Consider the following 72,089-nt stretch of genomic DNA (forward strand, 5'->3'; position numbering starts at 1 on the left):
GGTCCTAAAGCCATGCATCAGTAACTTTTATTATCAGGATGGGAGGCCTCACATCAAAGGCCAAGAGATAGGAAGTTAGAGACTGACAAAAAACAGATACTGGGAGTCAAGGCAGGCTGGAGACAAGGAGGAGGATTTTCACAGGGATTCAGTATCTAAGGATCACTCCTCCTGGTGTATGATGTGCTTGCTTTTAGACAATGGTGGGCCCCAAACCAAAATGGAGTCACATGTGCTAACTTTTCCTTAACAATGTGAAAAGAGAAGGAGGAAAAGAAAGCCACATGGATTTAGTGAGAGGGAAGAGGGACTCCATACAGTTAGCATGTCCATTAATTTTAAATTATTAAAATTAGTGAAAACCTCATTAGATGTACTATAGAATTCCACAGAAATTGATAACTTTTCCTATAGGTGTGTTAAATTATATAGGGTGATCCAATAGAAAATTATATCCCTGCTATAGAATTCTACAGAATGGTTTTTAAAAAGTTGACAGAAAGGAAATTGTTCTTGGTTAAATTCTACAGAGTTTTATAACATTTCCATACAAACCTTTTGTTATCCTCCCTGTCAAAAAATATAGATCTTTTCTATATGATGAAATTTACATTGCCATCCAGACTTTTAGATGCTTCTCCTAAACTTTGAAACTATTCAGGTTCTTCCCTCACTAGTGAGAGATTTGTGAGAATTTGAAAATGCACTCCTGGCAAACAAGATCTTTCTTTTCAAAAGCTCTCCAAGCTTGTTAACTGAACCTAAAGTCAGTGAAGAAAAGGATCAATTCTAGTCCTCCACACAGACCTTGTCCTTCAGTGTAAACCATGAATTCTTTATAGCAAGGTGGAATAAAAAAAATATAATGTACCAAAAATACCTGTAACATCCAAACAAAACATGAGTTTTGAATGCATACAGCCATATAATTCCACCCACTTCATCTCATGGCTATAATGATGTTATCATTAAATTAAATTATTCAAAGATAAGCCCTTACACACTTATAAAAGTACCACTTTGGAATAGACCATCTTAAAATTTGACAATCAAAAATTATTTGGATTTAACCACACTACAAAATTTACACACATTAGCAAGCATCTTTTTTCTTATTAAGATATTTTATTTGCATTGAAATTGGACATTGATTGTCATGTGAAAAAATTAGGATTTAATCCACTGTTACCACACACTGGTATTATTTGTAGGGTGAAATCCTTGTTCTCATTGACTGGAATGTGGCCAGGATTTCACCTATTATAACAACTTCCTAGGGAAGCAACTAAATTAACTCTGTGGGAATTCTGGGTAAATGTTGACCTTTTTAATGATGACCAATATATGTGTTTTTCACAACATCGTTGGGAATTCACCAATGGTAATGTTTTGTATTTGACGTACATATGTATTTTCTATGCCTGGATCACTGTCACCCCACAGAATTTCTGTAAAGTGAATTTATGTACATGGCTTATAAACTGCACTGATCACTGATCAGTGAAAACGCAGTGGGACAAATTCCCTGTTGGCATGACTCCTTTGATTTCAATGAAGTTCTACTTACAGGGAATCCAATCCACTTGCTCTAGCTCATGTTTAAAACAGAATATATTTTGCATGTTCTCTGTGAAATATAGAGCAGAAATGGAATGCTGCAATTAAACACTAAACTGGAAGGAGAGGTAGATACACTGGAGGGTAGGGATAGGATACAGAGGGCCCTAGACAAATTAGAGGATTGGTCCAAAAGAAATCTGATGAGGTTCAACAAGGACAAGTGCAGAGTCCTGCACTTAGGACGGAAGAATCCCATGCACCGCTACAGACTAGGGACCGAATGGCTCGGCAGAAGTTCTGCAGAAAAGGACCTAGGGGTTACAGTGGATGAGAAGCTGGATATGAGTCAACAGTGTGCCCTTGTTGCCAAGAAGGCCAGTGGCATTTTGGGATGTATAAGTAGGGGCATTGCCATCAGACTGAGGGACGTGATTGTTCCCCTCTATTCGACATTGGTGAGGCCTCATCTGGCGTACTGTGTCTACAAGAAGGATGTGGAAAAATTGGAAAGAGTCCAGTGGAGGGCAGCAAAAATGATTAGGGGACTGGAACGCATGACTTATGAGGAGAGGCTGAGAAAACTGGGATTGTTTAATCTGCGGAAGAGAAGAATGAGGGGGGATTTGATAGCTGCTTTCAACTACCTGAAAGGGGGTTCCAAAGAGGATGGATCTAGCCTGTTCTCAGTGGTAGCAGATGACAGAACAAGGAATAATGGTCTCAAGTTGCAGTGGGAGAGGTTTAGGTTGGATATTAGGAAAAACTTTTTCACTAGGAGGGTGGTGAAACACTGGAATGCGTTACCTAAGGAGGTGGTGGAATCTCCTTCCTTTGAGGTTTTTGAGGTCAGGCTTGACAAAGCCCTGGCTGGGATGATTTAGTTGGGGATTGGTCCTGCTTTGAGCAGGGGGTTGGACTAGATGACCTCCTGAGGTTCCTTCCAACCCTGATATTCTATGATTCTATGACCAGAATAATTCATGATTAGATATTGAAGTATCATCATTAGCATAGGATTTGACAAATCCCGTTAAAAAAAAAAAGTAAGACGCAAAAGCCAAATCAACCTTCTATTTTGTTTTGTTTTGTGTTTTAAGTCTAAAAGATTGTAGTCAACTTTATTTTTAAAGGTTCACATATCTGATTTTTCTGCATGTTTGGGCAGCACTGGAAGCAGAAGGTAGTGAACAAATGGAGAGGCTGACTATAATTTTACTGTACACATATAAACTATACACATTACATTGTAAATATATTTAGTCACAAACAACAATCGCCAGCAATGTTTTCTTCTATAATTCAAATATATTTGCCCTTTGTCTTTATATCAAATATCTTTGTTTATTCATCAATGAATGTCATGTATAGAAAATGTCTGAATATATCAGATAATGAGGAGTAGAAAAACTACTTTCAAATAGTCCACTTGGATCACAAAAACATTCAGCAATACAGTAATCATCTCTTCATTAATTCAACTTCCTAGTTGTCATTAAAATGCAAATGATTGTAATTCATTTTTCCAAATTCACTATAATCAAAGGACCAAGTATTGCATTAATGCTTGGGTAAACTGTTCATGCCTTCCACAGGAAGTTAGCCCAAGCAAGGATGCAGAATTTTCCTCAAGTGCTCAAGTAAGTCCCTGGTTTGCCTCTATAATAAACATGTAAGGGCCAGGTTTTCATTGTAAAGGAGCTTATGTGTAAATGAGAATTGTTGTGTGAGTGCTTGTGATGGGGCAGATATGCCCTACACTGGCAACGTGGGGGTTAATGAAAGCCTGTGGACCCAGCTGAGCATGTCCTGCTACACCTCCAGTCAATGTCAGGCATGGAGAGAGGAGTTAAAAATAAAAGAGATTTAGTCCAGTTCATGGCTGACTAGGAAGGAAGGCAGAGCTCTGCTACTTCCTTGATATAGAAAACCTGGGACAGTCTGATACCTGCACAAACCGTTTGGTGGATGAAATGACTAGGCTTAGGAAGACTAATGAAAAGGGATTAGCTGTATGGAGACAATCCCCAAAGCAGAAGGGTGGTGTCCTAATAGAGCCACAGTTGACCCTGATTTTGAAGTTCACTGTTTTCCTTTTTGTTTTGGACTGTAATACCACAGAAGGGGGAGGATCAAGAATGCCATAGCCAGAGGCTGGATCTGTGAGGGGTGACTGTCGGGGACCCACACGGGGTGTGTCGTGTCCTGATGGGTCACCAGGAGGCGCAGCCTAGACAACCTGGTTACAGTGCTCTATCCAGAGGAGAGAAACAAAGCATGACCTCTGCGGGAAGATTGAAAAAAATAGGTTTGTTTAGTCTGGAGAAGAGAAGACTGAGGTAGAATATAATACTAGTTTTCAAGTACATAAAAGGGTTGTTACAAGGAGGAGGGAGAACAATTGTTCTCATTAACTTCTGAGGGTAGGACAACAAGCAATTGGCTTAAGTTGCAGCAAGGGCGGTTTAGGTTGGACATTAGGAAAAACTTCCTGTCAGGGTAGTTAAGCCCTAGAATAAATTGCCTAGGGAAGGTTGTGGAATCTCCATCATTGGAAATTTTTGAGAGCTGGTTAGACAAACACCTGTCAGGATCATACTTAGTCCTACCATGAGTGCAGGGGACTGGACTAGATGACCTCTTGAGGTCCCTTCTGGTCCTATGTTTCTATGATTCTAGAAGGAACTCTGCCATCCTACCACCAACAAAAAAGTGCCCTTCCACCTTGTCATCATTTTCATTCATTTCTATATGGAAAGTTTATGGTCACAGATAATGTGCAAGTTGACATTAAGAATACGTAGCGATGTTTGTGGATTTGCAGACCTGATAAGACTTATTGGGTTTTTTTGTGATATTGGGGACTGGCCCAGATCCCTGAAGGTATTTAGGCACCTAACTCCTGTAATGGGAGTTAGATGTCTATATACCTTTGAGGATCTGGGCCTGTGCCTTTAAGAGCTGAGCATTCCAGAGAGAGTCTGGGTAGGGTCCTGTGTTATGCACAGCCAATTGGAACCGGACACAGAATAAAGCAGAGCTCTTGCAAGCACCTTAAGCACTGAATCATCACTAAACACCAGAGTTACATGCATTACAAATAGCTTGATTTGTGTATCTCTTTTCATGCTGCTCTTAACAAGAATTAGCTATTGTGGCTACCACTCATTCTGTCTCTCACTCCAACTCTTAGCTCTTTGCCCACACCCTTAAAACCAAACCATCCCTCCACTGTTAAGATTTAACACCTGTGTTTCCAGGGCTAGGTGTTTTGTGTGTATGTTCCCCAACAGTAACATGACACCTACATAAACTTGTGATTTTGTTTAGCATTAGAAAATGTATTTAATTTTCTTTTTATGTACACTGCTGAATATCCCCATGCTGCAAGAAACAAAACCCATACAAATAAAACAGCATAGACATTTAGGGACAGACTGTGAACTACTTACTCCTGCTGGTGATCAGTTACTCTAGGAGTAACCTGTCAATTTTATATGAGCAGAATTGACTTCAGAGAAACTACTCCTTTGAGGAACTTCTCATCAGTAGGAATAAAGGGCCTTAAATGATCTCTCACCAATCCAAAGCCAACCATAGTTAATACAATACATGTTTAATATTACAGCCCAGTGTGCTATTAGGCTACATCACCATACAAATGGAAATGTCTGCTTTGGGGGCCGTTGAATAATGTGGAATGATATACTATAGCATAGAGACATGCACTGAAAAATACTGTGCTAATCCAGGTGCAAATTCAGGGCTCAATAGCTTCCTTCACTTGGAAGAAGGTCTAGTGGCTATAAACTGGGCTATGGCATGGAAGAGAAAATCTAGTACTGTAATTGTTCTGCTTGTTTTCTCACAGTTAGTCTTTTCTATTCATATCCATTTGACCTGTATGGGTTAAATCTGTGCATATGAAATTGCCAACAAACAAAATAAACAGAAGGGGCACTTTTTATTGCTCTGTGTTATACTTCTCCAGTGTGAGATATTGTTCTTTATTACTTTATTTATGGAAATTTAAGGAAAATGTGATGTAGAATAGCTGTCCAATGAAAGCAGTTTTTGTTAGAAGAAAAAGAACTGCAATAGTTTACTGGGCACTAGTCATGGCAGGATACTTTTATAGCAAGTAGAAACAGATCTAATGGTGGTTAAATACCAATGGATGGCTACTAAGGTCTGGATTCACAAACAGATGTATCTGGTTTTGTTGCTAAGAGTGCCTGTAGTCCCTTAATACAGTAGGTTAGTACTGAATGCTGTCACTGAATTACAAAATAGTTTGATACACATCTAACTGCATGGAAGTTTGAAATGTAAATGATCTGCCCTCATTTGTCTCACACTTTTTCTGGTGCAGGAAGAGCAAAAGTCAGATTTTCCATTGTGTTTCAGTTCCCATTGTGCTACTTGGCCACTGGATCTGTTCAGCTCTGAATTCCCCCAATGTGGGAAAGCTCTCAGAAGGGGCAGAGCTGCCATACCTGGCTCAGGCCCCTACACTTAGTCCTGACATGAATGTCATGGCGGAGATGATTGGGAAAGAAGTGTGGCTGCAACATGCTGCACTCTGGCTATGCTCAGTGCACATATGGTTTCTTAAGAAACTTTGCCATCCTAGTATATGTTAGAGCAGTTCCCATGCTGTTCTAGCCTGCTCTGGGGTTTGATGGTGCAAGTCTGCCCTGAGAATCAGGGAGCTGTAACCAGGATAACTTTGGTTCCACTGCGAACAGAAAAACAGTGCAACTGATTGGTGTGCATTCAAGTGGAATCCACAGTGTCTGTTCAGTTTCTTAACAAAATAACCACATTTAATAGTTAATCATGTAACTTTAGGTAATATATAAACAAAATCTTCAAAAAGATGTTTTTCCTTCAGAGCAGTACACAGAAAGCAAGACATACAGATAAAAGATGTTTACAATTTTTCACAATTTTTAGGTATACTTTGAGAGCTAATTTTTCAAAACTGTATCACAAAATTGCATGTATGCTCTTTGTGCATGCAAAGTTTCCAAATCTTTATTTGTACAAAATAAGAATTCGTACATAAGAACTGGGGAGTTAGATGCATATGTTCTTGATTTATAGGCATGACTATGGGTCTGCATGATCAAATGACAGGTTTTGATCTCAAACAGATGAATATGAAATATAGCAGAAAAAATTTGGGACCACTTCTAAAAATTTGTCAGGCCCAGATCCTCAAAGGTATTTAGGAACCTAAGTCCAATTGTAATCAAGTGAAATCATTGTGAGTTAGGCACCTAAATACCTTTAAGGATCTGGGCCTTAGTCCTCTGTATTACTGAAGAATACTTATGCATTCTGGGCTAGGGTCTGTCTTTCCTGTTGCCATTCAGGTGTAGTATAATTTTTGTCCAAGGTGGTTAAGTAGAAAAGAATATATATCTTCACTCTTTGCCTCAGTAGACTTCATGAAATGAGTTGCTAGTCTGAGTCTACTTCCCAGTGGTTAAACATTCACATCACAAAAACCATCCCACAGTTTTCACCATTACTGGCAGCCTCAGCACAGTGGTCAAGACAGAGGGTGCACAGACTTCCCCTGCACACTTTCTTACCAAAAGAGGTTATGTTTCCAGGTCCAGGTTGATCCACACTGGTGGGACAGTGATGGGAAGCTTTGTCACTATAGCCTGGGCTGAACTTGTGTGGATGCAGGATGTCATTCTCCAAGAATGTCAAGAGTGCACATTTCACTGGCACTAAATTCACACAAATATATATATATATAGAGAGAGAGAGAGAGAGTGACAAAGCTCTGTCCTTGCCTCTGTGGGTCCTGCGTTTCCTGGCAGATTTCGCTAGCCTTAGAGGCTCACCGTGACCCTGCACATAACCCTTCTCTCTCTAGAGATAAGGGTCACAGTCTACTGAGCCATTTTCATCATAAGCCAGTGAGGGAGGTGAGGAGAAGTTATCCTTCCTTGCACAGTCTCTGTTGTCTCCCAGTCTCAGTGATTAATCAGGGGGCAAAGGTGGGGGGGGGATCCCAGGCCCACCCTCTACTCCAGGCTCCAGCCCAGGGACCCTAATAGTATCAGCTATGGTAGCTGACCTTTTAGAAACATGACATGTACAATTCCCTGGGCTACTTCCCCCACACAGCCCTCACTTCCTCAAGCTCCACTTCACCCTTCCCTCAGGGCCTCTTCCTTGTGCCTGATGTGGTGTGTACTACTCAGCCTTTCCAACAGCACAACTTCCCCCCACAACTCCTGACATCCACACCCACCTGACTAACTGGGAGGCTTTTAACTAGTTTCAGCCAGCCCCTGATTGGCTTCAGGTGTCCCAATCAACCTAGCGTTCTCCCTGCCTTCTGGAAAGTTCTTAATTGGCCCCAGGTGTCTTAATTGACCTGGAGCAGCTGCCATTTCACTTATCCTGGTACCAGGGATTTGTTTAGCCTGGAGCTAATATATCTATCTCCCACTACTTTTCCATAGCCATCTGGCCTTGCTCCGTCACAATATATATATATATATATATATATATATATATATATATATATATATATATATATATATATATAATATAATTTTATTTTTAAAATGTATACTTATGGGTTGACAAATAGTACCAGATCTGAAGGGATAATATGTGATCTGGGACAAATGTATTTCTAAGAATCCTAAAGGAAGAACTGTACAAGATACATTTTATTGTAAAAAGAGGAGGATTTGAGGCCTAGGTTATAAGATGGGAGCCAAAAATCTTCTGCTTTTTTATTTGAAAGAAAAATGTCCTCCTTACAGATAGGGGAAGTTTAACTTGTTCAATTCCCTGCACTATATACTGTCCCTCAGTGATTGACCCATGCTACTACACTTTTGTTATAAATCATTACCAGTGTGGCAACATCAAACTGTGATATACAGTTGTATTGAAATCATACTCTGTTTTCTACCTCTAAGGAATTTGCTTGTTACAGAGATGTGTGAGTTATAAATAGGACAACACATAATGAGCTTCATTGCAAAGAGATGCCAGGAAATAGTTCTCCAATGGGGAGCAAGACTTTTCAAAAAGCCTTTCAATTGTGCTGCCACAGTATGTACTTAGGATGGTACTCAATTGAAAATAGTAATGCCTAGTAGATGGATCAGGGCATTGAGATTTAATTATTCAGGACTCCTCGGTTCTAGTTCCAATTTTGCCACTGATAGTAAGTTTAATGTGTGGTTTCAGAGTAGCAGCCATGTTAGTCTGTATTCGCAAAAAGAAAAGGAGTACTAGTGGCACCTTAGAGACAAACCAATTTATTTGAGCATATCTGTAGCTCACAAAAGCTTATGCTCAAATAAATTGGTTAGTCTCTAAGGTGCCACTAGTACTCCTTTTCTTTTTAAGTTTAATGCGTCTGTCTCAATTTACTTATCTATACAATCCCTGAGCAAGGGAATGTAGAAATTGCCCAGGTGGACCAGACCTATGGTCCATCTAGTCTAGTATCCTGCCACACACAGTGGACAGCACCACCAAAGGCACATTGTGCTTCACCATTACAGAAGCAGCCTGACCCCCATACATACATGCTCGGGGCAGCTAGCCTGTGGCTACTGTGGCTACACTACTCTTTTCAGTGAACTAACTCAATGAGAGCTAGTGTGAGAATGTCTGTGCGAGTTGGGAATCACACCCCTAGCTCCAAGTGTAGACACAGCCTTAGTATGTGTTGGTACACTGTACAGTGCCAGGCATAGTGGATCCGTGATCTCAGCCTGGGTTTGCAAGCACCGCTGTAGTACTATTAGCTGTAGAAACAGCACTATATAAAGGTAAATGATATATTATTATTGCATTAATAATAAGAAATTACTCACACCATTGTCATGAGCTTGTCAAATTTTCTATATGACAGGGCAAATAGGTGATCCCATAGGATGAAAAGCACCTTTAGTTTGGATGGAAAGTAGATTAAATGAAAGTCACAGAACAAGAAATTGTTAATTTTTGAATGCTTCTCATTGTCTGCTGTTGAGATGTATGTTTGTCTTTTCCTTCCCCCTAAAGTTTTATTGGCTCTTGCTTGTTATACATTGTTTCCATTAGGAGAACATGCTTTGTTGCTATAGCAATTCTTTCCCACTCTGATATTTTATTGCACTTAGAGTTGCTGCAGGCAAAAAAATAAAAAAATAAAAAAAATAAAAGTATGACTTGCCTCCTTACAAATGGTTGGCCAGTCTCCCTGATATCCTATTTCTGAACAACTTTTAACTATATTTCACAGCAATCTATATTCTGGTCAACACTGTGTGCTCGGCACTATCTAGGAAGGTTGATCTGTGCTCTGTAAGTGCTGCACAGCATGAAGCAGGATACACTGCAGCATATTGTATATGACAGCAGATATAGATTATTAAAATAAATTCATCCTGTTTTAATCCAAACCCATTCGCAATCTGAAGTCTTGATATCCCCCTGTCCGCCAAAGGATGTTATTAAGTAAAGGGAAGATGTATGAAGTACTGTAGCTTGATTTTAAAATTGCAGTAATTTCTGCTGTTTGTAGAGTGTGACCCACAACACTCAGAAGCAGCCTCTATTTCAAGAACACTAGCTCTCCCTGTGCTTTCCCTTTTAAAGTAACTTTTTCCCAGTATACATTTGCAGGGCTTTAAATTTGGCAGAGCCAAACAGCTGCAGTTTTAAAATGTCCATTCTGCAATAGGTAACTGTTTGCTTCTCCTCCCCTCTCTTCCACTTGGTAAGTATTCTTAACGTATATTACTTTTCTCTTGTCGTTCCTCAGGGTGGGGCACACTCTCTGACCTCCAAACTTTAAATAAATAGCAAAGGTGGTGGTTATGTTCAGGAAGGTATATTCTAGAGGAATGAGTAGAAAGCTGGGGGCCCAGAACTGAGTTCTAATCCCACTTCTCATCCTGGTTGATCTTAATAGATACCTCTGCTTGCATGCTGTATGTGTTATCCATTTCCTCATATAGAGCAGGTAAATATCAGTATTCCCATTTTATTCCCTCTGAAGTGTAAGATCCCCTATGTAAGGTCTGCTTATTCAGGCTTTGCATGGGGACTAGGATTTGATTCACTGTTAAAATAATAACAATTCCTTTGCCTCATATTTAACCCCAAACTTTCAGTGTTTCTTTTCATATGTGTCCAGTTGCTAGTTCATTCAGAGTCAAACTCTGTTGACAGTCTCAGTGCTTGTGCAGGGGATATTGTTGCCACATGCCAAAATATCACTTTGTTCCATTTGTGTTCTGTGGGCCTGGATGCAGTCTTTGCAAGTGCAAAACTTTGGTGGGGGCAGGGATGGTTTGTGTGTGATTTTGCTGAAGCCCTTAAAAGTTAAAAGTGGTTTTAAAGTCTCCCAAGTTGCATTCATGGACAGGGCTATAAATGATCCTTGTGGGTGGAATCTCCACCGGGACAGTACGAGGCTTATGCCTTACTGAAGGCATTAACTTGCATGGTTCATAAGCCTTTCACTAGCCCTCTGTAAAAGTGAGGATTCCACCCCATGGAAATCAGAGAAGGGCTCAAACCAGAACACTAGACCTATCCCCAACTAACTGAGGAATGTAAAAGGACACCCTGGAATCTCCTCTTCATTTCCATAACGCTTAATTTATTTGATTCAATTTATCTTCATCTACAATGCTCATCACATAATATGCTGCATTTCCACTCCATTTGGTCACAATCAGGATTTTGTTGCCTTCTCCAGCTTTATAAGAGGATGCACATTCAGGGGAGGTGGGGAGAATTCTTCTCTTGGAGGCACACATCCGGTGTTCCAACTCCCATTACTTTATCACAAGGACTGTCAAGTGATTAAAAAAATTAATCATGACTAATCGTGCTTTAAAAGAAATTAATCATAATTAATTGTGTGATTAATCACACTGTTAAACAATAAGAGAATACCATTTATTTAAATATTTTGGATATTTTCTACATTTTCAAATATATTGACTTCAATTACAACACAGAATACAACGTGTACAATGCTCACTTTATATTTATTTTTGATTGCAAGTGCATGAACTGTAAAAAAACAAAAGAAATGATATTTTTCAATTCACCTAATACAAGTACTGTAGTGCAATCTCTTTATCTTGAAAGTTGAATTTACAAATATTGAATTATGTAGAAAAACCACCTGCATTCAAAATAAAACAATGTAAAGTTTTAGAGCCTGCAAGTCCATTCAGTCCTACTTCTTGTTCAGCCAGTCACTCAGACAAACATGTTTGTTTACATTTTCAGGAGATAATGCTGCCTGGTTCTTGTTTACAATGTCACCTGAAAGTGAGAAGAAGGCGTTCTCTTGGCACTGTATAACCGGTGTCGCAAGATACTTACATGCCAGATGCGCTGAAGATTCATATGTCCCTTCATGCTTCGCCCACCATTCCAGAATACATGCTTCCATGCTGACAATGGGTTCTGCTCAATAACAATTCAAAGCAGTGCGGATCGACGCATGCTCATTTTCATTATCTGAGTCAGATGCCACCAGCTGAAGGCTGATTTTCTTTTTTGTTGATTCTGTAGTTTCCGCATAAGAGTGTTGCTCTTTTAAGACTTCTGAAAGCATGCTCCACACCTCATCCCTCTCACATTTTGGAGGGTGCTTCAGATTCTTAAACCTTGGGTAGAGTGCTGTAGCTATCTTTAGAAATCTCACATTGGTACCTTCTTTGTGTTTTGTCAAATCTGCAGCGAAAGTGTCCTTAAAATGAACATGTGCTGGATCATCATCCAAGACTGCTATAACATGAAATGTATGGCAGAATGCAGGTAAAACAGAGCAGGGGACATACAATTCTCCCCCAAGGAGTTCAGTCACAAATGTAATTAATGCATTATTTTTGTAATGAGCGTCATTGGCATGGAAGCATGTCCTCTGGAATGTTGGTCAAAGCATGAAGGGTCATACGAATCTTTAGCATATGTAAATACCTTGCAGTGCCAGCTACAAAAGTGCCATACACTGTTCTCCCTTTCTGGTGACATTGTAAATAAGAAGAGGGCAACATTATCTCCTGTGAATGTAAACAAACTTGTTTGTCTTAGCAATTGGCTGAATAAAAAATAGGACTGAGTGGACTTGTAGGCTCTGAAGTTTTACATTGTTTTGTTTTTTAGTGCAGTTATGTAACAAAAAAAAATCTACATTTGTAAGTTGCACTTTCATGACAAAGAGATTGCACTACAGTACTTATATGCGGTGAATTGAAAAATCCTATTTCCTTTATCATTTTTACAGTGGAAATATTTGTAGTAAAAAATAATATACTTTGATTTCAATTATAACACAGAATACAATATATATATATATATATATATATATATATATATATATATATATATATGAATATGTAGAAAAACATCCAAAATATTTAATAAATTTCAACTGGTATTTTATTAACAGATTAGATTGAGATTAATTTTTAAATTAATCATGTGAGGTAACTGCAATTAATCGGCAGCCCTATTTACCACAAGTCTCACAGTTAGTTGGGTTTTATTTCAAAGCCCCAGCTCTTTAAGTGATTACATGAGAATCTCTGTGCTTTTTGTGTGTGTCCATTTCTAGCCCTCATTTTTGCACAGAAAAGCTTGTAAATGTGAGCCCAGTGTAACCTAAAGACTAAGGAACCATAAGGCATATGCGGAAAAACTATTTTTAAACTCATTTTTTCTGTACTTATGATTTTTGAATACTTGGATATGGCAGTACCACATATTGATTTAACTGGGAATTGGCCCTGCTTTGAGCAGGGGGTTGGACTAGATGACCTTCTGGGGTCCCTTCCAACCCTGATATTCTATGATTCTATGATTCTATGATTGGATCTCCACTCTGATTCTTCTGGATGGGATCAGAGAATATTGAGTCTGAGGTCACTGGTAAGGAATCAAATGAGAAGGTTTGTCCACAGAAGAAAAACAAAACACAAAGATGTTACAACAATGATTTGTTTTCACCTCTCAAGGAAAGAGTAATATTGAACATAATATTACTCAGCGAACATAATATTGAATGTATCCATCTAGATTCATCTAATGGTGTTTTCCTAACTCCAGACAGATGCTGCTAGATTAACAGGATTATCATTTTTATGGGTTCTCAACTCAGTGGTCACTGACAAACAGGTGTCAAGAGCTAGCATACACCCTGTCCTTTTCCAAATTGTTAAAAGGGGGGAGGGAGAGGCGTCCCAGCTAGATGTTAGCTAAGGATCCTGGTAGAGAAAAGGGTGAGAACCACTATTCTATTTTCATGATCATAGAGCATATATAGTGCCTCCATGTGGCATCATAACACAGCATAATTTTCTCTATTTGCTTCAGTCACAATCAGGGGTCAGACTGAAGGGAAGAGGAAAGCAGAGTACACTTTTAAATCTCTGTACACATAGGGAGTAGCTGATATTTATGTTGAAAGTGTAATGAACAATAATATCTAAAGTCTCAACATTAGGCTTCAGAGACAATTCAGGGGCAATTCATCTTCACAGAGCTGTCATTTCAATTTCTGTAGCTCAATATAACAGAAGGGTTTTGGTTCACCTGTGCGAACTTCCCTTTATGACCATAGGAGCTGTAGTAGGAAGAGAGCCTGAGACATGAGCCTTTGTACCAGAGGCCTTGTATGAGGAAAGACCTGCTCACAGAATCTGGCAAGAATAGGGCTGATATTGCAGAAATACACATTCCTAAGAAGTGCTAATCACAGAGTACTCACACAAACACATCCCAATATCAAGTGGTACCAAAACATCCTGATATCAAGGATGGTACAAAAATATTCCCTAAGAATAACAGGAACACACTGACCCCTCCTAAAAGATAAGGTCAGGATGACAGTATGTAATACAGATGTTTTGATCGAACTAACATGAACAAAGTGATGGGTGATAACTAGCCATGCCAGGGGGCAGTAACTAACTATGTCATAAAAAGAAAAGGAGTACTTGTGGCACCTTAGAGACTAACACATTTATTTGAGCATAAGCTTTCGTGAGCTGCAGCTCACTTCATCGGATGCATTCAGTGGAAAATACAGTGGGGAGATTTATATACATAGAGAACATGAAACAATGGGTGTTACCATACACACTGTAACCAGAGTGATCACTTAGGGTGAGCTATTACCAGCAGGAGAGCGGGTGGTGGGGGAGAACCTTTTGTAGTGATAATCAAGGTGGGCCATTTCCAGCAGTTGACAAGAACGTCTGAGGAGCAGTGGGGGGGTGGGGATAAACAAGTGGAAATAGTTTTACTTTGTGTAATGACCCATCCACTCCCAGTCTCTATTCAAGCCTAAGTTAATTGTATCCAGCTTGCAAATTAATTCCAATTCAACAGTCTCTCGTTGGAGTCTGTTTCTGAAGTTTTTTTGTTGAAATATTGCCACTTTTAGGTCTGTAATCGAGTGACCAAAGAGATTGAAGTGTTCTCCAACTGGTTTTTGAATGTTATAATTCTTGACGTCTGATTTGTGTCCATTTATTCTTTTACGTAGAGACTGTCCAGTTTGACCAATGTACATGGCAGAGGGGCATTGCTGGCACATGATGGCATATATCACATTGGTAGATGTGCAGGTGAACGAGCCTCTGATATTGTGGCTGATGTGATTAGGCCCGATGATGGTGTCCCCTGAATAGATATGTGGAAACAGTTGGCAACGGGCTTTGTTGCAAGGATAGGTTCCTGGGTTAGTGGTTCTGTTGTGTGGTTGCTGGTGAGTATTTGCTTCAGGTTGGGGGGCTGTCTGTAAGCAAGGACTGGCCTGTCTCCCAAGATCTGTGAGAGTGATGGGTCTTCCTTCAGGATAGGTTGTAGATCCTTGATGATGCGTTGGAGAGGTTTTAGTTGGGGGCTGAAGGTGACAGCTAGTGGCGTTCTGTTATTTTCTTTGTTGGGCCTGTCCTGTAGTAGGTGACTTCTGGGTACAATTCGGGCTCTGTCAATCTGTTTCTTCATGTCAGCCGGTGGTTTGTAAGTGTAGTTGTAAGATTGTAGTTGTAAGAATGCTCGATAGAGATCTTGTAGGTTTTTGTCTCTGTCTGAGGGGTTGGAGCAAATGCGGTTGTATCATAGAGCTTGGCTGTAGACAATGGATCACGTGGTGTAGTCTGGATGAAAGCTGGAGGCATGTAGGTAGGAATAGCGGTCAGTAGGTTTCCAGTATAGGGTGGTGTTTATGTGACCATCGCTTATTAGCACCATAATGTCCAGGAAGTGGATTTCTTGTGTGGTCTGGTTCAGGCTGAGGTTGATGGTGGGATGGAAATTGTTGAAATCATGGTGGAATTCCTCAAGGGCTTCTTTTCCTTGGGTCCAGATGATGAAGATGTCCTCAATGTAGCACAAGTAGAGTAGGGGCATTAGGGGACGAGAGCTGAGGAAGCATTGTTCTAAGTCAGCCATAAAAATGTTGGCATACTGTGGGGCCATGCAGGTACCCATAGCAGTGCTGCTGATTTGAAGGTATACATTGCCCCCAAATGTGAAATAGTTATGGGTGAGGACAAAGTCACAAAGTTCAGCCACCAGGTTAGCCGTGACATTATCGGGGATAGTGTTCCTGATGGCTTGTAGTCCATCTTTGTGTGGAATGTTGGTGTCGAGGGCTTCTACATCCATAGTAGCCAGGATGGTGTTTTCAGGAAGGTCACCTATGGATTTTAGTTTCCTCAGGAAGTCAGTGGTGTCTCGAAGATAGCTGGGAGTGCTGGTAGCGTAGGGCCTGAGGAGGGAGTCTACATAGCCAGACAATCCTGCTGTCAGGGTGCTAATGCCTGAGATGATGGGGCATCCAGGATTTCCAGGTTTATGGATCTTGGGTAGCAGATAGAATACCCCAGGTCGGAGTTCCAGGGGTGTGTCTGTGTGAATTTGTTCTTGTGCTTTTTCAGAGAGTTTCTTGAGCAAATGCTGTAGTTTCTTTTGGTAACCCTCAGTGGGATCAGAGGGTAATGGCTTGTAGAAAGTGGTGTGGGAGAGCTGCCTATGTCATAGAGGCAGTACTAACTTGTTTGTATCGGGATATAAAAATGTATCTTAGAGGGAATATGTTGCAGTTCAATACAAGACAGGACATGGCTTTAGGCGAGCAAGCAGGCTGGTTTGCTGACGGGATTGCCCCTGTCAGCTTTTCCACCTCTCTTTTATTTCTCTCCCCCCTGCGCATTACATACTCCAACCGCAAAAGGCATCAACAAAGGAAATAATATGACTTTGATTAATATTCTTATTTATCAGTCTCTATCTACTACAATCCTTGTTCTCAGGCCTTGAGCCCAGTCCAAGGAAGCTTCCCACGGTTCATGTCCTCTGAGCGACTTCCCATGGTCCATGTCCTTGGATGGAGCAGTGTGTGCACCGCTCCTACACAACAGTCAGGGTGTGCCCTGAATGTTTCCAGGTGCATGAACTCTACATGAACCCTTCATCCCCCCTTTTTTGTTTATTTGTGCTCGGCCATCTCATGGTAGCCATCAATTTGCTTTTGCAAGCAATTTAACTCCCAGACAGACAAGGACATAACTCGGGGAGCCTGCCAGGGCGGGTCTCTACAAAGCCGTAACAAAGAGGGAATACATTGTACACAGCAGCAACAAAAAATAAGCCCAGCAATCACAAATACAGCATAACCAAAAAGTTGTCGCAGCCACCCTAAAGAGGGCAGCCAGCCTGTAAGCCAATTCCAAAAGCCCTCAAACCCCAGATCTTGGCGTATGTGTGCTGTAAGATTGGCCAATTCGCCAGTCTAGTGTCTATGGAACAACTATTATCAGTTAAATTAAAACAACACATATGCCGAAACATGGAACAGCCTAAATGATGTTTCAAGAGCAGAAAATCAATAGCTGCTCTGTTATCCAAAGTTGCATCCCTTAATTCGTGTTGCTCTGTATTAAATAGGGCAATTGCCTGGGATGTTGTATTAATTGCCTTTGCCGCAAAACACGCCAGGGCATTCAAAGTTCTTGCTGTATAAGTGGCAAGTCCGGGGACCCCAACAATAGAGACCGCTAAGGCGGTATACTCAGAGCGGCTGAGAAGATTGACATCTGCGACACAGTCGAAAGGGGTGTAGCCCTTTTACTGCGCTTTTGACCGGCAAAAGGCAAAATGAGTGTCATTCTACTGAGGCAGCAAAGGGTGCCATCACTTAAATTTGCGGGAATATAACTAAAGGTGCGTGAGCCGCAGGTAAAAAACCACCCGGATGGTAGGATGATATGTCCATAATTGTACGAAACATTCACAGCGTGGGAACAATTTAAAAAGGGTTGAGAAATTTGCTGACAGCCTAAGGGCACCTTTGTACTAGTGCAGTTGACTACATGCGCACAGGTGACATTGTTGGCCCCGGCCGGATACGGTGTGTGGAGGGATATGGCCGTGTGAGGCAAAGTATAGTTGGCCGGGCCCCAATTAGCCATGCCAGAGTACTGGGAAGAGAGATTCACGTAAGCAGCGAACATCGTCTCATTCCCTATTTCCTCAGGGTGATGACATACTGGAATAAGGCATGTACCTAACAGTTCTCTGGCTGCTACAGAATCAGATAAACAAAAGTGGGTAACATTTGCTATTGAAGCCAATCTTTCCCATAGGTTATATGTCATTCGGGCCCGTAACGGAGAAAGCACTCCCGAGCCAACCCCTACAGGAAATAGCAGGCACAAAAGGCATACAATCAATACAGAATTAGCAGTAATTTGGGCAAGAATTGCCACAAACAGAGTCTCAGGAGTCTCTGGCTGTTGGTTTGCTGCCAGTCTTCGTTGAGCCGCGGCGACCAATGCTTTTACTGCTCCCCATGTCACGGGCTGGCTTGGGATGCTACGCCTCCTCCGTTTCCGTCCTGCTGTTGTCGACCCGGGAGGCATCGCGCTCTCTTCCAGGGTCAGCTGAAACTCCGGTATGGGGTTCGATAGCCTCTGGTGCCACACCATGCTGTTTCAGTTCCAGTCGCACACACCGGGCCGGAACCCACAACGGTCCTGCAGGGAGAGACACAGCAGCATATCCCCGACCCCAAGTGATTAGAGGTACTGGGCCCAGCCATTGCGGATCGGGCAGCTGACGGTAATAGACACGCGGTCTTTCCTCGGATTTGTGAAAATGCCGATCCACGGGGGTCTGCTGATCTGCATTCAGCGTTAAATTATTTAAAGTGAACAAAAGGATATGCAATTGCTGCTGAATGCCTCCTAAGGTTCGGAGATGCAGCTCCCCTTGTTTTAATTGTTTGTCGAGCAAGGTTTTTAGCGTGCGATTTGCACATTCAACAATGGCTTGGCCCGTGGAATTATAAGGGATCCCGTGTGTGAGACGGACATCCCATTGGGCACAAAAGGTGGAGAGGGCTGTGGAGCAATAGGCTGGGGCATTATCTGTTTTTATCTGGCTCGAGCGACCCATAACAGCAAAACAGGCTAGCAAATGGTGAATAACTTTGGGAGTGGCTTCCCCACGCTGTGGGGTCACCCAGAGGTATCCTGAATAGGTATCAGTGGAAACATGTAAAAACGAATAAGGGCGGAATTGTGGTACGTGAGTGACATCCATTTGCCACAGCTGATTCGCTGTGGTACCTCTGGGGTTAACGGCATAAGAAAAGGTAGGGGCAGCAGCGGCACAGTGGGGGCAGGAACGAACAATAGAACGTGCGTGATCAGCAGGAATGTGAAACTGTCGGGCCAAAACAGAGGCAGACTGATGAAAAAAGGAATGGCTTTCAATGGGGTCAGAAAAAAGGGAATTTACCTGACCACGTAATGCGCGATTGGTGCGCGCATTGCCCTCAGTGAGTAGCCCAGGCAGAGGAGTATGACTGCGAATATGAGCAACAAAATAAGGGAAATTACGAGTGGTGATGAGATACTGTAAGGACAAAAACAGGCGAAAAAGGTCCGCATCGACCTGAGGGGTAATGAGGGCAAGGGGTAAATGATCAATTACCTGATAAACATAATGTGTGTCCACAATCAAATTAAAGGGACAATCAGCGAAAAGTTGAAAGGCCAAAATAACAGCAGCCAGTTCTGAGCGCTGCGCGGAATGCTGAGGCAGCGTAAAACGAGAATGCCAATGAGGGGGGTCACCAAATTGATAGGTGACAACACCTCGACATGGAGAGCCATCAGTAAAAAGAGTGATATCTGAAACAATAGGTCGAGAGCGGCTAAGACGATGCACAATTAGGGGCACCTGTTGGGTAATCACCAATCGGGGATCTTTTGGGGGATTATAAGAGATCTCTCCCACATAATCACAAAGAGCAACCTGCCAGGCCAAGGAGGTGTGGTACAAGGAATCAAATTCACTACGTGATAAGGGGAACACAATGGCAACTAGATCAGTGCCCGTGAGTTGCACTGCACGGTGGCGGGCTTTACGAACAAGGTCGGACGGGGCGTCTAAATAAGGATAAATGTTCCGAGGAGGAGTGGAAGACAAATATATCCACTCTATGATAGAGACAGCTGTGTCTGTACGAGGTACAAACAGAGCCGCAGTGGGCATATGAGGGGTGGCAAGGAGAACCAGCCGCAGGGGACGGACCTCCGTGAGTCTATCCACAAACTGCTGACTCAACACTGCATTGATCTGTCGAATGCAGGCAATGTGCTCCTCAGTGATGGCAATAACTGCGCCCGGTGCCCGAGCTCCACGTAGGAGCTCGAACAACGGCTGTAGCATTGATGTGGGGAGACGGAAGTAGGGTCGAATCCAATTTAAATGACCCAAAATCTGTTGTAATTTAACAAGGGTCAGGGGTTGGCGAAGGACTAGTTCCGGGCGAACAGGGGCAGCATAGGTTTGTAAAACCTTATGCCCGAGGTATTGGTAGGGATAAGAGCGTTGGATTTTTTCTGGTGCCACTAACAGGCCATTTTGGCCGAGAATCTGGGACAAATATTCAAGCTGTTGTGCCGTGACCTGGGGACCACTAAGCAAAATGTCATCCATATAATGGTAGACTTTTAGCGTGGGGTATCGGGCACGAAAAGGGGTGAGGGCCCGATCCACAAAAAGTTGACATAAGGTTAGACTATTTTGCATTCCCTGGGGCAAGACCTTCCACTGATACCTGTGAGAGGGTCGCTGATTATTATATTCTGGCACTGTAAACGCGAATTTTTCGCGATCTTGTGGGCAGAGGGGGATGGTGAAGAAACAATCTTTTAAATCTAACACACAAAGCTGATCGGTTTGAGGAATTAAATTCGGGTTTGGCAACCCAAACTGCAAGGGGCCCATGGATTGGATGCGTTTATTTCCCTTAAATCATGTAACAGCCGCCATGCACCAGATTTTTTCTTAATAACAAACACCGGGGTGTTCCAAGGACTATTGGAGCGTTCCAAGCGCTGTGCATGCAAATGTTGTTGCACAAGCGAATGAAGCGCTTTCAGCTTTTCTAGAGGGAGAGGCCACTGGTCAATCCATACGGGCTCTAAGGATTGCCATACCAATGGTAATGCGGAGGGCAAGGTGGGTGAGGGAGGGTTTTGGGCCAATATATATTAATATCGAGGGTGGTGTCCAGCTTTGTAAGTAAGTCACGGCCCCAAATATTAAGGTGGACAAGGAGCACAAAAGGACGGATTGTAGCAAGGGCACGGCCTCCTGGTTTAGAGACCGTGACCCAAGACAAACTTTGGCGCCCGGGTTTGCTACCCCCGATCCCCCACAACTCTTTAGAAGGAACTGTTGGCCAACTGACCAGCCACTCTGGATCACGAATCACCGTAACGTCAGCTCCAGTGTCCACCAGTCCTGTAAAAGGAACATTATTTAAGAGAAGTGTTAACTGAGGTTTCGAGGGGCGGACCGACATTGTTAGAGCAACAAGTGGAGAGGACATGTTGTGAGACGGAAACTGAGACAGCGTTGACCCAAAGCCGTTCCCGCCCCGGGCTCGATCCTCTGCGGCTGGCACCTGATAGGGGACTAAAATCAATTGTGCAATTGACCGTCCACGCGGGAGCGACTGCGGAAGATGGGTCCACACCTGGACCTTAATAACGCCGTGTAATCAGCGTCAATGACCCCTGGGATGACAAAAAAACCCTGTTTCCCAGCATGTGAGCAAGGGAGAACCAGACCCACAAATCCGTCAGGGAGAGGTCCCGTCACCTGGGTAGGTATGGCGCAAACCTCCCCTGGCAACCGAAAATCAGCATCCTCCTGCATAATCAAATCAAGCCCTGCACTTCCGGCAGTCACCGGCCTCATGGAGTCTATGGATTTTAAAGCAGAGGAACAGTTGTCTGAGTGGGAAACACCCCCGTTTGGCCCTGGGTTCGGGGGGAACCCGTCATGCGGTTTCCCGACCCGCTATGACACTGATTAGCCCAGTGATAGCCCTTCCGACACTTGGGGCACTTCTTTGAGGGGCGAGCGGGCGCCGCCGAGGAGCGGCACTCCCGCTGAAAGTGACCCTCCTTACCACAGCGATAACAACGCTTCCCCTCCTTCCCGCTTTTCCGCAGGGTGGCAGCCAGAACTCCAGCTTTATGTGCTTGGGTTCCGATGTTTTGGCACGCACGCAGCATGTCTGACAGCTCTAGAATTCCAGAGGCTTGTGCCGCCTGGAGAGCGCGGCGGCAGTCCTCATTCGCATTTTCAACCGCCATCTTTAACAGGATCTCCTGAGCTGCTGCAGGGCTATCTACCTGTCGGAGGATAGCCTCCTGCAATCTGTTGGTAAAATTCATAAAGGACTCTGATGCACCCTGACGGATACTGGCAAAGCTTTTGGTAGGCTTGCCTGAAGCCGGGACCTTCTGGAAAGCATGCTGGGTGCAGGTGGAAATAATGGGGAAGACGGCCTGAGGGAGTTGAGACTGCATCTGAACGGTAGCAAACTGGCCCTCCCCTGCCAAGTGCGCATAAATGATACCTTGCTCTCTATATACCTGGGCTTGGCGTTCCGCCATCTGCCGATACTCACTAAGCCAAATAACATACTGACTGGGTGTCAGCATCATGCGCAACAGCGCTTTCCAGTCTTCAGGGACCAGGGTGTACCCGGTACCTAGCCCTTCAATAAGACCACGTATATACGTGCTAGTCAGGCCGAACTCGCGAATCGCTTTCTTTACCTCTCTGATCACTGAGTAAGGCAAACTGACCCACTTTGCAACCTGGTTGCCCTGGCCATCATCCTGCCAGGTCACCGGACAAACTGAGACCAGATCAGCCAGCTCCTCTGCTGTAATATCGGAGCGAGTCTTCGCTGCGTGAACCATTTGTTGCACCAGCAAAAGCTCCTGAGCAGACGCGGACGACCCTCCGGGGGGCCCCGGAGCATGGGGCCCCACGAGGGGAGAGCGATCACACACCGGCTCCGGTGAGGAAGACAGGGGAGGCGGTGGTAATTGTGGCACTGGGGGCAAAGCAGGGGGAGGGATGGTTGCAGGAGCAGACGGGGGTGGCGAGATCGGCAGCCCCTCTGTTGGCGCGGGAGAGGGTCTTTCCGAGGCGACACGCTGTATCACGTCGCGGCAGAGGTGCCAGGCATGTAAAGCCTGCACGGGCGCCCGAGGCTCTTTGTGCAATGTCTGGCCCAACCACTCCCAGTCCGCTAGCTTAAGGGTTCCAGCTTCAGGGTACCACGGGCATTGAGCACTCACCTCCTGTAGCAGGAGAGTGAGTTCTCGAGTGGGGCAATCATGCTGAGCCTTACGCAGCAAATACTGTAGCTCACTGCGGTGTGCACTTGCAAAGCAGAGAGGGAGCTTCCCATGCTTACCACAATGAAAAATACTCACCGGGATCTGCGAAGCGGATGAGTGACGCATCTGAAACCCTTGCCGGGCGAGGTGAGTGCTGAGGGTCCCACGTTGGGCGCCAGTTGTTGCGGTTCAATACAAGACAGGACACGGCTTTAGGCGAGCAAGCAGGTTGGTTTGCTGACGGGATTGCCCCTGTCAGCTTTTCCACCTCTCTTTTATTTCTCTCCCCCCTGCGCATTACATACTCCAACTGCAAAAGGCATCAACAAAGGAAATAATATGACTTTGATTAATATTCTTATTTATCAGTCTCTATCTACTACAATCCTTGTTCTCAGGCCTTGAGCCCAGTCCAAGGAAGCGTCCCACGGTTCATGTCCTCTGAGCGACTTCCCATGGTCCATATCCTTGGACGGAGCAGTGTGTGCTCCTACACAACAGTCAGGGTGTGCTCTGAATGTTTCCAGGTGCATGAACTCTACATGAACCCTTCAGGAATATCTTTGTCTGGTCTAGAGAGGAAGAGAAAATCCTGCTGTTCACCGAGCTGGTCCATTGTTATGGGCATAGATGTATTAGTGGTTCAGTAGAGTCTGCAGGATGCTAGTACCGGGTTTTGTCAACAATAAACCTGGCTGGGTGCCTTTGTCCCTTAATGGATCTTATGGTCATTGGGTGGTTTGCTGTGCCAACTGTCTGTGTAGGGTTGGGGAGGCAGACAGAAGGAACACACACACATAGCCAAACATCTATCAACCTCTAACCATAGGAGCCAGCCATCTACATTTTTATAGATGACAACTTAAATTCTGAACAGGCTGATCAAATCATCAGAAAAGTGCTGCTATTTCTGTATATCTGCTCAATACAATCCTTGACCTCAGTGGGAAAAATTCTGCTTGCCATTTTAAACATGCATCCTCACCAAAATGGGTCCAGTAGCATCCGTGTACCTGAGAGCAGAATTTCTCTAATCAATTAATATCATCCATCAAAACCCAAGTACATAAGGCAGGATAACAATTTGATAACCTAGGACACAACATCTACAGATAATTAATAAAATTAAGTGTTTATGTGATGCATTACTTTTCAACAGTGTAAACTATATGAATCCATTAGAAAAATGACCTGATCCTCAGTAGCCTTAGATTGCTACCAGTTAATATGTCCACTACTTGTAAAACATTAATCTGAATAGTTCACAATACCATCCTCTCTCCCTCCCATCTTTCTTTCACCAAACACTAATAGGTCCAGTCTAAACGACAAAACGTTACTGTGTCCAAACACGATTGTGAACACTTATGTTAGCTGGCACAACGGTGAACATGGTTTAGCAGTCAGTGCAGGCCAGGGCAAATCATATTCAGCATTGTGTCTAATTGGGATTAAAATCTCAATACAAAGAGTTTAATTGTGGTTATTAGGCATGCTGCTAAACACTGCTGCTAGAAGGGAAAGATAGTTCAGTGGTTTGGGTGCTAGCCTAGAACCTGGGAGAACTGCATTTAAATCTCTGCTCTGCCACAAATTTCATGTGTGACAATGGGCAAGTCACTTAGCTTCCATGTGTAGTTCTCCATCTGTAAAATGGGAATAATAGCACTTCCCAACTTGACAGGGATGTTGTGGGGATAAATGCATTAAATTTTGATACAGTAATTGGGGCTATATAAGTACCTAAAATAGATAGATCCAAACATGAATTGTCTTGGTGTATACTCATCGCTAAACTGTCTTCAGCATCAGGTCAACTAATTGTTCACAACCCTTTAGAGACCTGGTAACGTTTTGCAGTGTTTACCAGTCCTAAGGTCTTTCCACTCAGGTGTTCAATCTAGGCAAAGAGTTGCTAACTTGTAGGATACTCTTCTAGATGAAAGTCCCTTTGGCCTTGTCCTCACTAGGAAAATTACTGCCTAAGGAGGCTTACTGCTTTCAGGGGTATGCAGTTTGTTGCTTGGGCTTTTCATGATATTGCACAGAGTATTCAATGAGCTCAACATTAAAAACACAACCAAATGATGCAAAATTTGCTACCAATTAGTTAAAAGGGGTAAACTAATGTGTAATATACCTAATTTCTAAATGAACCACCTACATAATTCTCAATGACTGAGAGACAATCTCCACCCATTGATATATTTTGCTTTCCACAACCAAATCTCTGTACAACTTGTAATGTATGATGTACCCGAGTACTCGGATTCTAATATCTAAACTGTATTGTTAAATCTATTCACCTAAATTTGGGTTATTGATGACTATGTACTTTATGTATCATATGACTTTTAAAAACAAACTTCATATTTGTGGATAATCAAAGCACTATACCCAGATTTACAGACACTCTTTTGCCAACCTACGTATTATATATATTTTTAACATTAGCGTTAATAAAAATTTTATACTTACTACAAGGGAGCAAAACAGTTCACCATAATCCTTAAATCAAAGCTCCTTTTGTGCCATAGCTGCAAAACAGCAACCGGAAATGCTCGGTTGCCATTGGAGTCACACTGTATAATGCGGAGATGATAAATTGATCTTATTGCCTGAACAATTAAGTCAAAGATAGTTGTCATATTTTTTTTAAAAAAACTAATACTCACAGCTTTGGCCTGGCACTAGCAGCTGAGCAGCCACGTCGTTATCTGTATCTCTTCCTGTGTAATCTTTTTTGTTTAAATGTTTTTAATACTATTTATGTAAAAGTGAGAAGGGGTAGGGAGTCTGAAGATATGAAACACGCTGTAGTTTACAGCATCTATACTTCCATTTATATGTGGTTATGCCTTATAAAGATTAAGTTCCTTTCTAGATGTTAATATATATGCTGGACTTTTTGGTGTGGTGTTCTAGAAATAATGACCATATATCTTCAAACCCCATGTACTATTTATATGAAAAACAAGATAAGATTTAACACATTTAAACTTCCTGTTGTAGCACAGAACAGCTTGGTATAGCAGATATGTCAGAAATGCTTTAAATGCTGCTTACACAAAATAAGTGGATGTCTTCATCTGAAAACCTACAAAATGCAAATCAGTACTGCCCCCTCTAAAATCCCTCTGCTCCAAAGAAGTGATTTCAAATGAAATATTAGATCTCAGTGCTTTAAATTCTATGTTGGGCTCTCATACCCTGTTAGCCAGCACAGGTCTGTTCAAGATAGTTTTTTTGATGGGTAAGGGACTATTTTCCCAGTATAAAATATTTTATTAAACTGGGAGCATATTGCTTTAGCTTTTTAAATGAAACTATTAACCTTTTAAGCATATGAACAAAATGAAATATATGCACACAGCATCTCTAAGTGCCATTTGTATATGTCTTTGGAGATTTTAATACTCTATATCACATGGCAACATTGCAAGTCATCTTGGTACATCAAAAGCTGTGTGTTCCCAGCACTGCCTTCTTCAGTACCAGGTTCACAAACACTGGTACTGGGATACACGACCATGGAGCATCACTGACTGGCCACACAGCACTCATTGTGAATCCAAGTGGATTACTTTTCCCATTTTAAAACCTTTTTCTTTTATTTCTGAGTACTGGGGCTTGACAGAGCTTTGGGGCTCTGATCTGGAGTACTGTGTCCAGTTTTGGGCCCCACACTATAAGAAGGATGTGGAAAATTGGAAAGAGTGGAGGGCAACGAAAATGATTAGGGGACTAGAACACATGACTTATGAGGAGAGGCTGAGGGAACTGGGGATGTTTAGTCTGTGGAAGAGAAGAATGAGCAGGGATTTGATAGCTGCTTTCAACTACCTGAAAGGGGGTTCCAAAGCGTATGGCTCTAGACTGTTCTCAGTGGTAGCAGATGACAGAACAAGGAATAATGGTCTCAAGTTGCAGTGGGGGAGATTTAGGTTGGATATTAGGAAAAACTTTTTCACTAGGAGGGTGGTGAAACACTGGAATGCATTACCTAAGGAGGTGGTGGAATCTCCTTCCCTAGAAGTTTTTAAGGTCAGGCTTGACAAAGCCCTGGCTGGGATGATTTAGTCGGGGATCGGTCCTGTTTGAGCAGGGGGTTGGACTAGATGACCTCCTGAGGTCCCTTCCAACCCTGATATTCTATGATTCTATGATCTCACTCAGCAGTGTAATGAGGCTTTAATCATGAGTATCTGTGACTTGTTCTGAGATCCTCTATGGGAAGGCACCAACAGAAGTGCAAAGTATAATTCTGACTTTAGGCATGGTATTAGAGCCATGCGTACTGAAGCCTGCTGGTTCCATTTGCAACAGTTCAAACTGGCCCAGCCCCTATGGGCATGGAAGTGTAGGTTGTACAGAAACTCATCTCTAGGAAATCTCTGTAGATGCTGCCTTCCTCTAGAGCTTGGATTCTCAGCCTGGGGGCAGTGATCTCCAAGGGAGTAGCAAACAGGTATCAGGGTTTGTGCTCACCCTTCACTTCCCAAACTGCTGAACAGGGGTGGGGGTCTTAGGTAGATCCTGGCTAACTGGGAGGGATCGGAAAAGGACCCACTACTTTAGGCTGTGTGGAGCCTCTTATTTACCTCTTGATGTCTTTACAGGTGCCTGGCAGCCTACAGTCTGCCGATTAGACTGTTTCTAAAGTAGGTGGCCTCCTCCACTCTCCCCAGGTACCTCTGGGGAAGTTGAAAACCTGCTGCCCCAGTTTTGTTCCAGGTGCCCAATTATTACACTCTCCTTCCCCCAATCTATAAAATGTTCTATAGGGCAGTGTGTGAGATGGGACAGTTAGGCTAGGCAAACAATACCACTCCACGTTTGGACCCCTTTCCCTAACCTGAAGATGAGGTGAACATTAAAATATAATATACTGAATTGACCTTCATTTCTGGCAGGATTTGGTTTCTATATAAATCTTTCACACCTTTGTAATTCTAACATACGTTTCTTAGTAGTGCAAGTATATCATGATGAATAAACAATAAAAACGAGAAACAAAAATAGGAGCATAAAATAACCTAAAGCAAAAATGAGAGCAAGGGAAGTCAGAAAGAAAATAGAGTGTAGAAGGACTACGTATGCAAAGGGATGTGATATGAGCAACCAATATCATATTAGAGGGGATGACATGAAACTAGTTCAGTGAAACCAATATATGAAACTGTTTCCCTTTGTCAAATTCCACTTAGCGTGTACATTCAGAAGGGGATTCCAGATTTGTTTGCTGCTGTCTAATCTAATGATGCCCACCACCAGAGTACTCATGTCAAGGTTCCTTCCCCACTCTGAACTCTAGGGTACAGATGTGGGGACCTGCATGAAAACCTCCTAAGCTTACTTTTACCAGCTTAGGTTAAAACTTCCCCAAGGTACAAACTATTTTACCCTTTGCCCTTGGACTTCCACTGCCACCACCAAACATTTATCTGGGTTTATTTTTATTAGGTGTCAAGGTTCCTTCCCCACTCTGAACTCTAGGGTACAGATGTGGGGACCTGCATGAAAACCTCCTAAGCTTACTTTTACCAGCTTAGGTTAAAACTTCTCCAAGGTACAAACTATTTTACCCTTCGACTTCCACTGCCACCACCAAACTTTATCTGGGTTCCTGAAAAATTGTAGTTTGGAAACATCTTTCCCCCCAGAATCCTCCCAACCCTTGCACCCCACTTCCTGGGGAAGGTTTGGTAAAAATCCTCACCAATTTGCGTAGGTGACCACAGACCCAAACCCTTGGATCTTAGAACAATGAAAAAGCATTCAGTTTTCTTACAAGAAGACTTTTAATAGAAGTAAAAAGGAATCACCTCTGTAAAATCAGGATGGTAGATACCTTACAGGGTAATTAGATTCAAACATAGAGAATCCCTCTAGGCAAAACCTTCAGTTACAAAAAAGACACACAGACAGGAATATTCATTCTATTCAGCACAGCTATTTTCTCAGCCATTTAAAGAAATCATAATCTAACACATACCTAGCTAGATTACTTACTAAATTCTAAGACTTCATTCCTGTTCTGTCTCCGGCAAAAGCATCATACAGACAGACCCAGACCCTTTGTTTTTCTCCTTCCTCCCAGCTTTTGAAAGTATCTTGTCTCCTCATTGTTCATTTTGGTCAGGTGCCAGCGAGGTTACCTTTAGCTTCTTAACCCTTTTCAGGTGAAAGGATTTTTCCTCTGGCCAGGAGGAATTTTAAAGGTGATTATCCTTCCCTTTCTATTTATGACAACTTAGATCTTATAAAGGTACATTTATTATCCCATTACTATCTTCAGCAAAGAATTATGTTCTTTGGCACCTCTGTGGCCTGTCATCAGCGCCTCTCAAAGCACTTTGCAAGCATCTCCATTGCATTTCATAAAACTTCTGTGATGCAGATTAGTATCAACCACATTTTACAAATAGTGAAACAAAAGTGAAGGACCAGGGCATAGGCTCTCACTCTATCTCTTTGGTGTTGTTCCAACAACACAAAGTTGACTGAGAGCTGCCCTAAAAGACATAGGGGCGATCCATGGCTGGCATGTAGCTGACTCTATGCCATTCACTCTATGTCATCCAACATGCGCAGAGGACATTCTTGAGCAGACTGCAAGGTCCTAGAAAACCACTTTAGTTGGCATAACTTAGGCTTCTGTCAGTTATGCCCAAGGCTTGAAGATCAGTGGAAATGAAAGATGTCTTACAGTCACTTTACCTATATTACACTAGGTCCTGTGCTGAGCACAACACACCATGACTCAAGGCTTTGGCCCAAAGAGGTTAAAGCCAAAACTTTCCAATTTTCAGGTGCCCAACTTGAGATACCAAAGGCCTCATTTCAGAGGTGCTGTGCAGCTGCAGTTGACATCAGTTGGAGATGAGTGATCAGTGCTTCTGAAAATCAGGCCCAAAGTGTCTTAAATATGGCCCCCAAAAATTGAGGCACCAAAGTTACTGGCCACTTCTGAAAATCAGGGCCTAAATGATTTTCCCAAGGCAACACACAAAGGTAATGATGGGGGTGGGAATCAATCTTGGAAATTTTCACTCCGAATTTTCTGTTCTAACCACTAGACAACCCTCCGTATTTATACTGAGCATGAACTTGGTTTTCTATCATTCTGTGATGACTTCTGTGTTTGAAGTTTTGGTTTTGGTTGTTAATGTGTCTTGGAGGAACCATTTCTTCTCTTGATAGCTCATAAAGCTTTGTGGTCTGCACAGAAACAAAAGCTGATATAAGAGTAATGTTGAAGTACAATGCAAAATCCTTTTCTCAAATTTGCCCCCAAAAGGGATTATTACCTCGCACCCCAAAGAATTTATTTCTGTGTTCCTTGCTCTTTGGAATTCTGGTATTCTATTTTTGTGAAGGCTAGCTCTGTAGTGAGGGACAGTAGTGCCATTAGGGAGCATAGAGCCTCTGCCCTAACAGTTTGCTGTCCTTATGCCTAATTTGACAAACTGGAAAGAACATCTGATTCTGTGTACCATGATGGTCCTTTTATTTGAGGGCATTAGAAACCGTGGGAACTTGGGGAGGTAACACAGCAGGTTCAGTGAGCTGGTTGTAGTCCTTTCTTTTTTTTTAAGGTGCAAATGTTTTGCTAGAGTTACCAGGTTTGTAGCTATGATGAGCTTAATTAAAATTATCAGAGCATTTCAGTTAGGCTCCAGTCTTTCTCACTAATGGATCACCCTTGCAACTACCTAAGTGAAGCAATGTGGCATGATCTGAAGATTGGTTAGTACTGGCCTGCATACAGCTGTGCATGTCTGTTTGATCCAGAGCTTTGGGGGAGGCAGATATTGCCCATTGTTGCTGTTGTACAGAGAGAGTAGTCTTCTGGCACTGATAAGCTGCTGCCTCTACAATGGGCTCAATGGGGAGCCAAAGCCAGTATTACAACTTTCTGTCCTGGACTGAGAGTCACTATTGGCCACTCTCTTCCTTTCTCCTCTACTGAGTACTTTTGGGGAGGAAATTGTTTGACTGGAATTAAAAGGGAACAGGGGGTGTCACCTGCTTTCAAGTTCTCTGTTTTTTGTTGGAGCCACAAAAGGTTTTTGTTCTTATAGTTGAACAGTTTACTCAACATAGGCTAAAATGACACAGGGCTCTTGGCACTTTGGACTTCCCAAGTTGGCAAACAGAAGCACGTCACAGTGGTTGAACTGCTTTCTAGACAATGCCTGAGCACAGAGGTGTCCAGATGACTTTGAGCCTGAATTGCCATGCAAGCTCTGTCACTGTAATATGTTTACTCTTCCATACCATCTGCCCCATAAAGATCTTAAAACACTTAGTGAATTTAACCTGAAAATATCCCTGTGGTGTCAGTATCTTTATTCCCATTTCACAGATGGAGAAATTAAGGCATAGAGAGTTTGACTTACTTTAGTTAGCATAAGTCCCATAGCAGTACACATGACCCCAGACCTAAATCAAGGCTGATAAAGTCCATGCAATGGGAGGGCTTTTTGACACTAGGTGTGGGTGGCCTTTCAAATGCAGTGATTGAAGCTGTGCAAATTTTCAGGGAATTTCAGTGATCTGTGTTATGGAGGAGGTTAGACTACTCAATCACAGTGGTCCTTTCCAGCCTTGGAATTGATGAATCTATGAAAATAGATTCTGGCACCATAATGTCACAGAGCTGTATCAAATCTCACTGTCACTACTGTGTTGTGTGCATTGTCTTAGTATGGGACATTACCATGGAGCAACACCGTTAACATCAGCACAATATGCACTGACACTCACATCACATGCAGTCTTCTGTACCCGTGGAAGCCCATTAATTCTGCTTCCCTATAATACTCCCACTTTCACTGATTGAGTCTTGGGTCTGAGTATGGTTCTGCGGACTCAGCCCTGTGCAGTCTGTGTATTGTGTTGTTTGTGTGACGGAGCTAAGAGATGCTAACACACAAATATGTTTTCAAGAAAAATCTTAGCACAGTCATACTGTAATGGTAACAGTGCTCTCTAGTAGATCTTGCCCCTCTGTATTCTGATTTCCGTATATGTGTAGAAACTCCTTTTGTATTAATTGGATCTCTTTGCCTTTGAAAAGCAAACCAGTGGAAATGATTTCTTACCTCTCTCTTGCTCAGGTTTGAGCAAAAGCTTTGCAAGGCTTTGATGTGCATTGAGGGGTTAAGGACTCCAGGGTTGGGCCATTAATCAGCAGACTGGAATTCTTGATGGGAGGCAACAGTCAAATGGGCAGGCCTCCTTGAAAGGCTCTGTTAGGATATAGATATTCAGGCCTGTCTGTAAAGGCCTGTACTCTAAGAATTTAGATGTATTCTTATCACTTGGCTAGTTATAGAGATATAAAAGAAAGAATCAAAATCACTGTCTGCCGGTGTAAGGGCCTTCTCTTACTGTGACAGTCTGAGGCCCTGTTCTTAGGCTAAGGCCTTTGGCTAAGCAACAGAGGCAGCTATAAGCTGGGAAGCGACCGGTCACCTCCTCACATTCCAAACTAGTCACACTGAAAGAAGATGCTATTGGGCTGTTAGGAATACAATCCTGTTCTGATAGTGCCTATCACCTCCAGAGAAAGGGAAGTGCCTAGAAAATGTAAAAGGAAACGTAGTTTGATAGCATCCTGTCTGGCAAGAACTCACTTATCAATAGCTGGGATGTGAAATCCTCACTTCTGTATTGTTTTGTAATTATAGTTCCCACTTTGCTATTGTTTGTCTGTATAATCTCTGTCTGGTTCTGTGATTCTTTCTGTCTGCTGTATAATTAATTTTGCTGGGTGTAAACTAATTAAGGTTGTGGGATATAATTGGTTACACAGTCATGTTACAATACGTTAGGATTGGTTAGTTAAATTTCAGGAAAATGATTGGTTGAGGTATAGCTAAGCGGAACTCAAGTTTTACTATATAGTCTGCAGTCAATCAGGAAGTGTGTGGGTGAGTGTGGGGAGGGAAAATGGGAACAGGGAATGGGAAGTTGGAATCTTGCTTTGCTAAAGGGGGAAATGGGAACAGAGAATGGGGGTAAGGAAATTGGAATCATGTTTGGCTAAGGGCAGGAATAGGAACAGGGACACAGGTGTAAGGCTCTGTGGTGTCAGAGCTGGGAAGGGGGACACTAAGGAAGGAAACTGGAATCATGCTTGCTGGAAGTTCATCCCAATAAACATCAAATTGTTTGCACCTTTGGACTTCGGGTATTGTGGCTCTCTGTTCATGCGAGAAGGACCAGGGAAGTAAGTGGGTGAAGGAATAAGCCCCCTAACAGGCTTCAGAACCATTTGCAGATAGCATGGCATCAATACAGCAATAAGGAGATTTAAAGAGACATTTTAGGAATATATTTTGAACATATCCCTTTTTAGTAAATAATCATTCAGTAACTACAACAGACATTTTAAAAGTGACACTGATTTCCACCTTCACAAATCTTCACCACCCACCTATTGGCTCTGCCCACAAGCACCTTCACACTTTCTCCCATGCTACCTTCTACAAGTGGGAAAAAATTCAAATTAAATCAGTCCAGCTATCACCTTGCCCTACTTTAAATCCCTCCTTAAAACCCACCTTTCCTGTGATGCCTAAATGGGAGATTGCCAGCTAGGCAGGTGGAGAGCCTTGCCACTGCCCATTTTGCTAAGACATATATTTTTTACTGTTTACCACATTCTTCATCAATGCCACAACAGTTTTGTTTCATCTGTGTCCTCTTTTAAGAACTTTGGAGGAAGACAATCTCTTTAATTATTGGTATAGTGCCTTGTCATAAATATAAAGGGAAGGGTAACCACCTTTCTGTATTCAGTGCTATAAAATCCTCCTGGCCAGAGGCACAACGCTTTCATCTGAAAAGGGTTAAGAAGCTAAGGTAACCTCGCTGGCACCTAACCCAAAATGACCAATGAAGGGACAAGATACTTTCAAATCTGGAGGGTGGGGGAACAAAGGGTTTGTCTGTCTGTGTGTTGCTTTTGCCGGGAACAGATCAGGAATGCAGCCTTCCAACTCCTGTTAAGTTAGTAAGTAATCTAGCTAGAAAATGAGTTAGATTTCCTTTTGTTTAATGGCTAGTAAAATAAGCTGTGCTGGAGGGAATGTATATTCCTGTTTTTGTGTCTTTTTGTAACTGAAGGTTTTGCCTAGAGGGATTCTCTATGTTTTGAATCTGATTTCCCTGTCAGGTATTTACCATCCTGATTTTACAGAGGTGATTCTTTTACCTTTTCTTTAATTGAAATTCTTCTTTTAAGAACCTGATTGATTTTTCATTGTTCTTAAGATCCAAGGGTTTGGGTCTGTGTTCACCTGTACCAATTGGTGAGGATTCTTATCAAGCCTTCCCCAGGAAAGGCGGTGTAGGGCTTTGGGGGATATTTTGGGGGAAGACGCCTCCAAGTGGTCTCTTTCCCTGTTCTTTATTTAAAACACTTGGTGGTGGTAGTATACTGTTCAAGGACAAGGCAAAGTTTGTACCTTGGGGAATTTTTAACCTAAGCTGGTAAGATTAAGCTTAGGGGGTCTTTCATGCAGGTCCCCATATCTGTACCACAGAGTTCAGAGTGGGGAAGGAACCTTGATATGCCTAATGGAAGGTGGTTGCTCCTGATTGGAGCCCTGATGAGCTACCATAATAAAAGCACAGGGCATTACAACTAATCCTTGCAGTTTTCTTTTAAAGAAACATTGCAGTTAATTGATTATGAAACTAGATGTCAAGATCAGGATGTAGGTGGTCCAGGGTAGCAGCCACTCAAAGTCTCTCAGCTGCTCAGACAAATTCCTGTGCTGCCTTCTGGATTAAATGGCATGATGAGGCCAATTCGGGGGGCTGATCATCATCCCCAATTAGGATCCTGCTGGTGGAGCCTGTGGGAGGGATCAGATTTCTGCTAGCTCTTCTCTCTCAAGAGAGCTGGGAGAGCTTGCCCATTGGTGGCCACGATGTGCGGGCTAACTGGAAATCCATGAGCCTGCGTTTGAGACCCATGGGCCATTACACTAAACTTAAGTAATAACTCATCAATAATCAATCAGTTTCATAATATGGGAGGTACAATGAGTAGATGGTAAGACAGGTACTGTAACTGACTGACTTATCAAAGGGAAAATAAGTAGCTAAGACTTATTGGACTGTTTATTTGTTCACTAGTGGAAGATGAATTTTAGCCAGAAACTGGCCACATAGAGACACCTAAAAACACTATGATTTAATGTAGGTACTATGGTTAAATCTTGTGTTGATTGCAGTACTGAAGCATTGAGCATTACACCACCACTTGACATAAACAATGATAGAACTGTAGGAGTCCTACTGAATAGAAGCTTTAAGCAGAAATGGAGTTTGCATACTTGGTCATTAGTACTTAATTTATCCAGTATCAACAAATAACTCCCTGCTGCCCTTGGAGAAAAGAATGAAGTTGCCATTTTGTGGTCCACATAATATAACTTTGGAATATATACTATATGGAGCGATGCTTCCAGGGAGGAAGTCATTTGGAGAGTCAGCTGCCACTGGCCTTCCTGCAATATTGCTTTTCTCTTTTCATTTCCTTTATAAACACAAAACAAAAAAACAACCTCCCACTCAGAGACAGATGTAAAGGAAATACAATACAATGTCACAGTCACACATTTCTTCCAAGAAAAAGGTAACCTCAATTATGGGAAAACCTTTCTTTTTTTCTTGTTTAACATCTGTTAAACAATTGTCAAGATGCTTTCAATAAAGCAGTGAGACAAAATGGGGCAATAAAGCTGCCACTAAAACATGCTATTAAAATATCACTGTTTTCAGTTTTATTTTCAGCTTTCTAGGTTTAATTTTAAGCTAGAGATGGGCTGCACTTGGAGCCTCAGGTCTGAATCCCTTCAGAGGTCAGTTATAGGGGCAGAGGTTGAACTCTAAAGTCCTAAATTCAAAACCTCCCCCTACAATTTGGTTATAGGCCAAGCCCAGTAGTTTATTTTCCAGTTCAGATGCAGCCAAAACCTCTTTAAAGAACTGTTTGCAAGACTTTACACCAAGATCATGGAAATCGTTAGACTTTTGCAAGGTTTCTGGTATTATGGGTCAAAATCTCATAAAAATAAATTATGAGATTCAGTTCAGTTCAAGCACAAATTTTAACTTCTGACCAAAAATTTTTAAGTGAAGGTGGAGACGTATGCACAAAAATGTGCAAATTTGCACTTGTATTTGACTGACCCAACTCCTGCTTTTGCATGCAAATGGGGAAATGATATGTTCAAAAGGGGAATCTGAATGTGCAACTCCTTGCTTAATGTTGTAGTTATGTTCCTGAAAAATGCTAGTTTAAGCAAATGTAGCATGAATGGAGGGAGGAGACAGAGCATGACAGACAGAGACACACACTGTGTGTGTGTGTGTGTGTGTGTGTGTGAGTAAGAGAGACACACACACACCGCAAACAGGAGGCTCCCAGGAGCAGCTACAAGGTAGAGGGCAGGAGCAGCACACGGCAGTGGTGGGAGGGACAGCTGAACTGCCCTACAATTGATAGCCTGCTGGGTGGCTGCCGCTGCACAGGGAACTTAGGGGAGCTGACAGGGGGGCTGCCAGCCCACCCTCGTTCCAAGCCCCCACCAGTCAGCTCCAATGGGCTGCTCTTCCTGCAAGCAGTGGACAAAGCAGGTGGCTGCCAAACTACGTGATAAGGAAGTGTTGCGCAACTTTAAACAAGCATGTTCTCTAATTGATCAGCAAAGTAACAATGAAACAACGTTAACCAGGACAACCTTAAGTGAGGAGTTACTGTACGTGCATGATCTGAAGCCTATTCTACAGTAGAAAATGTTAGCTTGTGTAGTTGTACCAGCAAACCTTCCTAGTGTAGACTCAGCTTATACCAGCTTTTACCAATATATCTTACATTGGTTCCATGACCAAAATAAACTATACTGGCAAAAACATTTTTGTGATCATATAAGTATCTCTACACCAAGCTTTTGCTGGTATTTCAACATCATAAAAAAATCACCCCTAACTGGTATTACAGTACCAGCAAAAGGTTCTAGTGTAGACCTGGCCTGAGATGATCAGTGTAGGTGCATGTATGCCCAGGTAATATCCACTTCAGCAAGTATGCCCAACGTTTTGAGCATTTGGCCATGCATATTTGTACAGAAAAGCTATTCCTCACCTCTACTGTTCCTTGCTCCCCACTCACCTAGCCATGTAACTAGGTCCAGCTTTTTACTCAGTTCACACTGGGGAGATGCGCTAGAATGATGGTTGGCCTAGTAGAGTGTACATTAAATAGCACACACACAAAAACACCCTAGAAATTTGGGATTTCTTTCCAGCTTTGGATTTATTTATTTTGCCATAAATGAAAAAGATTCTGATTCTTAGAAGAGACATAAAAACAAGCCGAAATTATATACACCTTCTTAAAGCAGAATTCTGGGAAGAGAATAAAACCTATTAGATGCTAAAATAAGCATCCTCTCAGTTGGGGTGCTGGATTCCTATGAATAGTTGCACAAGGCAATGGCAGCTATAGACACAGAATCAGTCTGAAGTCTGTTTGAAATTCTGCATAAGCACTTATCATAGAATCATAGAATATCAGGGTTGGAAGGGACCCCAGAAGGTCATCTAGTCCAACCCCCTGCTCGAAGCAGGACCAATTCCCAGTTAAATCATCCCAGCCAGAACTTTGTCAAGCCTGACCTTAAAAACCTCTAAGGAAGGAGATTCTACCACCTCCCTAGGTAACGCATTCCAGTGTTTCACCACCCTCTTAGTGAAAAAGTTTTTCCTAATATCCAATCTAAACCTCCCCCACTGCAACTTGAGACCATTACTCCTCGTTCTGTCATCTGCTACCATTGAGAACAGTCTAGAGCCATCCTCTTTGGAACCCCCTTTTAGGTAGTTGAAAGCAGCTATCAAATCCCCCCTCATTCTTCTCTTCTGCAGGCTAAACAATCCCAGCTCCCTCAGCCTCTCCTCATAAGTCATGTGTTCTAGACCCCTAATCATTTTTGTTGCCCTTCGCTGGACTCTCTCCAATTTATCCACATCCTTCTTGTAGTGTGGGGCCCAAAACTGGACACAGTACTCCAGATGAGGCCTCACCAATGTCGAATAGAGGGGAATGGATCACGTCCCTCCATCTGCTGGCAATGCCCTTACTTATACAGCCCAAAATGCCATTGGCCTTCTTGGCAACAAGGGCACACTGCTGACTCATATCCAGCTTCTCGTCCACTGTCACCCCTAGGTCCTTTTCCGCAGAACTGCTGCCTAGCCATTCGTTCCCTAGTCTGTAGCGGTGCATTGGATTCTTCCATCCTAAGTGCAGGACCCTGCACTTATCCTTATTGAACCTCATCAGATTACTTTTGGCCCAATCCTCCAATTTGTCTAGGTCCTTCTGTATCCTATCCCTCCCCTCCAGCGTATCTACCACTCCTCCCAGTTTAGTATCATCCGCAAATTTGCTGAGAGTGCAATCCACACCATCCTCCAGATCATTTATGAAGATATTGAACAAAACCGGCCCCAGGACCGACCCTTGGGGCACTCCACTTGATACCGGCTACCAACTAGACATGGAGCCATTGATCACTACCCGCTGAGCCCAACAATCTAGCCAGCTTTCTACCCACCTTATAGTGCATTGATCCAGCCCATACTTCCTTAACTTGTTGACAAGAATACTGTGGGAGACCGTGTCAAAAGCTTTGCTAAAGTCAAGAAACAATACATCCACTGCTTTCCCTTCATCCACAGAACCAGTAATCTCATCATAAAAGGCGATTAGATTAGTCAGGCATGACCTTCCCTTTGTGAATCCATGCTGGCTGTTCCTGATCACTTTCCTCTCATGCAAGTGCTTCAGGATTGATTCTTTTAGGACCTGCTCCATGATTTTTCCAGGGACTGAGGTGAGGCTGACTGGCCTGTAGTTCCCACTTCTGGAAACAGTGGTTTTTGTGAGACTCTCCCGAAGTTTGGAAGGTTCATGCAGTATTTATTTTTAATGACCCATTTGTGGGAGCCAAATAATTCATTTCTTGGCAAACAGAAAGGTAGCAACGTAGCAGCCTCTCCAGATTGAACACTGACAGTCTTTAACAACGTCATTTAGTGTTAGTACTAAAATTAATACTGTACTTCGTGTACTATGTATATATATTTCCCCCCATGTCAAAGAAGTTCTGCTGTGTGGGATGCATAATGAGACTGACTGAGAAATCATCTTTAACATGGGGGTACTATGGTGCTTCCTGGAGGTAAGGGGATATTTTGATACCAACCCATCTCTATATGTTATGATTTGTTTGGGATATTTATTTACTTGCTTAGCTGTTTTTTTAGGAGTGCCTTATTAAAGCAGTTATAAAAGTTGCAAAAAAATCCATCATCCAAGTCATGCACTGAGAACTTAAGGCTATCTATAGGTTCGCTGAGAAATGGCTCTTGAAACTACAAGTTCATCTGTAAAATGTTTAAATCTTATGGACAAAACCGCAAATAAAATAATTGAATATCAGTTTTTTAAAAGTAGAATTGTTCCTCTTAGCTGTAATGAATTACTAAGCTTAATAGCAATCTCCATGAAGGGGAAAATGTTGAATTCATTCAATATCTGTCTGGTCTTGTTTACTGATTTGTGGAGGGTGGGAAGGGATGGGGAAAAATTTCAAAAGCACTCTGTGTTGCCCTATCTCTGCTCCGAATGGGAGTCTTAGCACTGAGTTTCATGAGACCAGAATGAGATCAGTGCTGAGCACTCTTGAAAACCAACCCCATGTTATACAATGTGATATGTATACATTATTGGCAAAGACTTGTCTTACTGTTTAAAGCAATGGAGAAATATGTGCACACATATCAGGCCAATAACAATAATGGTTGTAAGCAGAAATGGGTCAAAACTGGAAGCATTTCCTGTAGGCTGAAGACTGTTACCTAGGGGGTTCAGATTGACTGGGACCCAATTCCAAACAAACCCTGGTTTTACTTTTATAAGAGCAGATCCTGACCAGGGAAGTCGCTGTGAGCCTAAATCAGAACCACACTAGTTTTGCCCACATTTGTCAATGCTAAACAATACAGGGCAAATCCTCACATGCTATAGATTATCATAGCTCTGTTAATTTCAATGGAGCTACAACAATTATCACAAGGTGAGGAGCTGTCCTTTCATAGCTAAGTACAATCTGTCTGTACCCCCAACATAATTTACAGTATGCAACGCTAACTCCATGTGTTTATAGTTGTTGAGCAGAAGTGAAAACTCTGGCTGAGACTGGGCAGATGCATAGTTAAGTAGCATTTTTTTTTTACAGAATCACTGCATAAGAGGTTTCAAAAAATAGATTTGCTGCACCTGATAGTCAAAGTACGCTCTCCCCAAAGTATTCCATTTAGCCCAGTCCATCCAGTTTTATTGGCCTAATTTAATGCTATATGCTTTCTGCCAACAAATGCCCATGCTATGGCTACACGACAGAGCTTGCAGAAGTGAAGCTGCACCGACACAGCTGCACTGCTGTATCACTGCTAGTGCAGATGCTCTATACCAACATGAGAGATCTCTCCCGTTGACTTAATGACTCTAGCCCCCATGGGCATTGGTGCCTATGTCGGCAGGAGAAGCTCTTCTGCTGACATAGCACTGTCCACACTGGCGCTTAGATCATCGTAATTTATGTCATTCAGAGGGGTGGCTTATTCACACCCCTGAGCAACATAACTTATACCATCTTTAGTGTATACATACCCTCAGACAATTTTACATTGTCTCTGCTAATCTCTACAATGTAACCAAGATGCTATTCTTGATGAAGACTGGTCATAATAAAATCCATTCTTCCTAAATGACACACTAAATGGTACTTGTGGTTTTATTTTTTATAGAATATGTCAGAAACAAACTGTGCTAAATAAAGCTAAGGTTGAAGAATCCAAATTTTGTTTTGAAAAGTGTTTTGGCTGAAGCAAGGTTTGTGAAAACTTCTAGTGCCAAGGTTCAAATGGCAAATGTTTACAGAGCTCCACAGACAACTGAGTTTAAAACACTGTTTTTAATTATGTAAGAGACTGTTTCATGGTTCGGTGCAAGCTCCAAGCAGAGAAGTGAAAGTAGCCAGGGGAAGATGAGTAGCACCAAAGGAATAATTCTTTAGGCATATGTCACTGTAAGAAATCCCATTCTGCTTTGAATGTGTGTGGAGAAGTTACGTGAATTCCTGGATTTATATTGCTTGTGATGATAGAACAAATAGGATGTTTGTCACAAAGAATGGAAAATTTGTACCTCTACATTGTTTTGCATTAGATTGTCTGTGACTTACTCCAAGGCACTGGAGTCTTGCACTACCACATGTTAAATGTCAGTGGTGTTCAACCTTTCTGACTTGAGAAAAGTTAGAGAAAAAAGTCAAGGGGCCAAAATCAATACTTCAGGGCAGGTTCTCTGCCCTGTTCTGCTGCCTTTGCACCACTCAAGGAATGCAAAAAAGCAAAAATCACACTCAGGTTTAGGACATAATTTCTTAGGTTTTTAAAAAAGAAAAGTGAAAAAAATCAGTTCCATAGCAGGGAACTATATTGACTCACCTCATTCCCTGGAAAAATCATGGATCTGGTCCTCAAGGAATCCTTTTGAAGTACCTGGAGGAGAGGAAGGTGATCAGGAACAGTCAGCATGGATTCACCAATAGCAAGTCATGCCTGACCAACCTGATTGCCTTCTATGATGAGATAACTGGCTCTGTGGATATGGGGAAGTGATGGACATGATATACCTTGACTTTAGCAAAGCTTTTGATACGGTCTCCCGCAGAATTCTTCCCAGCAAGTTAAAAAAGTATGGATTGGATGAATAGACTATAAGGCGGATAGAAAGCTGGCTAGATTGTCAGGTTCAATGGGTAGTGATCAATGGCTCAATGTCTAAGTGGCAGCCAGTATCAAGCAGAGTGCTCCAGGGATTCGGTCCTGGGGCTGGTTTTGTTAACATCTTCATTAATTATCTGGATGATGGGATGGATTGCACCCTCAGCAAGTCTTCAGATGACACTAAGCTGGGGGGAGAGGTAGATATGCTGGATGGTAGGGATGGGTCCAGAGTGACTAGACAAATTGGAGGATTGGGCCAAAAGAAATCTGATGAGGTTTGTGATAAATAAAGGGGGAAGAATAGCTCCCTTTGATGGACACCCATCCAACCAGTTAGCTGTAAAATCCCTCTTGGTAGCTGTTCTTTACTTCCTTTACCTGTAAAGGGTTAAAAAGTCCCCCAGATAAAGAAAAAAAGGGGGGCACCTGACCAAAAGAGCCAATGGGAAGGTAGAACTTTTTAAAATTGGGAAAGAAACTTTCCCTTTGTCTGTTGTTCTCTGGGCGGGGACAGAGGAGCCACGCTATAAGCAGCTTAAGCCAGGTATGATCATAAATTATCAGATCATGCCTAGAACTACTTATCTGAACTCCAAATGTGTAAGTAAATCAGAATGTTTAGCTAGGTTCAATTAATGTTATTTTTCTATTTCTTATGGGCTTGTGGACTCCTCTGTGCTAACCCCAGATGCTTTTGTTTGCTTGTAACCTTTAAGATGAACCCCCAAGAAAGCTATTTTGTGTGCTTAATTTTTTGGAACTGCTCTTTTAAAATCTAGGAAAAGCTGCAAGCCTGGGAGGCGAGAGGAGTGGCGGTATGCTCAGGGAAGAGGCGGAGCAGAGGTGAGCTGGGGCAGGGAACTGCTGCACGTGGCTCCCCGGGCCAAGGGGAGGGAGGGAGGGAGGGGGTGGTGGGGAGCTGCCGTGGGGGGGGCTGCGCAGGCTGGGGTGGGGCGGTGGCAGCGGGGAGCTACCAGAGGGGGAGGTGCCTCAGGGCGGAGGGGGGCAGGGAGCTGCCGTGGGGGCAGGGGTTGGCAAAAGGTGGAAGTTTCACCTAGGGCGTGAAACCTCCTTGCACCAGCCCTGATAAGTAGGGTCATTGTCAGCAGATCGAGGGATGTGATCATTCCCCTCTATTCGGCACTGGTCAGGCTACATCTGGAGTATTGTATCTAATTTTGGGCCCCCCACTACGGAAGGGATGTGGACAAATTGGAGAGAGTCCAGCAGAGGGCAACAACAATTATTAGGGGCTGGGGCACATTACTTATGAGGAGATGCTGAGGGAATTGGGCTTGTTTAATCTGCGGAAAAGAAGAGTGAGGGGAGATTTGATAGCAGCCTTCAACTACCTGAAAGAGGGTTCGAAGGAGGATGGAGCGAGGCTTTTCTTAGTGGTGGCAGATGACAGAACAAGGACCAATGGTCTCAAGTTGCAGTGGGGGAGGTCTAGGTTGGATATTAGGAAAAAGTATTTCACTGGGAGGGTGGTGAAAATACTGGAATGGGTTACCTAGGGAGGTGGTGGAATCTCCATCCTTAGAGGTTTTTAAGGCCCAGCTTGACAAAGCCCTGACTGGGATGATTTAGATGGGGTTGGTCCTGCTTTGAGCATGGGGTTGGACTAGATGACCTCCTGAGGTCCCTTCCAACTCTAATCTTCTATGATTCTATGACTCCCTCATGGTACATCAATGGGGTTAGAATCTTTAGATCCACTATGCCACTCAACCAACAAAGTAACTCATATAGTGGACTGGCATCATCTATATGGGCCAGCCAGAAGAAGGAGATGAGGCATATATTTTGTCATTGTTTCACCACTATTTACAGATAGAGGAACGATGAGACTCAAAAATCCTGGGTTCTGTTCTAGAATCTAAGGGTAGTGTTCTTTCATGGTTCCAGAACCTTCTGTCCTTGGCCCTCCCAGCTAGTTGTCATCCCAGCCTGTCCCTTTCCCCCCTCCATTAGAGCCTCCAATTCCAGTCTTTCCCGCAGTAGTTAGTCCCAGTCCCTCTGCTACTCACCCTGCCAAATCTGACTCTTCAGCCCTCTGTGTTCCAGGCAGGTTTCATCCTTCTCTATGCTGTCTGGGCACCAGCAGGGGGAACATGAAGAATGCATGAGACCATTTTCTTACTCTTGGGTCTTGTGCCAAGGACCTCAGCAGCCCTTGGCTTGCAGAGAGGAGCAATTGCAGGAAAGTTCTGCTCAGCCCCCATGCTCCTGAACTGGAGCCAACACGCTTATTACTTTTGGGGATGGCACATATACCATCTGGTTGGCATATAGGTGCTGTGAGAAGATGGAGCATGATGGAATGTTCAGAACATTTAGCTGCCAAACTAACAAGCTTCTATTTTGTATGTGTGAACTGAGATTTTCAAAGGTTCATAACTTGACCAGATTTGGTCCAATTTTTACTAATATGGTAAAAGGCACATCTCTAACACTTGCCAAATTTCAAGTCCCTGCTTCAAAGCTTGAAGGTGCTAAAACTTCTCAACAAAATGATTGTAATAATATAACATGGGCAAAATATATTTTTCTTAACCTCATTCTGAGAAATGGCTGAACCATTTTTTGCTGAAATGTTCTGCGATAATTCAGCCAGAGGCACACACCTGGCATGGAGAATTTTAGCCAAACTGTTAGTCTGGCAAAGTTATAGGTAATTGAAATCAGTATCTTATAATGGGAAGTGTCAAGCCACCTTAAATTAAAGGTTTTGCTACCTGTACTGCCTAGATATAAATTATTTAACATCACTTGCTCTTATTGCCATATACTTCAGCTGGACATAATCTGCACCCTGTGTCTCTGAGAATCAGCTCTCCAATTTCTTCAGCCAGGTTACTCTCAGACCAGTCCTTGCAGAGGGAAGGTGGTGTGGAGTGCCAAAGTCAAGCTGCAGGTGGAAGATTGGTGGGTTCTGGAACAAACAATAGGCAGCATCTAGTTCTAGGGTTGGGCAAATCAAGAAGGCTGGATATCCTGGGGATTTGTCTGGTTTGAGTGATGGGCAAAAGAAACAGCGAGTGGGAATAGAAATGAGGAGTTTGTATGTTATCTATCTTAAACTAAAATTCCCAGTTATCATCTAACACTAAAATAACATTAAACAAACAAAAATTAAAATATACACTGAAACTTGCCTTAAATCCATAATTTTCCATTGTCTTCTAAGCAAAATGAGTTTCTTCTTGTCAGTTCATTTCTGTTAGCAGCAAAAAATGGCAGCTGCCACAGAATAAGTAATTTTTCTCTTTTGTTAACCATGTTATTTTAGAAGCAAGACAGTTTCTATTGTTTTGAAACTCTCAAAGCTGAATAATATGTTGTTAATTCATATGGAATGTCTGTATTTCAAATATCATTCTAATGGCTATCATACTTTACAAGGATTACAGATGCAAAGCACCTAGAGCTAGCTCACTCCATGGGTGCTTGTATTGCACAAATGTGAACTGCATGAGGGTAATCCCATCAGGTGAAATCCTAGCCCCAGAAAAGTCACTTGTAAAACTCCTGTCCACTTCAATTGGATCAAAATTTCATCCACAGAGTCCTCAAAAAGAAAGGAAGTCAATTCTTTGCTTTGCTGAACCTGTCATGATTAACATGGTAGGATTTAAAAATACAGAGGTAAATGAATGAGAGATTCTCTGACAGGGATCAAGAAAATGATTTACTGCCTGAAAGGTACCTAGTAATGAAACAGGGAATAGAATTTACAGAAGAAAAGGAAGGTGCCAATTGCATTATCAACAGTCTGAAAATAACGGCTTCTGAAAGTGAGCTCAGACCTCCTAAGGGCCAGAGATCAGAATCCAGGTGTTCACCCTCTCGGCCTGATTATCTCATAACACTATTAAATAAAAGAAGTCCTGACTGCTGATGATAAAGTTAAGCAACATTTGCCTGCTAGCAATCTACATAAAGAGCAATCATTTAAATGCAGTAGAAGAGCTGAAAGAAAATTAAACAGCAGAGATGAAGCATTCTCAGAACACCAAGGATGCGGAACAAGTAAAGACAATAAAATTACATACAAATAACTTATTTGCCATAATGGTCAGATAAGAAAATAAAACATAGAAGTATAATCCTGCCAGATATGAGTAGAGCAGCAGAACTGGAACTTTGCTTAACTGACAACTATGAGAGGAGAGATTTATAGTTCGAGCCTGAATTTATAGGCAGCAATGAGTGTGAAGCTTTTACTGTCAAACCACAAACTATGCAAAACTCATCTCATTTGCACTTTGTTATAATACCCAGTTCAGACCCTTTCAGCAAAGTATTACACAAATCTTCTCTGATTTATGGCTTTGACCCAAAATTGTGCTTAACTTGGCGGTTTCGATGGAATTTCACTTTGAGTTTTTGTTTAATTCAAACTCAAAACACGGTAGGGGCATGAACTCACGTGAAATACAGACTCAAAGGGTTTTCTGAATAGTTGTGAACTGGAACTGCTGGGTTTTTCATGGATCTAATAATAAGTCTCCTACACAGCCTAAGCCATTATTATGACCTAATTACCAATGGCTTTTTAGTGTGTGTATCTTTTAAAACAAACCCCAAAGAAATATATCTTAAATCAGAGAGATATTATCTTGCTTTAGCACTTCTTGAAGTCTTCAGGATGAATTAAGTTGCTGTATTTTCACCAGCATTCAGTCACTGATTGGCTTCTCTCCAGCAGGAGATAATTTAATATGCACAGAAGGAATAGTTCTGCAGGTGGCCAGACACTAGCATAGATTCAGCCAATTAGAAGAGTGGCCAGATTCCTTGGTAAATGCTGCACATTACTGCCATCAAGGTTTAAAGAGCATCATTCAAAGGCAGCAACTGTACCCCAGCTGAACATGCCTCTGGATGAGCTTTGCTAAATTTGCCCTAGTTGAGAGACTGAGTATTAAACATGGGCCTGGACCCTCTGAATTTTAAACAAAGGATCTGTTTTCAAGGGACTGATTCCTGATCCAGGGTTTCATTCAAAACTACATGGATTTCTAAATCTTCAGTTCATGTTCCTCAACCTACTCCCACTGAAGTCAGTAGTTTTTCCATTAGGAGAAGAAACAGGACCTACATTATGTGAAATGATTGGACCCTATGACTTATCCCTGGATCCTATAGCTTTTTCATTAATGCTTGTGAATTTTATTGAATTGAGGCATCTTTCTGATATCAAGGTGCAGCCTTGATCTAGGACTTTTTATACAATTTCCTTTTTTCCTAGTCAATTTTGTATTTGCATATGTTAAATGAAGCTCCTAATATAGTTTAACATTACAAGTAAATACTAGTTAGGAAATGATGCCCATGTTTCATTTGCATACTAAAAATCACTCGTAGGCTTAGTAAAATTAGAAATAAAAAGAAACTCTAGGAAGGTGTATATTATAATTCTTTAATTACAGAATATGCAAAGTGCGCTGTACAAATTAATGGTGATGTTGGGATATAATGTCATCAAGTTAGCACATCACCACAAAGTTCTACAAGTCTTTGCACCACTTTTTCCAACCTTCTCCGCATGGCTCTTCCAGTGCCCTTACTACTGGAGTCCTGGGCTTTTCTTCAGCAGAAATTCCTAATTGTGGTGTACTTAAATGTTAATCATGTGCTAATCATACAGAGGTGGTTTTCTCATGTTCTTTTGCAGAGCATCCTTTTCATGGTGGTAGAATGCACCTATTTGGGTTTTGATTTCTAAGACTCATTGGAAAAAAAGATCCCAATTGTTGTGTAACCCTCAATGGAAAAGATCATCAAAGATCTCAACAGAAGCATAGTATTCTAATCTCTCAACTGTGATAGATCAATGTAGAGTAGAATAAAGTGCTTCCTCTTTCAGGGGCTAAATTCTGCCTTTGGATATATGTGCATGATTCCCCTTTATCATTTGCATACATCCAAGGACAGAATTTGCCCCTAAATTATTATTCCATACTTTACTGATATCCGCAAGTAACACAAATGTTTTTAAGATGTTTGTAATTGAGACTGATGTTATTATACTGGGTTTGTTGTGCATTTTTTCAGGGACGACAATCATCTTCAGCAGATGAGAAGCACAGGATTACTATAGGTGTCCATAATAATTGTAAGCATTACAGAGAGATATTAGTACTTAGCCTGGAGTTTCTGGTTATTCATATTATAAATCTACACTATAGGACATTACAAGACCATTCATGGCTACTGTCTGCTTCATATTTTTCGTGTCCATTGTAATGAACTGAGAGAGAGAGTATGTAATGTACTGCATCTGGTATTAAAATCATTTTGACAGCTATGGTAATGGAGATGTTTAACATTGCAAGTGAACAGTAGTTTTTTAAAAAAATACTTATAAATAAAACATCACTTAAGCAAACAGTTGGGCAGTCATCACCTCCTACACATCTGAAATTATCTGTAGTTTTCAAGAGAACAAAAGTTAAATCCTGAAAGAAATAGAAATGATTCTTTCCTCAAAGAATGAAGAAAGGAATGTTAAAGATAATTGTTAACTGGTGTGACAGGGTCAGGCCAGATGGCTACAGGAGAGTGATTTTTTTTGAAGCAAAAGATGTTTTTATTTGCATAACACACTTACAAAGTAAAAACAGCAGCATATGCAATGTGTAACACAGCAACCAATCACAATTTTTTTTCTCATTAGCTTCAGGGGAGGGAAGTGTTCAAGCTTGTCTGGGCCCAGAGCGGGGGGCTTCCTCGACTCTCATGGTCTTCCACCCTTCCAAGTTACCTGGTGGCCCAGAGCGAGGGGGCTTCATCGACTCTCAAGGTCTGCCACCCCCTCAAGTTACCTGGTGCCATGCCCAAGTGTCACCAACAATTCCCTCCTCTGAAAGCACCCAACAAGAGGGACAGGCTGTGGGGTGGACAATCCGGGGGGGGCACGTGCACCCACGTGTGAAAGGACCTCTCTAAGGTGGTGGTGTCCGCAGCAGCAATGGCTGGGGCTGGGGTCCCTTACTCTCTCCCCCAATCAAAGGGTCAGACAAAGAGACCTGGACGGGGACACCAAGCAGAGAACCTCAGACAGCGCCCACCGCTCCTCAAAAGCATCAAGGGAGTCGGTGGATGCTGCCCAGAGGAACTCCGCCCGGATACGTGAATGCACTGAGGATCGGAAAACGCCCCACAGTCGCAGGAAACTCCATCGGCCAACCTCCTCTCTCTGGTTTTATAGATGGCCGTTTTAGCCAGGGCCAGGAGGAGGTTGCGCGCTTTGGAAGCATACCGGCTGCAGTTCATGCAGCCGGCTTGCAGTGAAGGGGTGAGGGGGTCGATTGGGTCTGTGGGGCAGGGGTCCAATTAAAAGGTCCAGCGGGCCTGGGGTAGAGGGTGGGCGGCGCATGCCCTCAAGCAGGACCCGGTCGAGATAAGCTCGAGCAGCGGGCGGCAAAGCAGCCTTCGCTTCCTGAAGTATGCGCCGGGGGGTGCGAGGTCTCGACAGAGCCCCATGCGCTGGGCGAGCGTCAGGGGATCCAGACAGTCTCCCTGGTCGTAGTCCAGGAGGTCTCCGACTCTTGTGACTTCTGCCAGGATCAAGCTCTGGCGCACTGAGCGGGACTCCTGCACACGGAGCTGGGGGTTGTGTAGCAGGGGATCCGCGAGGAGATCTGCTCCCACGGTGACCGCCACGGACCTGGTTGTTGAAAACAGTTTCCAGGTCCAGAGGAGGTCCTGGTAGGAGACCAGCAGCCCAGAGAGGTCTCACGGAAAACCTCTCAGACAGAGATAAAAGAGCTGCCGGTCATATCGGAGCCCTTGGAAGCGGCACAGGAAGGCGTGCGCCAATATGCTCCACGTCGAACTACCTGCACTATAAAGGAGCCTCTGCAGGGCCTGGAGGAGGAACACATGGACCTGAGTGTGCAGACACTTCAGGCCCTGCCTTCCTTCCTTCAGGGGTAGGTAAAGAACCCCTACAGGGGCCCAGTGCATTCCTGACCAAAAGAACTCTAGAATCGATGTCCGGAGGTCGGTCAGGAAACCCGGGGCCAGGACCAGGGTGTTGAGCCGGTACCAGAGCATGGACAGGACTAGTTGGTTAAGCACCAGTGCTCTCCCTCGGAGGGAAAGACATCGGAATAGCCTCGTCCACTTCCGGAGCCGCTCTATCACCCTGCCTTCTAAATTTTGCCAGTTCTCTGGCGGAGAAGTGTGCGTGGCAGAAAGGTAAACGCCTAGGTAGAGCAGTGGACCCGCGCACCATCGGATGGTCTGAAGCGTGGGTGGGAGGGTGCTCACCTGCCACCAGTCCTCCATCGCCAAGCCAGAGATCTTGACCCAGTTGACTCAGGCAGAGGAGGCTGCTGAATAGATGGCCTGGCAAGCCTCAACCCGCGCCAAGTCCCCCGGGTCCTGAACCACGAGGAGCACGTCATCAGCGTACGCCGACAGGACGCAGCTCCGGCTCCCGCAGCACCAACCCCGTCAACCTCCTGTGGAGGAGACAGAGGACGGGCTCGATCGCCAGAGCCCTTTCCTTAATGCTGAGGAAAGCGGATGCCTGCTGATAGAATTGCAGCCGCGCCGGGCTCGATGTCAGGGCATAGACGTTAAAGAGGTTAACCATGAGTCCCTCTATACGGACCCGGAGATGCAGCAGGCGACCCGGTACGGCCTCAGCGACCCCTAGCACCTCCGGCCATAGGTCGGGGGAGAACAGGGTCGCCACTCCAGCCTGCTGAATCGTGGAATGGCTAAAGTAGACCCTGTCCCCCCACTCCAGCTGCCAACTGTCTTCAGTGGTTGGATCCGTTGGATCTCCTGCAGGAAAACCACAGAGTACCCTCTCTCCCGAAGGAAAGAGAGCACCTGGGACCTGCAGAGAGCCATCCTACAACCCCGGGTGTTCAACGTTGCGATGGTGAGAGGTGTCATGGGGGGGCCAGGGGGGATCCTCACTGGCAGGGACGCTTGCACCCCCCAGCGGGCTGCGCATCAGTCCTTGACCCATCCTGTAGGTGAGTAATTGGTCATGGAAGACGCGGACCCGCCAGTAGGCCGCGGCATCCTGCTTCCCCGTCCCTTTACCTTCCCCCATGAGGGCCCTTGTGGCCCAGAGGATTTGAAAAAAATCCTCCCATCGCTGAAGAGCAAGCTGTACCTTGTTGTGGGAGCCACAGACATCCTCTAAAAACTTCCGCAGCTCTCCTCGCAGCTCATGCGGGGGTGGGGTTACGGTTTCCTGGTTGTTCCCCAGCGGGGCCCTTGGTGCAGCCCCATGGTCCACTAAAACAAACAAGCAGGGTGCGGACCCCTGATGGGGTGCCTGATGGGCTGGAGCTTCTAGGCCTGCCTCAAGCTGTGGGGCAATAGGGAGTGGTGGAGGGAAGATAGCAGCTCCTAATGGGTCGGGGCAGGAGAACACAAAGACCACTCCCTGGGGGTCATCAGTTGGGAAAGGGAAGGAGACAGCCCTGGTGGCAGCAATGACATTGTAGGAGGTAAATTGGATAGGGGAAGGGGCAGGGGCAAAGGTGAGGTTCTGGGTTTCGGGAGGCAAGCAGCTGGATGGTGGCGCCTCCCGATCAGACTCGAGGGTTAAGGGGGTGGGGAGGGAGCTCTCAGTGATACCGGGCGCAGGCTCTATGGTGGATTTAGCGGCCACAGCATCAGGAGGTGGATTATCTTCTTTTGGCCCCTGCCCGGGAAGGAAATCGATTGCTCTGCACCAACGGGGGGTACCCCTGGCAACTCGTGTCCCGGCCGCATGGCACTGGCTGTCACCTGAGCAGGCTCGGTGGTCGTCAGAGGGGTGCCATCAGCAGCCGGGTCAATGGAGGACTCCAGGTACTCCTCAGAGGTGGGAGCAGAAGCAGCAGTTAGGGGGAGGGAGCATGGGAAAAAGAGGGGTGGAGTGAGGTCACCCAGATCAAGATTTGCTGGCAAAAGGTCATCCTCCCCCTGGGCGACTGGGGTGAGAATCAGGGCCTCGATCTCCTCCAACATGTAGGAGAGGACACTTTCCGTCGCCCCGGGGTTCTCCCCGCCAGCACCCGCCACGACGGTTGCCTCAGGGTTCACGGGGGCTTCGGGTAGCATCAGGACAGAAGGGGCTTCCTTGAGGGTCTCAGAGGGGAGGGTCTCCCGTGGAGGGGAGACACTACCTTCCGGTGCTACCACATCTTTCCCGGCTGACACTGGTGGATGGGACGCACTTGTGGGCAAAGCGGAAGGTTCAGCATCGGTGCCCCCCTTCCTGGTCTTATGGGTGGCCTCTGCCTTGGGTAGATGAGGCAGAGCTCGAGCCTTGTGCTTGCCTCGCTTCCCCTGGACTAGGGCCCAGCCCTCCATGGCATCATCTGGGGGCTGGTTAGCAGGGATCGTGTCAGGGGGTAAAGGCAATGCCTCAGGGACTTGGGGGGGACGGACGGTGGGGTGGCATAAGGGAGGGAGGATTCTCCCTGGGGCAGGCTCTCTTCCATGCCTGGTGGTATCTCTGCCACACCCTCCTCCATAGGCCCCGACAGATTGTCAGCAGCGAGGGCGGGGCTCTCCCGCTCGTCTGGGTGTTGTAGGGGCGGTGCGCCTTGGGCCTGAGCAGGAGAAGTGGTGGTCCGAAGGGGGGGGGGCAGGTGCAGATATCAGGTGGCCAGGGGCATCGGCAATGACAGGTCCCATCTCCTGCTGGGTCTCGGGGATCCCAGGTGCCCCTCCTTGCTGGGCTAAGGGGCAGTCCCTCTGGACATGCCCTGACACCCGGCAGAGGTAGCACCGGGCCTCCCCTGTGGAGAAATACACCCGGTAATGGGCCCCCTGGTGGGGGACTAGGAAGGACCCCTCGAGCACCTCTCCGTTACGTACTGCCGTCAGCAGGATAAGCTGTACTTGCCAGCGAAAGGAAAAGATGTGACGGAGAGTGGGGTCCTTGCAGCCCAACGGGAGAGGGCTGATGACAGAAACAGGTTTCCCCAGGGTGGAAAGGGCGGGTAACAGGGCAGCACTGGGGAGAAAAGGAGGGACAGAGGTCAGGACCAGGCAGACACTCAGGTCCTCTAGCGGCTCTAGAGGGACAAACACCCCTCCCACCACCAGACCCCTCTCCACCGCCTTCTGGGTGGCAGCCTCCAATGCTAAGAAGAAGATGATCTTCACATACATTTTGGAGGCCTCCACAATGGCCGTGGGCCCCACCACCCTCGCCAACGCCCGCACATAGGTCTCCATGTGGGGCGAGGCGGGCACCAGGAGGCATCGGATACTGTGCTTCCTTGTCATGGTGGGGAAGGGGCCCCAGCTGCTGTTGATGGTGGTGGAGGCGGTGGGCGGGAGAGATGACGAGGCAGCAGGCGGGGGGGGGCTGCTGCCGCCTGGGCATACATCCTGAGGGCTGAGGGAGGGACATCCACAGAGCTGGTGGAGGGGGCAGCAGGGAGGGACGCCGTGGTCGGTGGTGGGGCTGCAACAGTGGGAGTGGCCCCTGCCACAAAGGGTCTGGTGGTTTTAGCAGGGCCCTTCCCCTTCTTCTTGCCCTGGCCTTTCCTGCCAGCTGCGGGGGCTCCCCTAGAGTCTAAGGAGGTGGTGGGCAAGGCAGCGGCGGAGGTTACCCCAGTGCCCTCCATTGCCGATGCCCCAGCGGGGGCGGTGGCAGGTGATTAACAGGAGTTGGGGTCAGGTAAAAAGGGACAGGCTGTGGGATGGGCAGTTCAAGGGGGGGGGCACATGAACCACCGTACGCTTGTCCAGAGAGTCCTGTTTGGTTGGCTGGTGCTTCTGGCCCACACGGTGGAATCAGGGCAAGCAGCTAAGTCCAGAGGCAGATGTTAAACAGCCAGCAATGACGATGGAGGTGGCAGTGATGAGGATAGTAGTGTGAGGGTTGGGAGGACACAGATGGATCAGGGGGCAGCTCCGTGCCACACCCCCTGTGTCCCTACAAACACAGTCACGACACAGTCAAGGCCTCCCCCCACACAAGAGCACAGTTCGAAAGTTATTCAGTCTTAGGCCCCCTCCACAGCGATTTGTAGATTCCCCGGGCGGTGTTCCTCCGGTGGGCTGCTTTTCTATCTGTCTGTTCTGGGTTTTCTTTTTTGCATTCCAGAAATGCCGGAGCAAGTGATAAGATTCCTTTCAACCAGAGACGGGTCTGCAGACAAACAGCAAGCGGCTGCATCTGGGGGCTGGGTCCTTCCACTCTCCCCCTCTGGGGAAGTGGGCCGGCAGGCCCCCCCTCTCTCAGGGGGGGAGGTTTCAGCTTGAGCAGCAGCAGCATCCAAGGGCGGGCGGGCGGGGGGGCGGGGGGACTACAGCCAGCCAGCAGCTGGCCAGCACTCTAGCAACAGCAGAGAAAGAAAAAAAAAAACAAAAAGAAAAGAAAGGGGGGAGAGCATCTGGCCCGGTCGGGGGGGGAAGCCGAAAGCAGGGGCAAAAAGCAAGGAAAGCCCAGGCCAGAGGGCAGCAGCAGGAGAGCAGGCTAAGTAGGTCCCTTTTCCCTGGGTAAGGTAACACGGAAGGTTTTTTGTTTTTTTTTTGAAACAGAAAATAAGTTTATTTGTAACACTTGCAAAGAATTACCAAAGGAAACAAAACAAACTATGCAACAAAACAACGCAAACAGAAGGTATAACACAGCAGCTTTCAGGAGGGAGAAGTGTTCAGGATAGCCTGGGCCCAGAGCGGAGGGGCTTCCTCGACACTCATGGTCTTCCACCCTCCTGAGTTACCTGGTGGCCTAGAGCGGGGGGGCTTCCTCGACACTCGTGGTCTTCCACCACCTCGAGTTACCTAGTGCCGCGCCCAGTGTCACTGATCCTCCCTCTCCTGAGAGTGCCTAGCAAGATGGGCACGGCTGCGGGGTGGGCGGTTTAGGGGTAGGGGGGGTAGACACTCATGTATTATAGGACCCCTCCTAGATGACAGTAATGATGGTATCCGTAGCGGCAACGGCTGGGGCTGGTGTCTCTCTCTCTTCCCCTCAATTAAAGGGTCAGACGGAGGGAACCGGGCGGGGTCACTGAGCAGAGAACCCCGGACAGCGCCCACCGCTCCTCAAAGGCGTCAAGGGAGTCGGTGGACGCCGCCCAGAGGAACTCCGCCCGGATACGTGAAAGTACTGAGGATTGGAAAAAGGCCCTACAATTGCAGGATGTTTCATGGGCCAACCTCCTCTCTCTGGTTTTATAAATGGCTGTTTTAGCCAAGGCTAGGAGGAGGTTGACCAGGCGATCCCACGATTTTGTGGGGCCGTGGATGGGAAGTGTATAGATAAAAAGGTGAGGGGAAAAATGAAGCCAGAAGCGCAATAGAATGTTCGTGAGGAGCCGGAAAAGGGGCTGCAATCTGGCACACTCTAAATATACGTGCGCCAGGGTTTTCCTCACATTACAAAAAGGGCAAGTATCCGGGATGGGGGTAAACCGTGTCAGAAACACACCCATGCTCACAGCTCTGTGAAGGAGCCGCCAACTGATTCCATGTTTTTTTGGGACCCGATTCATGATTTTTGAATGCTTCTGACTGGCAACACTATGGCCCCGTTTTCTGTTGCCTCAAATAGTTCAATACGGTGAAAGCCTGTGGCTAGAAGTAGTTTGAATGATCAGGTATCTCCAGAAGTGAATACTGTTGATTTATTTGTAATACTGCAAATACGAATTTTAAAAATATGACATGAGACAGTGTTGGTTGTGATTTTCCATCCTAATCAAGGAGCTAGCCTCCATGCAGATAACAGTAGCTAGATCAGAATCAAATGTATGTACATTTGAACAACTGTATTTATTAATCTGCTAAGTCAACAAATCAATATTTATTTGCTGCCTATAGATAACAAATATCCAGAGGTGTAGAATCAGTTTCCCAGAACAAGGATGTTCAATACAGTTAGGACAATACTAGCAATGAGTAGATAATGATTCATATGGCATCAGTTGGGTAAAAGCACCGTTTTCTGGAATATCAGTTTCTTTTTATAGAGAGCTCTCTCATTAGAATGTTGTTAGTCTTCAGATTTCAGGCTGTTCCATCTAAAGGAAGCATGCCTTCCAGAATTGTTTGGGTTATTCCTCTTAATGTATGTGTCAAGGATGATTCCCCACTCTGACACTTCAAGTGCAGAAGGTGGGGGCCCTTAAGGACTCTAATAATAAAAAACAACAACATGCGCACAAACCTGTTAAGACACAGAATTCCAATCCTGTTCTTAAAAAAGATAAATTTTATTTTTAAAAAAAGAAGAAACTCAGGCTATTGCTAGATTTAAAAAGAGCAAATACAAGAATTAATCATTAAAAATTGCTCTCTTGAGGTCCAGCTGAAAGGTTACAAGCAAAACAAAGTCATCCAGGGTTAGCACACAGGAATTCAGAAGCCATACAAAAATAAAAGGGATAAACCTAATCATGTCTTTCTAGACATTTCCTAATCTACTTACATATCTGGGGTTTTAGATGAGTACTTTCTAGGTATGATACTGATAATTTTTCATACCTGGCCCAAAGAGCATCGCTGCTCCCTGTCTCCTTCTCCCCAAGAACAACAGCGGACAGACAAAAGGGGAGTCTTGTTTCAATTTTAAAAAGTTCTAGCCTTACCATTGGCTCTTTTGGCCAGGTGCCCACTCACTTCCTTTTATCTGTGCATCACAGTGAGACTTTTAAACCTTTACAGGTAAAGCAAGTAGATAAGAGCTACTAAGAGGGATTTTATACCCAACTGGCTGGCTGGGTCCATAAAAGGGAGCTCTCCCCCACTTCATTTATCACATGCCCCCCAAATCACAGATGGTGCTGGCCAGCCTAGTTCAGCTCGGGTCCACACTGGGATTTCATCCTGGAGGTTTAGTAAACAGAGTTAATAAGATACATGCACCTCTAATTTTACTAAACAGTATTTTCCACATTTTCATAGAATCACAGAATATCAGGGTCGGAAGGGACCTCAGGAGGCCATCTACTCCAAACTCCTTCTCAAAGCAGGACCAATCCCCAACTAAATCATTGTCAAGCCTGACCTTAAATACCTCAAAGGAAGGAGATTCCACCACCTCCCTAGGTAATGCATTCCAGTGTTTCACCACCCTCCCAGTGAAAAAGTTTTTCCTAATATCCGACTTAAACCTCCCCCAATGCAACTTGAGACCATTACTCCTTGTTTTGTCATTTGCTATCTATCACTGAACAGTCTAGATCCATCCTCTTTGGAACCCCTTTTCAGGTAGTTGAAAGCAGCTATCAAATCCCCCCTCATTCTTCTCTTCTGCAGACTAAATAATCCCAATTCCCTCAGCCTCTCCTCATAAGTCATGTGTTCTAGTCCTCTAATCATTTTTGTTGCCCTCTGCTGGACTCTTTCCAATTTTTCCACATCCTTCTTCTAGTGTGGGGCCCAAAACTGGATACTGTACTCCAGAAGAGGCCTCACCAATGTTGAATAGAGAGGAAGATTATGTCCCTCGATCTGTTAGCAATGCCCCTACTTATACAGCCCAAAATGCCATTAGCCTTCTTGGCAACAAGGGCACACTGTTGACTCATATCCAGCTTCTCGCCCACTGTAACCTCAAGGTCCTTTTCTGCAGAACTCTTTCCAAGCCATTTGGTCCCTCGTCTGTAGCGATGCATGGGATTCTTCCGTCCTAAGTGCAGGACTCTGCACTTGTCCTTGTTATACCTCATCACATTTATTTTGGCCCAATCCTCTAATTTGTCTAGATCTCTCTGTATCCTATCCCTACCCTCCAGCATATCTACCTCTCCTCCCAGTTTAGTGTCATCTGCAAACTTGCTGAGGGTACAGTCCACACCATCCTCCAGATCATTAACAAAGATATTGAACAAAACAGGCCGCGGGACTGACCCTTGGGGCACTCCGCTTGATACTGGCTGCCAACTAGACATGGAGCCATTGATCACAACCGTTGAGCCAGACGATCTAGCCCGCTTTCTATCTACCACCTTATAGTCCATTCATCCAGCCCATACTTTTTTAACTTGCTGGCAAGAATACTGTGGGAGACCGTGTGAAAAGCTTTTCTAAAGTCAAGGAAAAACATGTCCACCGCTTTCCCTTCATCCACAGAGCCAATGATCTCGTCATAGAAGGCAATTATATTAGTCAGGCATGACTTGCCCTTGGTGAATCCATGCTGACTGTTCCTGATCACTTTCCTCTCCTCTAAGTGCTTCAGAATTGATTCCTTGAGGACCTGATCCATGATTTTTCCAGGGACTGAGGTGAGGGTGACTGGCCTGGAGTTCCCCGGATCCTTCTTCTTCCCTTTGTTAAAGATGGGCACTACATTAGACTTTTTCCAGTTGTCCCGCACCTCCCCCGATCGCCATGAGTTTTCAAAGATAATGGCCAATGGCTCTGCAATCACGTCCGCCAACTCCTTTAGCACTCTCAGATGCAGTGCATTCGGCCGCATGGGCTTGTGCTCATCCAGCTTTTCTAAATAGTCCCGAACCACTTCTTTCTCCACTGAGGGCTGGTCACCTCCTCTCCATGCTGTGCTGCCCAGTGCTGTACTCTGGGAGCTGACCTTGTTTGTGAAGACAGAGGCAAAAAAAGCTTTGAGTACATTAGCTTTTTCCACATCCTCTGTCACTAGGTTGCCCCCCTCATTCAGTAAGGGGCCCACACTTTCCTTGACCACCTTCTTGTTGCTAACATACCTGAAGAAACCCTTCTTGTTACTCTTAACATCTCTTGCTAGCTGCAACTCCGAGTGTGATTTGGCCTTCCTGATTTCACTCCTGCATGCCTGAGCAATATTTTTATACTCCTCCCTGGTCATTTGTCCAATCTTCCACTTCTTGTGAGATTCTTTTTTGTGTTTAAGATCAGCAAGGATTTTACTGTTAAGCCAAGCTGGTCACCTGCCATATTTACTATTCTTTCTACACACCGAGATGGTTTGTTCCTGTAACTTCAATCAGGATTCTTTAAAAGACAGCCAGCTCTCCTGGTCTCCTTTCCCCCTCATGTTATTCTCCCAGGGGACCCTGCCCATCAGTTCCCTGAGGGAGTCAAAGTCTGCTTTTCTGAAGTCCAGGCTCCATATTCTGCTGCTCTCCTTTCTTCCTTGTGTCAGGATCCTGAACTCAACCATCTCATGTTCACTGCCTCCCAGGTTCCCATCCACTTTTGCTTCTCCTACTAATTCTTCCCGGTTTGTGATCAGGAGGTCAAGAAGAGCTCTGCCCCTATTTGGTTCCTCCAGCCCTTGCACCAGGAAATTGTCCCCTATACTTTCCAAAAACTTCTTGGATTGTCTGTATTGCTCTCCCAGCAGATATCAAGGTGATTGAAGTCTCCCATGAGAACCAGGACCTCATTAGTTGCCAGAAGAAAGCCTCATACCCCTGGTCTGGTGGTATATAGCAGACTCCCTTATTATGAGGAATAAGGTTTAGTTCTGGTAAAACCATATTAAAAGGATTGTAGCAGAAATAGAACGGCATTGGAAAAATGTCACAAGAATGATTAGAGATGCTGAACATGTCTCCTATGAAGGCAGGTTAAAAAGAAGGGATTATTTATCAGAGAGAGGGAGTGCATATGAAGGGACACGAGAATAGTATACAAAATAAGAAATGGTATAGAGAAAGCAGTTCAGGGTCTTTTGGTTCACTGTTTCTCACCATATAATAATAATAAGGAGACTTTCAGTGAAATGGAAAGGAGGTAAATCCAAGCCTGATAAAAGGGAAGTACTCTTGCACATAACACATGATTAGCCTGTGGAATTGATGGCCACAGGATATTAAGACCAAGAGCTCTACTGCCTTTTTCAGAAAAAAAGTTTGGACTTTTATTTGGACACTAAGAAAATCCAGAGTTATAGTAAACACTAATAAAATAAGCAAGAGTTTTGGAAGGCATATAAGCCCTCAAGTTTGGGGGCACAAACCCAACCTCTAATTATGGGGGCTAGGAGGAAACTTATGTTAAATGAATGTTATCCCATAACTGCCTACTGCAGTGTTTCTTCCTCTGAAGCCACTGGTACTGGCAAGAAGCAAGAGAGTGGACTAGATGGACCCTGCTGTCATCCAGTATGGCAATTCCTTTATTACTTTGCTAACTTTAACTCTGAACAGCCTGCTTCTATCAGGTTGACTCAGTACCTTATTTTTAATTTTTTCTTTGTGACATCTGTTTTGGTGTATGCTACAGTATTTTAGTATCTTCCAATGCATGACAAAGTCCAAAGAAGCCTTTGATGAATCTTCTGTGTACTGAGTGATAGAAAGAAATGTTGGTGTTGAGTATCTTTGGCACGATGCATAATGGCTCCTCCTCAGCAGCCTAGCATGTTATAAGCAGTTATATGGAGAGAATGACAGACAGTATGTGAAGTTAGGCAGGCTTTGATAAATCACTTGAGTATTCATATTTTATGCAAACCAAACATCTAAAACCTGTGAGGATTGCCCATTACTAGTAAAAACCTGACTTTAAATATATGGAAAACATCATGACAAATCTCATTTTAAATTAAGCAAATTAAAGTGATATTTGGATTGTCATTTCTTATATGTAGTTCTTATATACTTTTCTCTGAAAAGCTGCACTTCAGATGAGCACCAAAAGAAAAAGGAAAACAATATCTTGGAAAGCTAGTCTAACCCCCTTGATTTGGAAGAGAATATGTGAAGAGTGCAAACAAGGTTGCAATGGGATACACTGTTCTTCTCAGAGAAAGGGGCAAGAATATCAAAATGAAATTCACCAAATTATATGTAGTGGATAAAAATTGCACAGTAAAATAAATCTTGTATAAGTGAAGATGATTTCAGCTCTCTTTCTAATACAAAAAGGCAGCTGGATTGAGGGACTAGGCCACCCACAGCCAGGAGAAAAATGCTTGAATCTTTAACACCTTTGATTTCACTGGCTTTAGGAGGTGAGAATCCCACTGTCACAGCACATGCCTGTGAAGAATATTAAATTTCATATGTCTCATCCTCTCCCACCAACCCCTCACCTACAGACTGTTTCTCGTTGAAGTCTCTGCAGCAGAAACTTCACTTCTTATACCTCTACGATTCTGATGCAACAGCCATACAAAGAGGTATAACACTACCAAAACAATCCTTGGGAGAATTACAGGATGCACTCATTTTGGGTTTTGCCTTTAACCTAAACTTTCTCTAACAACCAATTATTTTTGAATATCTTCTAAGTGCAGACTGTGAACAAGTTTTTTTTTTAAATCCCTGAACCATCAATTATTGCATGTAGACAGCTTCTATGGCTTGACAGGATCTGAATCTAAGCAAATCTAAAACCCCAGCAATATTTCTCTGATGTTGTAAACATCTGAATCTTTTACCTTTGGAGAAACCAAGTATTCACCTGTACATTAGGAAGTAAGTACTAGCTGTTCATGTGCAATCCTAATAAATGTAGCAATGACAGAAAACAAATTGTGAGTGGGTGTGGTTTTGTTGGTGGTTGCATGTATTGTAAGATTATCTGCAGAAAATGAATCTTCCAATGCAGAGATGGCTCTTCAGAGACCAACATATGCATCTGAGCCCAAATTACAGGAGGGAGAGCTTGATGATCTGAAATATAGCACACAAGGCCTTTAGAATATAGCTGGTACAATAAAATTGCAGATCAAAGACTTCCTGACTTCTGTGAACATTTTTGGCTTACTTAGGTGCATGGAGTTAGGTAAATGAAAAAGTAGCCTGATTTCTTTTCAGAGATGTAGACTTCAATGGAAGCTGCAGGGTTTCAGCATTTTCAGCATGTCAGAAAATCAGACCACTTATGTAGATGACCAAATATGGATTTAAATGCTTAAACTTATCCCCAAAGTCTAAACATGATGGCCTAAGTGTAGATAATCCTAGGAGAACCTTCTGCTTTGGAGAAAGGAGCAGATTTCCAGTCAAATTAAGCATTCACAGGTAAAGTACCAGTAAATGCACCCAGATATGTGTGCACAATTGGAGTGCTGTTTCCAGAATTCACATGCACACACCAAGTAACACTAAAGATATAGCAAAAAACCTCATACAGTCATGCCCAAGTTGAGGTGTGGGTATGTTCTTAAATCCAAGATCACTGAGCTAGAGGCTTTTGCAAGCACCAAGAAAATTAATCTTCAAAGCATGTATATCCATCTTAGACATGCAGTGAGCATAGGAATACAACTGGCTGGGAAAATTTTGATGTAATGTTATTTGAGAGAAAAAGGCCAATTTATTGAAACAGAAACTTCTTGCAGAATGGGATGTGTTTTGACAAAACCTTTATTGAGAGAGGTTTCCTCAAGTCCAGGAATTGCCAGGGCACTTGCCTGTAAGACAGCAGGGTCAAGTTCAAGTCCCTGATTTAAATCAAGCAGAGTAGGCACATGAACCTAGGTCTCCCAAATCTCAGCACCCTAACCACCAGGCGATAGACTGTATCTCACTCATTCAGTCTCCCCGTTGGTGCTATTCCACTTTGTATAAATATTCATTGTGACAGAGAAAGTGCAGCTCAGTGGCTAAAGCACTCACATGGGGTATGGGAAACCTACATTCAAGTCCCCAAGGAAAGTTCACACCAGGGCTCTTTCAGCTTTATTCTGTACCCTGCTGAGAACTTCCCTATCTCCTGGAAGATGTCCTCAAACTCTTTCTCAATTATCTTGAACCCCGACCCTTCAAAGAGTTTAGAGAAATTCTGACCAGAAATAAGGGCAATTTTAACAATATGCCATTGAAACAACTTACTAAGGGTCATGGTGGATTATCCATCACTTACCATTTTAAAATCAAGATTGGATTTTTTTTTCTAAAAAGATGTAGGAACTATTTTGGGGAAGTTTCCTGGGCTGTGTTATACAGAATTCAAACTAGATGATCATAATGGTCCCTTCTGGCCCTGGAATGTATGAATCCATGAATCTAAAGGAGTCTGCAGTTTAGAGACCTTGTAAATAAACTACAAAAATACAATTTGTCATAGCAGCAGAGAAAAGAGTATCCAGTATTAGGTTAAAAATGTGTCATGTTCCTGGTCTCATAAACAGTCTCCTATAAGATATGTTTTCTTAGCTTTTAATCATTCTTGTGGCTATGCTCTGAATCCTTTCCAACTTTATTAACATCCTTCTTGAATTGTGGACACCAGATTCCAACAGTGGTCACACCAGTGCCAAATACAGAGGTAAAATAATCTTGATACTGCTACTTGAGATTCCCCTGTTCATGCATCCAAGGATTGCATTAGCCCTTTTGATCATAGTGTCACAGTGGGCGCTCATGTTCATCTGATTATCCACCACTACCCCAAAAACTTTTTCAGAGTCATAGAATCATAGAATATTAGGGTGGGAAGAGACCTCAGGAGGTGATCTAGTCCAATCCCCTGCTCAAAGCAGGACCAATCCCCAACTAAATCATCCCAGCCAGGGCTTTGTCAAGCTAGGCCTTAAAAACCTCTGCTTCCCAGGATAATACCCATCCTGTAAGTATGGTATTCTTTGTTTCTAGATGTATACATTTACTTTTAGCCACATAAAACAAATATTGTTTGCTTGCACCCATCTTGCCAAGCGATCCAGATCACTCTATCAGTAACCTGTCCTCTTTGTTACTTAACACACTCCCAGTTTTTGTGTCATCTGCAAACTTTATCAGTGATTTTGTTTAACAGAGTAGGGGCTGTTGTAGGAGCAGCAGTGATCTCTATGGTCTGTATAACCTGTATGCTCAAAAGGTCTGTTACACCTTCCCCGTCCCCCTTTTGTCTCCTCTCCCTCTTTGAATACCTGTGAAGTGGCTTTCCCCCTCCCTCTCCCTCCTGGAATACTTGTGGGATGAATGGGCTGCTTGAGCAGCTGGAATATCAGAAGAGCTCCCAGGTAGACAAGGTGTCTGGCACTCTGATTAGGCAGCGATCACACACCCAATGCATGGACACTGCCTGAGGTGGAGTTTGAGCAACCAGATGTGGCCAAGTCATCTCTAGTTGCAGGCCATGAGAAGCAGATCCTTAAAAGAGGAAGGGGTCATGTACTCAGGAGTGCACTAACAAGATTGTATCTCCTGTAAAGGCCCTTCGCCTGGTTCACCGCGTTGCATTTCATCATGCCTTGGGAAAACTTATCTTCATCGCACCATCCATCGTTGTGCTGTGGGACGCTTACCTTGAAGTAGCCTGACATCTCCAGTGCTGAGCCTGTCCTGGGAGCATGAGTATGTGAGTGTGAGTGTGACGCACACCCCGCCCCTTTCTTTTGATCTTAGCTATCAGTATAATAAACGTGCTGCTTTCTGCCAAACTCTGGTGGGTCATTAGTCCTCCCTAAGCTTACTAGCTGGCCCAATTTCGGGTAACAGGGGCAAGAAACAATTCCTCCAGGAACCTGAATTAAATACATCCATATGATTCCCTGTTTACAATTACATTTTCAGACCTATCAGTTAGCCAGTTTGTGTGCCATGTTAATTTTATATTTTTCTAGTTTTTTAATCAAAATGTCATGCTGTACCAAGTCAAATGCCTTACAGAAGTCCAAGTACATTACACCACCACTATTACCTTTATCAACCAAATTTATAACCTCATTAAAAAATCAGGTTAGTTTGATGGAATCTATTTTCCATAAACTTATGTTAATTGGGAATAATTATATTACCCTCCTTTAATTCTTTATTAATCAAGTCCTGTATCAGCTGTTCCATTATCTTGCCCAGAATCTATGTCAGATTAACATGCCTATCATAGAATCATAGAATCATAGAATATCAGGGTTGGAAGGGACCCCAGAAGGTCATCTAGTCCAACCCCCTGCTCGAAGCAGGACCAATTCCCAGTTAAATCATCCCAGCCAGGGCTTTGTCAAGCCTGACCTTAAAAACCTCTAAGGAAGGAGATTCTACCACCTCCCTAGGTAACGCATTCCAGTGTTTCACCACCCTCTTAGTGAAAAAGTTTTTCCTAATATCCAATCTAAACCTCCCCCACTGCAACTTGAGACCATTACTCCTCGTTCTGTCATCTGCTACCATTGAGAACAGTCTAGAGCCATCCTCTTTGGAACCCCCTTTCAGGTAGTTGAAAGCAGCTATCAAATCCCCCCTCATTCTTCTCTTCTGCAGGCTAAACAATCCCAGCTCCCTCAGCCTCTCCTCATAACTCATGTGTTCCAGTCCCCTAATCATTTTTGTTGCCCTTCGCTGGACTCTCTCCAATTTATCCACATCCTTCTTGAAGTGTGGGGCCCAAAACTGGACACAGTACTCCAGATGAGGCCTCACCAATGTCGAATAGAGGGGAACGATCACGTCCCTCGATCTGCTCGCTATGCCCCTACTTATACATCCCAAAATGCCATTGGCCTTCTTGGCAACAAGGGCACACTGCTGACTCATATCCAGCTTCTCGTCCACTGTCACCCCTAGGTCCTTTTCCGCAGAACTGCTGCCTAGCCATTCGGTCCCTAGTCTGTAGCTGTGCATTGGGTTCTTCCGTCCTAAGTGCAGGACCCTGCACTTATCCTTATTGAACCTCATCAGATTCCTTTTGGCCCAATCTTCCAATTGGTCTAGGTCCTTCTGTATCCTATCCCTCCCCTCCAGCGTATCTACCACTCCTCCCAGTTTAGTATCATCTGCAAATTTGCTGAGAGTGCAATCCACACCATCCTCCAGATCATTTATGAAGATATTGAATAAAACCGGCCCCAGGACCGACCCTTGGGGCACTCCACTTGATACCGGCTGCCAACTAGACATGGAGCCATTGATCACTACCCGTTGAGCCCGACAATCTAGCCAGCTTTCTACCCACCTTATAGTGCATTCATCCAGCCCATACTTCCTTAACTTGGTGACAAGAATACTATGGGAGACCGTGTCAAAAGCTTTGCTAAAGTCAAGAAACAATACATCCACTGCTTTCCCTTCATCCACAGAACCAGTAATCTCATCATAAAAGGTGATTAGATTAGTCAGGCATGACCTTCCCTTGGTGAATCCATGCTGGCTGTTCCTGATCACTTTCCTCTCATGCAAGTGCTTCAGGATTGATTCTTTGAGGACCTGCTCCATGATTTTTCCAGGAACTGAGGTGAGGCTGACTGGCCTGTAGTTCCCAGGATCTTCCTTCTTCCCTTTTTTAAAGAAGGGATTACCATGGTCATCCTATTTACCCTTTTAAAATATTGGCACAACATGAGCTTACTTCCAGAATGACCCTAATGTCCTAAGACTTATTGGAAAATCCACAGGTAAGGTACAGCAAGCTCCTCGGCAAGCTCTTTTAAAAACCTTGGATGCTAGAATGTCCAGAACTGGTCTTATAAATGTGTAATTTTAATAGTTGCTGTTTAACATCCTCGTGAGATACTAGTGGAATGGAAAGAGTGTTATCATATGATATGACTACATGTTTTTTTTTCCCAAATACAGAACAGAAATATTTATTGAACACTTTTGCCTTTTCTGTATTATTATTGATAATTCTACCATTTCCATCCAGTAATGGACCAGTACCTTTGTTAGGATGCCTTTTCCTCCCTAATATACTTTAAAAACTCCTTCTTATTGTCCTTAACTCAGCTGGTCATAGACTTTTTTGTCCCTTTGCATCCTGTATCAATTTTCTACAAGTCCTAGCTTCTGATTTATATTCATTACTATAAATGAATTCCCTTTCTTCCATTTGTTATATATCATTATTTTTTATTTTTTACAGTTGCTTTCACTTCTCCTCTAAATAAGATTGATTTTTTTTAACCGATACAGCCTCCTTTCTCGATTGTGGATTTGGGGGCATTTAGTGAAGTGTTCTTTAAATAATTCCCAATTATCATTCACATTTTTCTGATCAAATTCTTCCTCCCAGCTAATTTGATTCATAGTTGTTTTCAGCTTTATGAAATTGGCCCATTTAAAGCACCAAAAATATGGATATTACTGGCCTGGACATTTGCACATTATAAACGTGAGTAAGTCATAATCACTTGTAACTAAGTTACCATTAATTTTTTGTTCTGTGTTCTGTTCCCCTTTATCTCTCAAGACAAGTTATAATATCGAATTCCCTTGTGTTAGATGCAACAATTTTTAAGTTCCAAATATGTTTTAATACTGGCAGCATGAGAACTCCAGTATATGTTTCTCCAATTGAAGAAACCAACGTGATCAAGCAGCATTTTTCCCTTATACATTATAGATAGGTGTGTAAGAAGCTGTGACGGGGTGTACATACCTTGCACGAGCCCCAAAAGGGTTAACTCTGCTTTGCAGGTTATGGAAGCCCCGCCCCTCTGACCCTGCTGGGCATGTTCAGCCTCGAGGCAGCATATAAAAGGTAGCAGACCAGGTCAGTCTGGGAAGACTGCTGATGGGGAAGGATGCAGGCTGCAAGCTCCCTGCAGGGTGTTCAGCCTCGAGGCAGCATATAAAAGGTAGCAGACCAGGTCAGTCTGGGAAGACTGCTGATGGGGAAGGATGCAGACTGCAAGCTCCCTGCAGGGTGTTGCTACAAACCCCGACTATGGGACTACAGCTCACAGAGTTCCTGACTGGAGACTTCAGGCTGGCCGATGAGCCCACAGAGAGGATGGCACCGGTGGGAGCCTGGCCATTTGAGGACCACAGAGACCCGGGCAACCCGGGGAATTTCAATGAAGGGAAAGGGTAAAAAACAGCCAGGGCACTCGAACTCTTCACTGGTTAGTGAACTGGGGGACTGGTCAGGGTGTTTTGGGAGAATCCCCGCTGACTCAGTGGTGAGCACCTTCACCACCACCAGGGCTCTGAGCTGGAGCTCGAAGGAGCAGAGATGGCCCAAGTCTCCTTACCCAGGGCTCCACACACCCCTGAGTAGTGCCCCACTCCCCCAACGGGCCAACCAGCTGTGCAATCTCACAGAGGTGGGCCATGCTGCCCTGACAGGAAGGGCTGCTTACTGACTCTGGCCATTGGGCCACGTTATTCTGATAGTAAGGGCTGCTTATTGACTCTGGTCACTAAGTAATACTACCCCCTGTTACAGTAAGGGTCATTGAAATATGACCTGACCGGCTTCAGAATCGCCTCTGCCCTTCTGTCTAACCCTATGTGACGGGATGTACCTGCCCCGTGACAGAAGCCAATCATAGAATCATAGAATATCAGGGTTGGAAGGGACCTCAGTGGGTCATCTAGTCCAACCCCCTGCTCAAAAGCAGGACCCATCCCCAATTAAATCATCCCAGCCAGGGCTTTGTCAAGCCTGACCTTAAAAACTTCTAAGGAAGGAGATTCCACCACCTCCATAGGCAACGCATTCCAGTGTTTCACCACCCTCCTAGTGAAAAAGTTTTTCCTAATATCCAACCTAAACCTCCCCCACTGCAACTTGAGACCATTACTCCTTGTCCTGTCCTCTTCCACCACTGAGAATAGTCTAGAACCATCCTCTCTGGAACCACCTCTCAGGTAGTTGAAAGCAGCTATCAAATTCCCCCTCATTCTTCTCTTCCGCAGACTAAACAATCCCAGTTCCCTCAGCCTCTCCTCATAAGTCATGTGTTCCAGACCCCTAATCATTTTTGTTGCCTTTCGCTGGACTCTTTCCAATTTTTCCACATCCTTCTTGTAGTGTGGGGCCCAAAACTGGACACAGTACTCCAGATGAGGCCTCACCAATGTCGAAAAGAGAGGGATGATCACGTCCCTCGATCTGCTCACTATGCCCCTACTTATACATCCCAAAATTCCATTGGCCTTCTTGGCAACAAGGGCACACTGCTGAGTCATATCCAGCTTCTCGTCCACTGTCACCCCTAGGTCCTTTTCCGCAGAACTGCTGCCTAGCCATTCGGTCCCTAGTCTGTAGCTGTGCATTGGGTTCTTCCGTCCTAAGTGCAGGACCCTGCACTTATCCTTATTGAACCTCATCAGATTATCATCCTGTTCCCTAGTGTGATTTGGTGTGATTTGGACACCAACTAATACCACATCTTGCACTTTATTTCTCAGCACATTGTTTATAAGCATTCAAGCTCATTTTCTTCCAAGTTATCAGTGATTTGGAAACAGGTAATGCCATTTTTTACATAAAATGCCACTTTCATCCCCCCACCCTGCCTCCTGTTTTGCCCGCTGGTTCCTCCCTAAATAGTTTATAAGCATTAATTTTAACATTCCAGTCATGGGATTCATCCCTCCAAGTTTCAGTAATACCAGTTAGAACAAATTTATGCTGAGAAATTAGCAATTCCTACCCTGACTGCTAGCATTGGTATAGGCAATTACAGAATTTCTTGTCTTCATGTTCTTTGGTGCCTTCATTAATTTGCTTCTCAATATCTCAACTTTGTGCAGAGTGCTCATATCTTCCCTCTTTTAGTCTCCCCTTTTGTTATTAGTTTAATGCCCTCCTGACTACTCTAGCCAGCTTGTCCCCAATAAGATTGATCCCCCTTCTACTGAGGTGGAGGCCATCCAAACTATACTGTCTCCTCTCCCCACAGCAGGCAGACCAATGTTCCACAAAACCCAAACTTTTCACCCTACACCACTTACCTAGCCAGAAATTTACTTCCGGAATCTTCTTCCTTCTGTATTCCTGTGCTCATGGGACAGGAAGGCTCTCATAAGATCACTTGGACTTTCTTCTTCTTCAGCATGCTTCCAAGTTCTCTGAAGTCATCTATCTGCAGTATAACTCAGAATGCAGTGCCATTAGTGCCAATATGAACCATCACCAATAGATCCTTTCCTGTCAATTTCTAAAGCCTATCCATTCTTAGAGTGACGTCTTATGTGTTGGGTCCAGGAAGTCAACATACCTTCTTGTTATCCACCTATTCTTTGCAAAATGTTCTTTTTATTCTTCTGAGTATTGAATCCCCCAAAAGGATCATCTGTCTTTGGATGGTTGGAGAACTCCTTGTGGACAAGCTTGATTTTTTTTAACAGGTTGATCAGAGTTTCCATCCACAGGTGTGTTCCATACACCTCTGTTCCCTTGGACCAGCTGGATCTTGAGTGGTATCTTCCACAGTTGACATACTGAGGGCCTGGTATCGACTGGAAACTTCTAGCTGTGTGGAATTTCTCCTGCTCCTCTTATCTCTGGTGGCCACAGCCAGCCCATCCTCATCTATCTCCAGCCATGTAGAATGCTGCCATGACCTGTTGGTTATGAACTGCCAGGCCTCCTCTCTGACTTCCTCCATCTCTCACTACTTCATGGCCAGCTCTTGTCTTAGAATCATAGAATCATACAAGATTAGGATTGGAAGAGACCTCAGGAGGTCATCTAGTCCAACCGCATGCTCAAAGCAGGACCAACCCCAACTAAATCATCCCAGCCAGGGCTTTGTCAAGCTGGGCCTTAAAAACCTCTAAAGATGGAGATTCCACCACCTCCCTAGGTAACCTGTTCCAGTGCTTCACCACCCTCCTAGTGCAATACTTTTTCCTAATATTCAATCTATTCCTCCCCCACTGCAACTTGAGACCATTGCTTCTTGTAACATGGAGTATTCTTCCTTGAACATGGCACACTAATGTTTCCTGAGCCTGACTGTCTAGAAAATCCTCAGCTTCTCTGGTTCTCAGTAGCTTCTTTTCTTATTGGGATAAGTTCACTACTATAAGCTCTGACTTTTACCTTTTAACCTTTCACTACCTATGTTTTTTCTTTTAGTATTAATTTAACCATTTCTGGCAACACATTTGCTAATGCACCAGTGCCCAACATAAAATTAATAAGGTCCCTTTTGCTTTTAGGTTGACAGTCACTTCGTCTTTTGTTGCAATGGTATTCATTGATCAGATGAAAAACCACCACTAGCTCATATTAATATCTTCATCCTCTTTGTCCATGCTGCGTGAATACTGCTGGTGCTCACAAACACTTGCAAAATGAACCATTAAGTTCTTGCATCTTTCCCCTTACACTGGGAATTTTCTTGGCTTGTGCTATTTCTTACAACATGTGCAATCCCACGAGCTGTTCTTGCTTGACTCTAATTTTCACCACAATGTCTTTCCTTAAGGTTTCTTTTCCTTTGTGGTATTTCAGATTCTCAATCATGTCTACAGTATTAAAGCACTGTCCACCCTCCATAAACTAGGTGACTTCCTTTGCTCAGCAAATTCTAATTGCTTTGTGAAGGGTTGTTCTGGGTTTCCCAATAGTTACTCTGAGTTTTTTGTTTGGGTTTCCAGTCACTATAGGCTTTCTTATCAGGGACTCATCTACCACCCCAACATTGCAAAAGTAACTCCTTGGCCCTAGAATAGTCACAAACTCTTATATAGTTTCACTTTTTTTTGTATTCTCAAGCTAAAAACATCTCTTATGTTTCATATTTATGTGGAGTGCAGTTCTCCTCAAATTTCTGCAATACAGTTTCCTACCTCCTCTGCCTAAGTTAACTGAAAACTGTTAGCCACATCAAGTGCATCAGAACATGCTATTATTGGAAATAAGGCTACCTTCTAGTTGTCTTCCTTTTCACCGGAACCCATAGCTTGCAGAGACAGAATGAACCACTGTTTGAATCTCTACGAGTTGTCTTCCATATTTCCAGAATGTTTCAGCTCCTGTGGAGCTCTTAGCTGTTCCATTCTTCTACTGAGGTTCTTTTCATTCATTTCTATTTACTCCTGGCTGCATGGGGTGTTCAGTAATCACTCTCAGTCCAAGGGGCTTGAAAGAACTCCTGTTTATTTAATAACACATAGAATTACAGAATCATAGAAGATTAGGGTTTGAAGAGACCTCAGGAGGTCATCTAGTCCAACCCCCTGTTCAAAGCAGGACCAACCCCAACTAAACCATCCCAGCCAGGGCTTTGTCAAGCCTGACCTTAAAAACCTCTAAGGATGGAGATTCCACCACTTCCCTAGGTAACCCATTCCAGTGCTTCACCACCCTCCTAGTGAAATAGTTTTTCCTAATGTCCAACCTAGACCCCCCCACTGCAACTTG

This window comes from Lepidochelys kempii, chromosome 3 (genome assembly GCF_965140285.1).
Source record: "Lepidochelys kempii isolate rLepKem1 chromosome 3, rLepKem1.hap1, whole genome shotgun sequence".
Lineage (NCBI taxonomy): Eukaryota > Metazoa > Chordata > Testudines > Cheloniidae > Lepidochelys > Lepidochelys kempii.